This window comes from Salvelinus namaycush, chromosome 25 (assembly GCF_016432855.1).
Source record: "Salvelinus namaycush isolate Seneca chromosome 25, SaNama_1.0, whole genome shotgun sequence".
Lineage (NCBI taxonomy): Eukaryota > Metazoa > Chordata > Actinopteri > Salmoniformes > Salmonidae > Salvelinus > Salvelinus namaycush.
In genome coordinates, this window is record NC_052331.1 from 82,499 (window position 1) to 154,587 (window position 72,089).

The 72,089-nt window shown below is 42.8% G+C and overlaps 2 protein-coding genes and 1 pseudogene across 2 annotated transcripts; 2 read left to right on the plus strand and 1 right to left on the minus strand.

Moving 5' to 3' along the window:
• The first annotated feature begins 12,603 nt into the window (after positions 1-12,603).
• On the plus strand, positions 12,604-19,242 carry im:7138239 (uncharacterized protein LOC497366 homolog). The gene is made up of 7 exons (XM_038964200.1): positions 12,604-12,658; positions 13,297-13,389; positions 13,773-13,918; positions 14,228-14,504; positions 15,372-15,553; positions 18,638-18,696; positions 19,092-19,242. The coding sequence occupies exons 1-7, from the start codon at positions 12,604-12,606 to the stop codon at positions 19,240-19,242; spliced, it is 963 nt and encodes a 320-aa protein (XP_038820128.1).
• Positions 19,243-21,747: 2,505 nt separating this feature from the next.
• Positions 21,748-22,845, plus strand: LOC120020499 (annotated as a pseudogene).
• A 16,672-nt stretch (positions 22,846-39,517) lies between these two features.
• Positions 39,518-44,513, minus strand: LOC120020081 (ras-related protein Rab-8A-like). The gene is made up of 7 exons (XM_038963519.1): positions 44,387-44,513; positions 43,588-43,648; positions 43,092-43,152; positions 42,907-42,984; positions 42,667-42,756; positions 39,745-39,861; positions 39,518-39,607 (listed from the first exon to the last, which is right to left on the minus strand). The coding sequence occupies exons 1-7, from the start codon at positions 44,508-44,510 to the stop codon at positions 39,518-39,520; spliced, it is 621 nt and encodes a 206-aa protein (XP_038819447.1). The 5' UTR covers positions 44,511-44,513.
• Between the last annotated feature and the right edge of the window lie 27,576 nt (positions 44,514-72,089).

The following is a 72,089-nucleotide window of genomic DNA, read 5'->3' on the forward strand; positions in this document are numbered from 1 at the left end:
CTACCAAGAGAGTTTTCATCTATATTATTCATAGCCGTCAATTTACCACCACAGACCGATGCTGACACAAGGCTGCACTCAACCAACTCTATAAGGCCAAAAACAAACAAGAAAATGCTCAACCAGAAGCGGCGCTCCTAGTGGGAGCTTTAATGCAGGCGAACTTAAATACCAGCATGTCACATGTGCAACAAGAGGGGAAAAAATTCTAGACCACCTTTGCTCCACACACAGAGATGCATACACAGAGAGGCATATACATGTTCCGATTCATCCAATGGCATTGAGGAGTATGCCACCTCAGTCATCGGCTTCATCAATAAGTGCGTCGACGCCGTTGTCCCCACAGTGACCGTACATACATATCCCAACCAGAAGCCGTAGATTACAGGCAACATCCGCATCGAGCTAAAGGCTAGAGCTGCAGCTTTCACAGAGTAGTACACTAATCCGGACGTTTATCTGAAATCCCGTAATGCCCTCCAACGAACCATCAAACAAGCAAAGCGTCAATACAGGATTAAGATTGAATCCTACTACACAAGCACTGACGCAAGTCAATCAAACAAGCTAAGTCCCAGTATAGAGACAAAGTAGAGTCGCAATTCAACAGCTCAAACACAAGAGGTATGTGGCAGGGTCTACAGTCAATCACGGATTACAAAAAGAAAACATTACAAAAAGAAAACCAGCCCCGTCGCGGACCAGGATGTCTTGCTCCCAGACAGACTAAATCACTTTTTTGCTCGCTTTGAGGACAATACAGTGCCACTGACACGGCCCGCTACCAAAACCTGTGGGCTCTCCTTCACTGCAGCCGAGGTGAGTAAAACATTTAAACGTGTTAACCCTCGCAAGGCTGCAGGCCCAGACGGCATTCCCAGCCGCGTCCTCAGAGCATGCGCAGACCAGCTGGCTGGTGTGTTTAAGGACATATTCAATCAATCCTTATACCAGTCTGCTGTTCCCACATGCTTCAAGAGGGCCACCATTGTTCCTGTTCCCAAGAAAGCTAAGGTAACTGAGCTAAACGACTACCGCCCCGTAGCACTCACTTCCGTCATCATGAAGTGCTTTGAGAGACTAGTCAAGGACCATATTACCTCCACCCTACCTGACACCCTAGACCCACTCCAATTTGCTTACCGACCCAATAGGTCCACAGACGACGCAATCGCAACCACACTGCACACTGCCCTAACCCATCTGGACAAGAGGAAAACCTATGTGAGAATGCTGTTCATCGACTACAGCTCAGCATTTAACACCATAGTACCCTCCAAACTCGTCATCAAGCTCGAGATCCTGGGTCTCGACCCCGCCCTGTGCAACTGGGTCCTGGACTTCCTGACGGGCCGCCCCCAGGTGGTGAGGGTAGGTAACAACATCTCCACCCCGCTGATCCTCAACACTGGGGCCCCACAAGGGTGCGTTCTGAGCCCTCTCCTGTACTCCCTGTTCAACCACGACTGCGTGGCCATGCACGCCTCCAACTCAATCATCAAGTTTGCGAACGACACTACAGTGGTAGGCTTGATTACCAACAACGACGAGACGGCCTACAGGGAGGAGGTGAGGGCCCTCGGAGTGTGGTGTCAGGAAAATAACCTCACACTCAACGTCAACAAAACAAAGAAGATGATTGTGGACTTCAGGAAACAGCAGAGGGAGCACCCCCCTATCCACATCGACGGGACAGTAGTGGAGAAGGTGGAAAGTTTTAAGTTCCTCGGTGTACACATCACGGACAAACTGAATTGGTCCACCCACACAGACAGCGTTGTGAAGAAGGCGCACTCGCATTAACATCTGCTAACCATGTGTATGTGACAAATAACATTTGATTTGATTTGATTTGAAAACTACTACAGACTACAAAGGGAAACCCAGACGCGTGCTGCCCAGTGACGCAAGCTGCCCTGTGACGCGAGCCTACCAGACGAGCTAAATAGCTTTTATGCTCGCTTCGAGGCAAGCAACACTGAAGCATGCACCAGCTGTTCCGGATGACTGTGTGATAACACTCTCGGTAGCCGATGTGAGCAAGACCTTTAAACAGGTCAACATTCACAAAGCCGCGGGGCGAGATGGATTACCAGGATGTGTACTCAAAGCATGCGAGGACCAACTGGCAAGTTTCTTCACTGACATTTTCAACCTCTCCCTGACTGAGTCTGTAATACCTACATGTTTCAAGCAGACCACCATAGTCCCTGTGCCCAAGGAATTGAAAGTAACCTGCCTAAATGATTACCGCCCCGTAGCACTCACGTCGGTAGCCATGAAGTGCTTTGAAAGGCTGGTCATGGCTCACATCAACAGCATCCTCCCAGATACCCTAGACCCACTCCAATTTGCATACCGCCCCAACAGATCCACAGATGACGCAACCTCAATCGCGCTCCACAATGCACTATCCCACCTGGACAAAAGGAAAACCTATGTGAGAATGCTGTTCATTGACTACAGCTCAGCGTTCAACACCATAGTGCCCACAAAGCTCCTCAACACTGGGGCCCCTCAGGGGTGTGTACTTAGTCCCCTCCTGTACTCCCTGTTCACCCACGACTGCGTGGCCAAACACGACTCCAACACCATCATTAAGTTTGCTGACAACACAACAGTGGTAGGCCTGATCACCGACAACGATGAGACAGCCTATAGGGAGGAGAACAGAAAACTGCCAGTGTTGTGCCAGGACAACAACCTCTCCCTCAATGTGAGCAAGACAAATGAGCTGATCGTGGACTACTGAAAAGGTGGGCCGAACAGGCCCCCATTAACATCAACAAGGCTGAAGTGGAGCGGGTGGAGAGTTTCAAGTTCCTTGGTGTCCACATCACCATTGACCTATCATGGTCCAAACAGGGCAGTCGTGAAGATGGCAGGACAAAACCTTTACCCCTCAGGAGACTGAAAAGATTTGTCATGGGTCCCCAGATCCTCAAAAGTTCTACAGCTGCACCATTGATAGCATCAGCCAAGACCTCAGAAAGAAAATTGTAGACCTCCACAAGTCTGGTTCATCATTTCCAAACACCTGAAGGTACCACGTTCATCTGTACAAACAATAGTACGCAAGTATAAACACCATGGGACCACTCAGCCGTCATATCGCTCAGGAAGGAGATGCGTTCTGTCTCCTAGAGATGAACGTACTTTGGTGCGAAAAGTGCAAATCAATCACAGAACAACAGCAAAGGACCTTGTGAAGATGCTGGAGGAAACAGGTTCAAAAGTATCTATATCCACAATAAAACACATTTTGTTATATTACATTTTTTACTTTAGTTTATTTGGTAAATATTTTCTTAAGTCTTCTTGAACTGCACTGTTGGTTAAGGGCTTGCAAGTAAGGTAAGGTCTACACTTGTATTCGGTGCATGTGACAAATAAAGTTTGATTTGATGTCTAGTAGAGTTAGAAACCAAGTGTGTTCACGAGCGTTGTTGTCTTACTTAGAACGCCAGCGTTCAACAGCCTTTGCAGGAATGTGCTGACAGGGATTCCGCCCAGTGTGTGGATTTGGTCAATGCGCCCAGTTGCCTTGCAATCGGCTACCGCACAGTGAGGCAGCAGCTGGCCCAGTAGACCGGCCAATCACCGGTGGCGAGTCCACCCGGCAGGTGTATCCTGGGCTAGGAAGCCCAGCGCATGTAGACGTTATGTCACAATGCAGTTACTGAACTCCGGCTTCCACCACACAGCACAGCAAGGCAGGAAAGGAGTCAGAAGACTCTGGTAGATTGGCGGAAGACGGTAAATCTGACCGTCGAGGAGTATCCAAGGCTAGGTGGCCCAGCGTGTCTATACAGTCAGCCACAGCACAGATGTATCCTCTCCCGGCTTTCAGGAAGGGCACCACATCGTCACTACTTCCTTGTGTGGAAACCAGCAGAGGTTACTGCTTGGTTTACTAGCAATTTTAACGCTTTGATCGCATTGATCCAGTTGGATTTTAGATTTTTCCTGATGTTTAATTAGAACTCTCGCAGCCTATAATGGTTTTGCTAAATAATACAAACTTGTAAGACTTTAAACAAACAAACAGTTTGACACAACATGCTCAGTGAAACTGCTCTGCCACCATCTCACGCTTTACCATCTAGCAATCCGACGGACAAATCTGGGTTTGGGGCATGCCAGGAGAACGCTACCTGCCCCAATGCATAGTGCCACCTGTAATGTTTGGTGGAGGAGCAATAATGGTCTGGGGCTGTTTTTCATGGTTCAGGCTAGGCTACTTAGTTCCAGTGAAGGGAAGTCTTAACGCCACAGCGTACAATAACATTCTAGACGATTCTGTTCTTCCAACTTTGTGGCAACAGTTTGTTGAAGGCCCTTTCCTGTTTCAGCATGACAATTCCCCCGTGCACAAAGCAAGGTCCATACAGAAATGGTTTGTCGAGATCGGTGTAGAAGAACTTGACTGACGTGCACAGAGCTCTGACCTCAACTCCATTGAACAACTTTGAGATTAATTGGAATGTCAATTGCGAGCCAGGCCTAATCACCCAACATCAGTGCCCGAACTCACTAATGCTCGTGGCTGAATGGAAGCAAGTCCCAGCAACAATGTTCCAACATCTAGTGAAAAGCTTCCCAGAAGAGTGGATGCTGTTATACAGCAAAGGGGAACCAACTCCATATTAATACCCATGATTTTAGAAGGACACAAGCAGGTGTCCACATACTCCTGGTCATGTAGTGTATTTCCTGAGTTACATGTGCATATTCTACTGTAAAATACTGTAAAATCTGCTGCTTCACACAACTTGCCTAAAAGTGTTTAAGTAGCGAAGACCATGGCAAGTTTCAACTCAGGCTTTTGTGTGGGTTTTGTAGACCTGTCACAAAAATATCGAAGAAGCAGCCAAGATTTAGTCTTATTTTCCATCCTTTTTGTGGTTTGTCATATAAGACTTGGGTTTGGTGAATAGCGCTTTAACATTTGGACATGAACCAAGCTGGAAGCTGGAATTATGGGAGTGGGATCCGCGGACCTCTCTTCCGTGTCATACAACCCGGGACAGTGCGTCTGCCTTAACATTCTGGGAACCTGGTCTGTAGGATAGAGTGAAAACAAAGCGGGTGAAAAACATGGCCCACCTCGCCTGGCGAGGATTCAGTCTCCTAGCTGCCCGAATGTACGCCAGATTGCGGTGGTCAGTCCAAATGAGGAAAGGGTATCTAGCCCCCTCAAGCCAATGGCTCCATGCCTTCAGAGCCCCGACAACAGCCAACAGCTCCCGGTCCCCCACATCATAGTTTCGCTCCGCCGGGTTGAGCCTCTTCGAAAAGAAAGCGCAGGGGCGGAGCTTTAGTGGCGTACTCGAGCACTGAGACAGCACAGCCCCTATCCCAGCCTCGGACGCATCCACCTCAACTATGAACGCTAAGGAGGGATCAGGATGAGCCAGCACGGGAGCAGAGGTAAACAGAGCCTTCAGTTGACTAAATGCCCTGTCAGCCCCAGCTGACCACTGCAGCCGCACCGGTCCCCCCTTCAGCAAGGAGGTAATGGGAGCCGCTACCTGACTGAAACCCCGGATAAACCTCCGGTAGTAGTTAGCAAACCCTAAGAACCTCTGCACCTCCTTTACCGTGGTTGGAGTCGGCCAATTACGCACGGCTGAAATGCGGTCATTCACCATCTCTACCCCTGACGCAGAAAAGCGGTACCCTAGGAAAGAGATGGACTGTTGGAAGAACAGACATTTCTCAGCCTTGACGTACAGGTCATGCTCCAACAGTCAACAAAGCACCTTGCGCACCAGAGACACATGCTCGGCGCGTGTAGCGGAGTATATTAGAATGTCATCGATATACACCACTACACCCTGTCCGTGCAGGTCCCTGAAAATCTCATCTACGAAGGATTGGAAGACTGATGGAGCATTCATTAACCCGTACGGCATGACGAGATATTCATAGTGCCCAGATGTGGTGCTAAATGCCGTCTTCCACTCATCCCCCGCCTTGATACGTACCAGGTTGTACGCGCTCCTGAGGTCCAAATTTGAAGAAGCGCGCCCCGTGCAATGACTCTGTCATACTGGCTATGAGAGGTAGTGGGTAACTGTATTTTACTGTGATTTGATTCAAACCTCGATAGTCTATACCCGGGCGCAAACCTCCATCCTTCTTCTCCACAAAAAAGAAACTCGAGGAGACAGATGAAATGGAAGGCCGAATGTATCCCTGTCCCAGAGATTCGGTGACATATGTTTCCATCGCCGCCGTCTCCTCCTGTGACAGAGGATACACGTGACTCTTGGGAAGTGCAGCGTCAACCAGGAGATTTATCACACAATCCCCCTGTCGATGGGGTGGTAATTGAGTCACCTTCTTTTTACATAAGGCGAGTTCCAAATCGGCATATTCGGGAGGAATGTGCATGGTGGATACCTGGTTTGGACTCTCCACCATAGTGGCACCTAAGGAAACACCTAACACCTACATACCTCCCTGAGCACTGACGGCACCATCCCTTGAGAGCCCTCTGTTGCCACGAAATAGTGGGATCATGAGAGGCCAACCAGGGAAGGCCAAACACAACAGGATACGCAGGAGAGTCGATCAAAAAGAGACTAATTCTCTCCTCATGACTCACCTGCGTTATCAAACGGAGTGGAGCTGTGACCTCCCTGATTAGCCCTGACCCCAAAGGACGACTATCTAAGGCATGTACAGGGAAGGGAACATCAACAGGAACAATAGGGATCCCTAAACTAAGTGCAAAAGTATGGTCAATAAAGTTCCCAGCTGCGCCTGAATCTACTAGCGCCTTATGCTGGGACTGCTGGGAAAACTCAGGAAATGCTATATACAACCACATGTGTGCAACAGGGAGCTCTGGGTGAGGTGTGTGCCTACTCACCTGAGATGATCCACCAGTGCTCCGCCTGCCACCTCTACTCACTGGAGAACCTCCCCAGCACCGACCAGCAGTGTGTCCTCTGCGGCCACAGGTGGTGCAGGGAATGGTCCCCCCTCCGGTCCCCCTCATAGCAGCACCTCCCAGCTCCATCGGGGTAGGATCAGAGGTGCTGGGGGATGGAACTGACGTACCCCGATCCGGACGTCCGCGGGAGGCCAACAGGTTATCCAGCCGGATGGATAGGTCCACCAGCTGGTCCAGGTTAAGGGTGGTGTCCCTGCAGGCTAGCTCCCTACGAACGTCCTCGCGTAAACTACACCTGTAGTGGTCGATCAGGGCACGCTCATTCCATCCCGCGCCGGCGGCCAGAGTTCTAAAGTCCAGAGCGAACTCTTGAGCGCTCCTCATCCCCTGTCTTAAATGGAACAAGCATTCCCCCGCCGCTCTCCCATCAGGTGGATGATCGAAAACCGCCCGGAATAACATACGATAATGTCTCCATAATATTCAAATTAAGACATGTTTGTGACAGAAGTTAAATATTTCTCAGTCTCTTTTATGGTTCTGGCACAATACACAATACAATACAACGTAGTGCATTTGGAGAGTTTTCAGACCCCTTGACTTTTTCCACATGTTGTTATGTTACAGCCTTATTCTAAAATTGATTAAATAAACTTTTTCCCTCATCAATCTACATACAGTACCCCATAAGAACAAAGCGAAAACAGGTTTTTAGAACGTTTTGCAAATTTAGTAAACATAAGAAACAGAAATACCATATTTACGTAAGTATTCAGACCCTTTGCTATGAGACTCAAAATTGAACTGAGGTGCATCCTGGTTCCATTGATCATACTTGAGATATTTCTACAATTTGAATGGAGTCCACCTGTGGTAAATTCAATTGATTGGACATAATCTGGAAAGGTCTATATAAGGTCCCACAGAGCTAAAACCAAGCCTTGAGGCTGAACTAATTGTCTGTACAACTACGAGACAGGATTGTGTCGAGGCACAGATCTGGGGAAGGGTACCAAAACATTCCCACAGAATTGAAGGTCCCCAAGAACACAGTGGCCTCCATCATTCTTAAATGGAATAAGTTTGGAAACACCAAGACTCTTCCTAGAGCTAGCCGCCCAGCCAAACTGAGCAACAGAAGGGCCTTGGTCAGGGAGGTGACAAAGAACCTGATGGTAATTCTGACAGAGCTCCAGAGTTCCTCTGTGGAGATAGGAGAACCTTCCAGAAGTACAACCATCTCTGCAGCACTGCACCAATCAGGCCTTTATGGTAGAGTGGCCAGACGGAAGCCACTCCTCAGTAAAAGGCACATGATAGCCCGCTTGGAGTTTGCCAAAAGGCACCAAAAGGACTCTCAGACCATGAGAAACAAGATTCTCTGTGAAACCAAGATTGAACTCTGTCCTGAACGTCAAGCGTCACATCTGGAGGAAACCTGACACCATCCCAACAGTGAAGCTTGGTGGTGGCAGCATCATGCTGTGGGGATGTTTTCAGTGGCAGGGACTGGGAGACTAGTCAGGATAGAGGGAAAGATGAATGGAGCAAAGTACAGAGAGATCATTGATGAAAACCTGCTCCAGCGCGCTCAGGACCTCTGAAGGTTCACCTTCCAACAGGACAACGACCCTAAGAACACAGCCAAGACAATGCAGGAGTAGCTTTGGGACAAGTCTCTGAATGTCCTTGAGTGGCCCAGCCAGAGCCCGGACTTGAACCCGATCGAACATCTCCTCTGGAGAGACCTGAAAATACCTGTGTAGCGATGCTCCCCATTCAGCCTGACAGAGCGTGAGAGGATCTGCAGAGAAGAATGGGAGAAACTCCCCAAATACAGGTGTACCAAGCTTGTAGCGTCATACCCAACAAGACTCGAGGCTGTAATTGCAGCCAAAGGTCCTTCAACAAAGTACTGAGTAAAAGGTCAATTTTACATTTTTATAAATTTCTAAAAGCATATTTTTGCTTTGTCATTTAGGGGTATTGTGTGTAGATTGATGAGGGGGAAAAACAATTTAGATTTTAGATTAAGGCTGTAACGTAACAAAATGTGAAAAAAGTTAAGGGGTCTGAATATTTTCCGAATGGACTGTAGGTAGGGTTAATTTGACTAGACAACAGGATAGATAATAGACTGAACTGTAGCAGCAGCATATGTGGAGCAGTAGCAGCAGCGTATGTGGTAATGAGTGTGACATTTTCTCTGTGTGTGTGTGTGTGTGTGTGTGTGTGTGTGTGTGTGTGTGTGTGTGTGTGTGTGTGTGTGTGTGTGTGTGTGTGTGTGTGTGTGTGTGTGTGTGTGTGTGTGTGTGTGTGTGTGTTGGGGTGTAAGTATGTGTGAGTGTGTGGGTAGAGTCCAGTGTGTGTACATATATTCCATGTAAGAGACAGACGGCAAGAGAAAGACAAAGTAGGAATGCAAGGCTTTATCGTTGGGATTTATATATACATGTTTCACGATCAACTAGTTTGATAAGGTTATCCCCTACCTTTTTACTAGACCAGATTACCCCATCAACACACGGCATTCCAAACGTTACTACGAGCCCGACTAGATGTTAGTTTACTCACAACTGGTATGTGGAGAGGTACAATATATACTGTATGTGGGATGTCTGCTACATTAGTCAGAAAGTCTGTATGAATCACAGGCTGCATGAATACACGTGTGACCAGACAGGTGACATGGCCAGAGCTGTCCAGAGAAGTTACTCTCCAATGGGAAAAGTATAGTGCGACCTACGCTACTTTAGACACACAGGCTCTATGAATCATGGTGGTACAGGTGACAGGGCCAAACTGTCCAGAGCAGTTAGCCTACTCTCCATTCTACGACCTCTGCTGGTGAGATAGGCAGTATGAATCAAAGGCCGTACATAAGGGATGAATACAAGTGCAGCCAGACAGACAGTGACTCGATGATGGTTTGGGCCAAAGCTGTCCAGGGAGGTTACTCTCTTTTTATTTAAAAAATAATAATTCTCACCAATTTCATGGTACCCGCACCAATGTGTCAGAGGAAACACCGTACACTTGGAGACCGTGTCAGCGTGCATTGCGCCCGGCCCGCCACAGGAGTCGCTAGAGTGCGATGGGACAAGAACATCCCTGCCGGCCAAACCCTCCCCTAACCCGAACAACGCTGGGCCAATTGTGCGCTGCCCCATGGGTCTCCCGGTCGCGACAGAGCCTGGACTCTAACCAGAATTTCTAGTGGCACAAGTTAGCACTGCGATGCAGTGCCTTAGACCACTGCGCCACTCGGGAGGCCCCGGGAAGTTACTCTCTAACGGGATACATACATGTTGGAAAGATGGCCTGTATGAGTAGGCCTACACGTGAGGCTTGACGTTAGCCTACTATCCATCTGGCTGTGACTGAGCTCTCCTAGATAGCCATGGCTGTATGACTCATAGACTGTACATAAGGTTAGGTATGAATATATGTGCAGCCAGACAGGTGATGAGGTGACAGGGCCAGAGCTGTCCAGAGAAGTTAGCTACTCACTTTCAAGAAGATTGTTACTGAACTCTGCTAGCCAGATGGCTGAGACTGGGTCAGTAGTAGTAGTCAGTCAGTACATAGATGTGATGGAACCCATACTGAATGATGTGATGGAACCCATACTGCAGAAGAGGCTTAGTGATAATCCTGGATATCTCAACAGAGACATAATCTCAAAACCAGTCATACACCAAATCATCCAGTACGTGCAGTAGGTTTATACAGGAGCAGACACGCAGGTCAGGCAATAATCATCATCAGTAATCAAGGGTCAACACAGAAATAGAAACACAGACTTGATGAATGATTAAGAGAGTGGGATGAATCATGGAAGGAATGGAGTTAAATTGAATGAATTTAGGATATGGGGGATTTGAGGTAAGGATATCTAACTTAAATCTTCTACTATAACAAATATAATTTTTTATAAATACAACATTTTATATCATGGGAGTTTTATACCATGGAAGGAAAACCCCTCAAATGATTTATTGGGTTATTTGCAAATGCAGAATTCTTTATTTTCTCTAACACTGACATTACATTAACATGTACAGTAGAACTTCGATGTCTGAAACCCACTAAACATTCTGGTACAGCTCACATGACAGATTCCCCTTACAATTCAAACGCTGCATTGACAAAGGCCTTCCGGTTGAGGATTCAGGCCAATATAATGGGAAATGTGATTTGAGACGCACATCATGCAATGCCTTGCGTATCTTTCAATCTTAGTAAATTGTGTACAACTTGAGGACAATAGTAAAGCCACTGTTAATATTGTAAATCATTGCTCATGATCTTTTTTTGCTTTGAATTCTAGAGAAATAGCTTGTGTTCCACAGTACATGTAAGCTAATCTTCAATGTAAAATCCTAAATAAACAGTCCCAGGTCCAGTGGTACTGATGTTGCCATGTTCCATTTATGCAATTTTTCTCCTGTGATAATTTCATACAATTATTGGGATGAGGGTAAAAAATGTATCATATTTTTGATTAGACATTAAACTGCATTATTCACTCTAACCTGATGAAGGGAGATTCAATAAATACTCGAGCTGGGTGTTGTCCTAATCAGAGTGTCTGATCAGTGGTTAGGTGTGACCCCAGTCACCTGATGTTGATCCAATGATGTAGGTGAGACAGGAGAGGATCAAGACAACACATCCAGCACATCAAATACTAATTATTACCTTATTAATACAGGCTTACGGGATTAACATTGAGATAACAAATAAGAGCATTAACAATATACACAAATGTTGTTTGTGCTTATGTATTATCATAGATTAATTTGAAGCACACTTCTAAAATAAAGACAAATGGACCTAGGCAAACTCATGAGCATTACTATGGAGTTCTAGCATGTTTAAGTTGATTCCAAAATAGCCAAACTTGTCTTTCATATTTTGGAATGCCTGGGCTTGAATCAAATCATTTTCTGAAAATAGATAACGGTTCAACCTTGTTCTAACAATACATGTTTGGCGAAATCATATCAGTTTTTCTACATCTAAAACTTTCCCTCCCTCTTGCTCAGAGAAAACAAGAGTGAGAGCAGAGAGAGCAGCATGGGGACATGGAAGGCTGGCCTGAGAGTCAAACCCCCTGTGAGGACCCTGACCATTTGGCTTGATGTTGAATAAACACAAAGGTGTCTCCCCCCTCTAAAAACAGGCTCTGCTCTGCCCCATGCTGATCCTGTTTATGTGTTTTAGCCAGGTTTCTGTTTTAAGTCCAGGTGCTAAACACCTTCCCTCTGAGATAAGAGATGATTAATGCCTTTGAATGAGCAACGGTTTAATGGCTCAAAGCTTAATTAAGCTGTGGATGGACACACTCACCAATGGGATCCCACGGCATATATACAAGGGCCAGCCCAGCCAGCCAGCTGAGGTGAAAAGAAAACTCCATACTTTGGATATCATCCCTTTGATGTGAATGATGACCCCTGCCTTTTAGGCCCCATCCCTGTCCCCTACCACCATGGAAATTTGATTAGTTTTCCCTTTTTAGCTCCACACCACTTGCAGAGAGGGTCCTTGGGCTGGTGGTGACATTTGTGACCAAAGCCTGATCCCATATAAATATCAGAGGGTGTGGAGACCAACAGGTCACTTGGTCAGGAACTAGCTATCAGGGAAGCTGTGCTTTGAGGAGGAACCATAAGGGAGCATAAGGTGTATTTACCATGGATATACTGCAGCCCTACCTACTGCTCATTCTCTGGGCTCTCAACGTAGCCTGTAAGTACTGTTGTTTGTTTGTCTTTCTCTATTTGACCATACAGCTCAATGATGTACAGTGATGATACCTACTGATGGACTTCAATCAACATTAAGACTTTATAATCCATTTTGATACACAGTAGAACCCAGGCACTGGTACAGAGTGTGAACAGAACAGCCGTGTGACCTGCTGATGTGTATCTGAGTCTGATACTGGCTGTTTGATTTAAGCCGTTTGATTTTCAGAACCTTGTTGTGTGATGTGCTATATTATAGATGGTGCCAATGATGTGGTTCTTAGAAGAATACCAAAGGATTATACTTGTTTTAGAGCAGTTCAAATCAGCCAAATCACTTTGTGCATACAATATTCTCACATATAGCATGTATGTATGTCACTTTATTATTTGGTAGTGTCCTGGTACTGGCTATGACCACTAAGGTCTGGGCCTGCATGTAGGAGTGCTGATCTGGCATCAGTTTTGTCTTTCAAATTATAATTAATGGAAAGGGAGGATCTGATCATAGAGCAGCACTCCTACTCTGAGATATTATACTTGACCAAGGAATCAGAGCACTGACAGCTCAGGAATGCTGATGTCACCTTGGACTGCTATACAAGGTGTTGATGTGTCTCTGTTTATCTTATCCAGCAGCTTCCTTGTTGAACAAACATGTGGAGCACAGGAACCCGTTTGCACTGAGAGCCTGCTGCAAGAGACAGAGCCACTTTGTCTACATCGGCCAAGGTAAATCAATGGTAAAGCACCATAAAAGGGCAGCACTGTCTCATTCCCCATACATGACTTCTAAAGTGGTACTATCAAAGTCCCATACTGTAGCCAACTCTTCCCAAGGGACTAGGCTACTACAATGCAAAGTCTTCCAAAAACCCTTGACTATAAATTCCCTTGTTTTATCATAGACTTATCTCCTCCTATTCAACAATATTTGTCAGCAGAATTATTGGTTTGGTTTGATAAATGCAAACAAAACGATATCTTCATGTAAATTGGTGTAAGATACATGCTTCCATAGAGACGTTAAGGAGCTTACAGAATTTGGGGGGAGAGAAATTGGGGGGCGTAGCAATGATTGTTGTTATCATGGATTGTTTACCTTCTGTCCTCAGACATCTCTGGTAGTCCTGTGAGTGTGGATGTGGGGATGTGCAGGACGCATTGTGGGGGAGAACAAAGCAGGACATCACATGAGGCTGGACTACAGCAGGGCTATTCCAAACATTCCTCCATGTTGGAATACCTCAGGAGCAAAAAAGTAAGTGAGCAGTTCCTCAAATGACCAAAAGAGAGCGCACAACTTCAGGATTGTAAAGCGTTTAGGAATTTTAAGGAATTAAATCAGGACTCCTTATTTGAGAATTTGATCAATAAAATACAAACATATATTCAATGAAGACAAAACTAACTTTTTTTCTTAGTTAAATATGGTTACTATATTGTTGCATTATTATGGACATTATTATCTCAACATTAGGGTGCTGAGACCCAAGATAAGAACACCATTACAACTTAATAGGCATATAAGTCTTGACTAAAAACATGTCTATTTTTCCCTTTATAAAAGGTAAGGGTCCGCAAACCTACCACTCCAATCAGTGCCAAGGGATCTGGTCAGGTTACGTCCTGCGGGGTGAACCATAACTGTGAGCCGACCGGGATGAGGGTGGACCAGATGCTGCTGTTCAAGGGTCCCCGGGAGGTGGAAGTCATAGAGGAATGCCACTGTGAAAACAAACTGACCCAATGTGTCCGGGTTCCGGCGCTCAAAACCTACTTCTTTAAGACCCCATACGAGACTGTCATCGATGTGGGAAGCTGTTCGGGTTCGAAAGGTTCTCCAGGTGTGTAGGCTTATCTTTCTGAATGACTACAAAAACAGCCCACATTTTGAGAAGGGTCTGACCACGTCCAGGGAAGAAGTGCCTTCTCTTTCTGTTGTCTCTCGGCTACTTCCTCGATCTACGGGTCGACTGTAGCATTGTAGCTAAACCTAACCCTGATCCTAACCTTAACCTAATTCACCCAACCTGTTGTGTTAGTTCTCCTAACCTGCTCTGCTAATTATCCTAATCTTATACATTAATTATCCTAACCTACTACGTTAATTATTCTAACCTGACAAAGAGGGGGCTTGGTTTCCCTGGTCTGTTCTTCCCTGGGCGGTTCTTCCCTGGAGTTTCCCTGGATGCGGGCCGCAGTCAGCCCTTATTGAAAATGTATGGTCGCAAAAACGTAATGCGTAAAAAAAACTGGTATGGGAGATAATGTACAAATGTACAATGTGCATAAAAGTGTTGCTTGCATGGGGGTTAGGATTGAGCCCAGAGAGAGTAGATTATTTTTTTTTGTCTCCCACAACCACTGATACATACATGTCCTTGCGTTCTTAAAATTCAAACCTTATTTATTGTGTGTCATTGCTGTAATACATGGTATAACATTTTTCATAGCACTTATTGCTGTACCAACAATTTGCACACAAAAATAAGTTCCTAATGGTAAAGTTCTACTAATAATTCAGTGGTAGCATAATTACAAAGTCCATATCACAGGACGCATGGAAGACAGCCTTTGAATAAGAAATATCAGACTGAAACAGTTAATGGACACAGAGCTCATGAAACAGACAATCATCATGGTTCATGATCATGTTCAGAATCTAAGTAACTCTAATAATATTATAACTACTATAACTATTTCTTTCTCAGATGGGTTCTCCTGCGTGCCAACTAAATTTGACTCGGCCTTGGTGGAGACCCCTAACAAGGTAGACCTGGTCCAGACGGTGGAGGTCTGTGAGCTGAGTAAGAGCTGCTATAGAGTTCCCTACATGGAGTACTACTATGAAATAGTCTATGATGCTAACGGAGTCAAAGAGGAGAAACTCAAGGTGAGCTCACGTTCCAGTATCCCGTCTTTTTATTAGCAACGCCCTGTCCTGTCAATATGCCAACGTTACCTGTGCTACACTCAAGCAATGTATCATTTTCTTTTTCATAAAAAAAAAAATTGCAAAAAGAAAAGCTTGCAGTAACACCTATGCTTTTTTTCTTATCTTTTGGTCTCATTCTTTATAGAAACTTTTTTGCCGCTCTTCTTTTTTTAATAATGAACTTTAAAGCTATGCACAGACTACCTAAGATTAACCATTATCTGATCTTATTCATTTATCAGCTTGGCAGCTTCACACCAATCAGATGTTTGATCAGAGTGCAGAGGAAGTTAGTGTGTCTAACACTCAGATGGAATCACTAACAAGTCACCTCCATTTGTCAGATAGATCTGGAAGTAAAAGGTTATTGGCCCACTTTAATACATTTCCCCCGCACATCCAATCCACTCCCCACTGGTTGGCACCGCACAGACAGACACAGCAGTGATGTCTGTCTCTTTGGCTGGGAGATAAAGAGACAGCGTCTCTTCAATGGGTTCAGCTCCCCAAAAAATTTAAAGTTTAACTGGATGGATGCTATAGTATGCACAGTGGCGTTTTATGGGGCACAATGCGAACAAAACACTTACAGTGCCTTCAGAAAGTATTCACAGCCCTTGACTGACATTTTATTGGGTTACAGTCTGAATTTTAAATGGATTAAATGTAGATTTGTTTGTCACTACACACAATACCACATAATGTCAAAGTGGAATTATGTTTTTAAAAATGTTTACTAGTGAATTAATATTGAGATGCTGAAATGTCTTGAGTCAATAAGTATTTAACCCTTTTGTTATTGTAAGCCTAAATAAGTTCAGGAGTAAACATTTGCTTAACATGTCACATAATAAGTTGCATGGACTCAGTCTGTGTGTAATAACAGTGTTTAACATGATTTTTGAATGACTACCTCATCTCTGTACCCCACACATACAATTATCTATAAGGTCCCTCAGTCGAGCAGTGAATTTCAAACACAGATTCAACCACAAAGACCAGGGAGGTTTTCCAATGGCTCGCAAAGAAGCACCTATTGGTAGGTGGGTAAAAAAATGTAAAAAGCAGACAAGGAATATAAATTTGAGCATGGTGAAGTTATTAATTACACTTTGGATGGTGTATCAATACACCCAGTCACTACAAAGATACAGTCATCCTTCCTAACTCAGTTGCCGGAGAGGAAGGATAATGCTCAGGGATTTCACCATGAGGGCAATGGTGACTTTAAAAGTTAGTGTGATAGGAGAAAACTGAGAATGGATAAAAAAACATTGTAGTTACTCCACAATACTAACCTAATTGACAGAGTGAAAAGAAGGAAGCCTGTACAGAATAAAAAATATTTCAAAACATGCAATAAGTTTGCAATAAGGCACTAAAGTAAAACTGCAAAAAATGAGGCAAAGAAATGAACTTTATGTTCTGAATACAAAGCGTTATGTTTGGGGCAAATCCAATCCAATACAATACATCACTGGGTACCACTCTTCATATTTTCAATCATGGTGGTGGCTGCATCATGTTATGGGTATGCTTGTCATCTAGGCAAAATCCTATAGTTCAGTTAGCCTTGCAACATATATTGGGAGACAAATTCACCTTTCAGCAGGACCATAACCTAAAACACAAGGCCAAATATACACTGGAGTTGCTTACCAAGACAAAATTGAATGTTCCTGAAAGACGACATTAAATATTCCTTAGTGGCCTAGTTAGAGTTTTGACTTAAATTGGACTTTAATTCTATGGCAAGACTTGAAAATGGCTGTCTAGCAGTGATCAACAACCATCTTGACAGAGCTTGAAAAATTTTGAAAAGAATAATGTGCAAATATTCTACAATGCAGGTGTGCAAAGCTCTTAGAGACTTTCCCAGAAAGATTCACTGCTGTAATCGCTGGCGAAGGTGATTCTAACACGTATTGACTCAGGGGGTTGAATACTTATCTAATCGAGATATATTAGTGTTTATTTTTTTACAGATGTTCGATTTTTCCTACACTTTGACAATACAGAGCATTTTGTGTAGATCGTTGACAAAAAAATGACAATTAAATACATTTTAATCCCACTTTGTAACACAACAAAATGTGGAAAAGTCAAAGGGGTGTAACTACTTTCTGAAGGCACATGCATATATATATAAGAGCAAACAAAAAATACACAGGGTTCACGCGTGTACAAGGGGGTTCACCATTTTCAAGTCTTGCCATATATTTTAAAACCGATTTAAGTCAAAACTGTAACTAGGCCACGAAGGAACATTCCATTTTAGGCCTCCCGAGTGGCACAGCGGTCTAAGGCACTGCATTGCAGCGTCACTATAGACCCTGGTTCGTTCCCAGGCTGTGTCACAACTGGCCATGATCGGGAGTCCCATAGGGCGGCGCACAATTGGCCCAGCGTTGTCCGGGTTAGGGGAGGGTTTGTCCAGAGGGTAGGCCATCATTGTAAATAAGAATTTGATCTTAACTGACTTGCCTAGTTAAATAAAGGTTAAATATATATTTTTAAATAAATAAAAACCTCAACCTGCAGCACCTTCTTGTTTAAGTAAATTGTTTTACTATTATTGTTTAAGACTTTATTTTAAGTATAAAAAAAAAAATGCAATATTGTTTGTTGACAAAGATAGAGATGACAAAATATAGTTATATAACTAATCTAATTCCCAGGTCTGTTAAATTGAGCCTATAGGCTAGGAATATTCAAATCTTGCCCTACGAGGACTGGACTACTGCTGGTTTTCTGTTCTACCTGATAATGAATTGCACCCACCTGGGGGTCCCAGGTCTAAATAAGTCTCTGATTAGAGGGGAAAAGAGGGGAAAAATGAAAAAATGGACCGTCTGCTACCCCCTCTCACCAAAGGTGTGAGGAGAGCAAGCACAAATGGTCCTTGCAGGTGTTGAATCAAAGCATTTAACATAGATCCCCCCCCCCCCCCTCTCTGCTGGTGGGTTGGCCTGGCTGGTGTTTTCAGCCTGTGGTGATTTGATTGCTGATAGCATTGTCTCTGTATTGTTAATGTTCCAACAGGAAATAGATGTGGGCAGATGTTTAGGAGGCTGCACCACAGGAAACCGCTGTCTTCTCAGGTAAGCTGAACACATGCAGCTGCTCGCTCCCTCCCTGAAAGCACTCCAGCCCTCCTCTCTTCTCCTCCTCCATCATTCTACCACCCCTACCCTAACAACTGCCTGCTAGCGTATAGCTCTAACACTCTGTAATACCCATAAAGTGTAGCTGTTGTGGTTTAAATACAGCTAATTTGGTTTGGTTTCTGATTTACACTCCCTCCCAATTGTCCTCAAGCTATTTTCCATTTTCAAGTTTTGATTTGTGATTTCGTTGTATATTTTGGGGATAGGTCTATATTTTAACATTTGAAAGTGTGTCTGCCAGAGAAATAGATAGGACTTCAGTATTTGGAGTGCTTTTTTATGACAAATGTTCAGTCTTACAACTTCTGTTTTCTCTCTCTGTATTGCAGGAGCCACTCTGATTCCGAAGTGTGCTATCTGTGGGCAGAGAGACCCACCAACTCTTGTGTCCCTCGGGACTACGACAGCCACATGTCCCTCAACCAGCATGGCCAGATCCGTACAGTTCTTTCCATCTCCTCTTGTTTCTGTCAGTCCTGAACCAGTCCTCAGCATGATGCCCTCTAGTGGAGCAGAAACACACTGATATCCCCTGAGAACAAGAGGCTTCTGCCCTGTCAGGTCCAGAAACAACCCCTATAGTCTCTAACCCTTAGCAAGTAATGTAGATCTCAAATACTTTGATAGGTAAAAGCAATGAATGATTGTAATGTCACTTGCCAATCCACTTGTCTATCTAAATGCAGCATTGAAGTGCCACATAAAGTGCCGAAGGATTAGGGGCTAGGGATTATTTTTGTGTGGGGTCTTCAACTCTTCCTTGGTTTAGACTGCAGTCCTATACAATTAGTTTCTCCACAGTGTAGAGCTAATGATCTCATTGCAACAAATTGCTGAAGATATTCTTGTATTGTATGTAATATATGTATAAAATAATTTTCTAAATAAAATGTATTCCAAAACCATTCATCAACTGGCTATCAGCCATCAAATTATTGAGTGAACCCCAAACTGGCCCAAATTCTCCCATAACAGAACCAGTCACCATTGCCTTGCTGACAGCCTTCATACACTCTTGGCATTCTCTAAACCATCTTCATGAAGTAGTCACCTGGAATGCATTTCAATTAACAAGTGTGCCTTGTTAAAAGTTCATTTGTGTAATTTCTTTCTTTCTAAATGTGTTTGAGACAATCAGTTGTATTGTGACAAAGTAGGGGTGGTATACAGAAGATAACCCTATTTGGTAAAAGACCAAGTCCATATTATGGCAAGACCAGCTCAAATAAGCAAAGAGAAACGACAGTCCATCATTACTTTAGGACATGAATGTCAGTCAATGTGGAAAAATTTCAAGAACTTTGAACGTTTCTTCAAGTGCAGTCGCAAAAACAATCAAGCGCTATGATGAAACTGGCTCTCACAAGGCCCGCCACAGGAAAGGAATACCCAGTGTTACCTCTGCTGCAGAGGATAAGTTCATTAAAGTCACCAGCTTCAGAAATTGCAGTCCAAATAAATGCTTCACAGAGTTCAAGTAACAGACACATCTCAACATCAACTGTTCAGAAGAGACTGCGTGAATCAGGCCTTCATGGTCGAATTGCTGCAAAGAAACCACTACTAAAGGACACCAACAATAAGAAGAGACTTGCTTGGGCCAAGAAACACAGGCTGTCTAAGGGCTATTTGACCAAGAAGGAGACTGATGGAGTGTTGCATCAGATGAACTGGCCTCCACAATCACACGACCTCAACCCAATTGAGATGGTTTGGGATGAGTTGGACCGCAGGGCAAAGGAAAAGCAGCCAACAAAAAAAAAACTATTTGCTACCTACCACCCAAGTGGTGACTGCCATTTAAGAAATTCTTCATTTTACAGGAATTTTTCTCATTTTGCTAGAAACATGTGTGTAATGATGAAAGGAACCAAAAGGCATACCACCGGTAGTGCTTAATACTCACTATAAAACTTTTCTTAACCAATAATAATGATAATTACAACATATAATGTAAATAATAAATTGATAATAAAAACCAATCTAGTGCCTAGTTCTGTTGCTAAAAATAGCCCATGTGTAAGAAGATAGAGAGACTGCAAGAATAGTCGAAAACAGCTGAACGGGAAAGACTACATTTAGCAACACAATTCGATTGCCACACACAATTGGCAATCAAAAAAGTGGATTAAGATATTTTACAAGAGTGTTCTAGTCTGGATATAAATGCTTAATTGCTTACTGGAACTAAAAAAGCCAACTGTAATGCATCCTGTAAAATCCCTTAATTCCACAAGGGTGCACAAGCCTGAATTTATCCACACTAATAAATGTTGAATTTACACATTTAGAGATGGGTTAAATTATTGTAGCAGGATTTTAAAAATGAGTTTAGCAAGGTCAAAATAGTTGGTGTTGTGTTTGACCAGCTGCCAAGACATAATTAAAATGTAAATGAAGTGTACATCCCCAAATAGGTGGCCTCCTTATGTTTATACAAGTAGGCTAATTGTCATTCCCGTAAGATGTTATCCCCATTTGTCTAAATTAATGGATTCATTTTGTGGCGGGTTAACCTCTTCCTCAGCTATGCTGTCTACAGAAAGGTTGAATCATTTTCTGGAGCTTTTACATTTAATGTTTAAATTTGACCCAAATTACCATGAAAAGATGATTTTTTTTCTCATCAGACGTTGAGAGGAACGTTTGAATGAAATCTACAATCGGGTTCACACCTTGTCAAATTAGCCTTCCTTTACAATCGCTGATTGTTGATTTACATTTGCGACGAAAGAGCATTATTTTTTTATGGTTGGGGTTTAAGAACACTGTAGCCAATGCTGGAGCATTTGATAAAAACTTGGGGCGTCCAAAGCTCTCCAGTCACTTGGACTTCGACTGCTGGAGGACAAGACACTGATGCTTCAAGGACCCACAACAATAATAATGCACCACCACCAGATTTTACCTGTTGCCATGATCATCGCCAAGTTAGTGGGCTTGGCTATTGCAAAACCATCACTAAATTTGGAAAATCCCTTTTCCATGGAGAACAAATCTGAAGAAGTGCGTTCAGCTGCTATCAAGAGGCTGCTGGAGGTTTTTGGTATGGAGGACCCTCCTCTCCTCAAGGACGATAAGCAGCCGCCTCAATACATGCTCGACCTGTACAACACAGTCGGAGATGTGGACGACGTTACCAAGGACCCTACCTTCTGGGGGGAATACAGTTCGCAGTTTCTTCGACAAACGTACGATTTTAACCTCGTTAATACATTGGCGATAGATCGTCTCTGTTATACCTACCTGCCACTATGTATGATTCACTTCATACAATGGTTGAAATTATTTGTCTTTCACGCAGAAATTACACACAGAAATTATGCACGGGTAGTAGGTCCAAAATGTATCTATCATCAGGAAACTTTTGTTGCGTTCTCATCTTGACAATATGCATCCTTCTCCCATACTGTGCACAATGAACAAGTGGAACCTGTTCAATTTATCCACAGTGGCCAGGAGTGAGAAGGTTTTAACTGCTGAGTTACCTCTCTTCAAACTGCAGCCCCAGGCCTCCAACAGACATCACTTCTGTCAGGTAAGTTACTAAATTGTTTCTCTTAGGCAGACATGCACAGTCCTTCAACTCCTTAGACTGCACAGACTCAACTGTTCCTTATCTTCCCAAAAGTATTAGTTAAGTGAATCCATTCTTTCCCTTTACAGGTCAGTGTCTACCAGCTCATAGATTGCAGCAAAATGAACATAACGAAGGGTAAGAAGCTGTAGTCTTCTAGACTGATCCCTGTCCACTCCACTGGCTGGGAGGTGTTTACCATCACACAAGCTGTAATTCATTCAATAATTCACTCGCTCATCCGCCCGCCCACCCACCCACCCACCCAGCCGCCCACCCATTCCCGAACCACCACATCCCTCTCCCTATAAATGTTTGGTCCTGGATGGTTGAAAAGGGCAGTAACCTGGGTCTGCTGGTGACAGTGTAGACCCTAGGAGGAAGCCAGATGGATCAGAAGGTCGTTTGTTTCGTTACAGGCAGGAACCACCACCACGCTAGCGCTGTTCACTAATGATGGCCGCCGTGCTGCTGCTCTGGAGAACACACTCAAAGGTCGATTTTGACACCGCAACTGTGTTATTACTTTGGTATTACAACATGATTCTCACTGTGTAGTTTTACTTCATCTTTTATTTGCGCTAAAAATCATGATTTACTCTATTTAAGTATTCTATTTTGCTGTCTTTACAATAACATTTTATCACTTTAATCTTCTTTTAATGTACACTACTGTTGAAAAGTTTGGGGTCACTTAGAAATATCCATCATGTCCATCCCCTGTTCCTCTGTGGGGCTGTCTGGGGTGGAGGAGGTTATGTTCTTCTTGGAGATTCTCTTGGAGTAAAGGGTTTTATGCTAGATGGATATTGATAGAGATTTACGTTAATGTTACTCATTGATTTTCCCATGAAAAGAGATATGTAAATCATCAAATAATCCTAATCTTGGTGGGCCTTTTGAGATACAGGAAAAGAAAAGGCTTGACCTCACCTGTTTGAAACAGGCTTCCACCAGATTAGAAGGGAACATGTTTCTAGAAGAAAAACAACCATTTGGTGAGCAACACTGACAATAAGCGCTCAACAAAATACATACATACATGTGGAAAATAGATGCTTAACCCTCTACTTACTTTTAGATTTACTACAACATGATCAATTATTTTGTCAGGAGTTTTTCCCCTAACAACATGAGCTGACCAGGGAAACATTGATCGCCCTGTGAATGACGAATCACATTTAAAAATAGGAATATTAAAAGGTAGGCAGGCTCATGTCACTCACAAATCTGTGAAAACATGTTTAAAAAATCCAAACAGTTCTTTAACTGACCAGATCCATGAAGGAGTCTAGAGTCTGCACCGTCTTAATGATGCCACCAGAGGGTGGTGTTGCAGCCCTGGTGCCTTTCCCTGGCTGGTGTATTATCACCAGGATGATGCCAGTGAACACAGCGATGATTGTGTAGTAGATGATAGCCTGAACACCCCTCCATGATGCTGTATTGTCCAGAGAACTAATCCATTGAAGATAGAAACCAAGGAATGGCTGAAATAGTAGTCTAATAATAGGATGTGATTACGTGCATGGGTACGTGTGTAATTGCATGCGCGCATGAGTGGGCATGTGCACTTCCTTTACCTGTGACAAGACTGGAGACGATGAGAGGAAGCACCAGCATCTGCAGCATCCTGATCAGCAGCTCTCCAGGGAAAGATAAATATTTAATGTCTCTGGCCGTCATGTCCCGGGAGCGCAGAGCAAAACACAGACCAACTCCTAGAGAGAAATAAACTAACAATAAACAAATTGAAGTCACTCAATTCAGGAAGTGATTAGAATTTTTATTGAGAAATCATTGAAAATGTATGTCATTTTTTCAGTTATTGAATTGGAATTTCAGTTTAATTCTCTGAATACAATATACAGTACAATATAATATATAAACATTTATAATTTAATTGTATATATTATACAATAAAGAGAAATGTGAGCTCTGTGTTTTGAAGATTTAATTTCACTTCCCTATTATGGCTGCAGCCACAGTGAGGACCACAAAGACATTCTTCCTGAGGTGGCTGATAGCATGGTAAGAGCTCTGAGTTCCATGGCTCTGCCCCTGCCTGGGTCTCTATGCATCGTTCTGGGCATCCCTCTTTATGTCCTCAGCAGCCAGAGAAGAGCCATTACAGCTGGGAGGCATCAAGGTCAAGATACAGGATATGGTTTATTATTTCTACCTGACCATAAGGATCATTTTAATACCATAGAATTTTTATTTTTTATTTTACCTTTATTTAACTAGGCAAGTCAGTTAAGAACAAATTCTTATTTTCAATGACGGCCTACGAATAGTGGGTTAACTGCCTGTTCAGGGGCAGAACGACAGATTTGTACCTTGTCAGCTCGGGGATTTGAACTTGCAACCATTCGGAATAAGAATAAGAAGAAGCTATAGAATGTAAAAAAAACATAACCGACTTTCACAATTTCCCCAAAAATAAATTAACAACAATAATCATATTTTCAATTGTTAGAAACCTTTTGTCAAATTTTACCATAACTGTCACTCGTACTTATCCAAACATTAGTTAACATGGTAAGAAAATATTTGCTCACCTTTTTTAAATGTAAATATTCCAGATGTCCTTCCCTGTTCATTTGCCAGCGCTTTAGATTACCATGTGAATAATCTTTACTTGACGTGCGGTTCTGTCTGGGGCTCTGGGCGTAGGCCAACCATGTCTCCTTCAGATTAGGAAAAGGCAGTCAACACAAAACTACTGAATATCCACCTGTCATCAAATGATGACAAAATACCATCTAAATGTATAGGACATGTACTGTTTCCAAGGCATGCTCGCAGACTATACAATCTCATAGCTACAGTTGAAGTCAGAAGTTTACATACACCTTAGCCAAATATATTTAAACTCAGTTCAACAATTCCTGACATTTAATCAAAGTAAAAATTCCCTTTTAGGTCAGTTATGATCACCACTTTATTTTAAGAATGTGAAATAGCAGAATAATAGTAGAGAGAATGATTTATTTCAGCTTTTATTTCTTTCATCACATTCAGAAGATTACATACACTCAATTAGTATTTGGTAGCATTGCATTTAAATTGTTTAACTTGGGTCAAACGTTTCGGATAGCCTTCCACAAGCTTCCCACAATAAGTTCGTTGAATTTTGGCCCATTCCTCCTGACAGAGCTGGTGTAACTGAGTCTGGTTTGTAGGCCTCCTTGCTCGCACATGCTTTTCAGTTCTGCCCACAAATGTTCTATAGGATTGAGGTCAGGGCTTTTTTGATGGCCACTCCAATACCTTGACTTTGTTGTCCTTAAGCCATTTTGCCACAACTTTGGAAGTATGCTTGGGGTCATTGTCCATTTGGAAGACCCATTTGCGACCAAGGATTAACTTCCTGACTGACGTCTTGAGATGTTATATATCTAAATAATTTCCGTCCTCATGATGCCATCTATTTTGTGAAGTGCACCAGTCCCTCGTGCACCAAAGCACCCCCAAAACATGATGCTGCCACCCCCGTGCTTCACGGTTGGATGGTGTTCTTCGGCTTGCAAGCCTCCCCCTTTTCCCTCCAAACATAATGACGGTCATTATGGCCAAACAGTTCTATTTTTGTTTCATCACACCAGAGGACATTTCTTCAAAAAGTACGATCTTTGTCCCCATGTGCAGTTGCAAACCGTAGTCTGGCTTTTTTTATGGCGGTTTTGGAGCAGCGGCTTCTTCCTTGCCGAGCGGCCTTTCAGGTTATGTCGATATAGGACTCGTTTTACTGTCGATATAGATACTTTTGTACCCAGTTCCTCCAGCATCTTCACAAGGTCCTTTGTTGTTGTTCATGAACTGATTTGCACTTTTCACACCAATGAACGTTCATCTCTCGGAGACAGAACGCATCTCCTTCCTGAGCGGTATGACGGCTGCGTGGACCCATGGGGTTTATACTTGCTTACTATTGTTTGTACAGATGAATGTGGTACCTTCAGGCATTTGGAAATTGCTCCCAGGGATGAACCAGACTTGTGGAGGTCTACAATTTTCTTTCTGAGGTCTTGGCTAATTTCTTTTGATTTTCCCATGATGTCAAGCAAAGAGGCGCTGAGTTTTAAGGTAGGCCTTGAAATTCATCCACAGGTACTCCTCCAATTGAATCAGATGATGTCAATTAGCCTATCAGAGGCTTCTAAAGCCATGACATAATTTTCTAGAATTTTCCAAGCTGTTTAAAGGCACAGTCAACTTAGTGTGTGTAAACTTCTGACCCACTGGAACTGTGATACAGTGAATTATAAGTGAAATAATCTGTCTGTAAACAATTGTTGGAAAAATGAATTGTGTCATGCACAAGGTAGATGTCCTAACTGACTTGCCAAAACTATAGTTTGTTAACAAGAAAGTTGTGGAGTGGTTAAAAAACGAGTTTTAATGACTCCAACCTAAGTGTATGTAAACTTCTGACTTCAACTGTATATTGAATTTTTCGGGGGGGAGGGGGGTCTCGGATGGTTGAGGGGCAGCTCTTTGGCAACTGGGGGGGATCTTGGAGGGCTAGCGGTTGGGAGCTTGGGCCGGTGGATCGCTGGTTCGGGTCCCCGTTTTTGACCTTGTGGGATATCTGTCGACGTGCCCTTGAGCAGGGCTTTGACCCTGGTTGCTTCTGTTTTTCGCTCTGGACGGGAGTTTGTTTGATGACTAATGTGATGTAGTTGTTGAGTGGCTTCTCTGCAAATATATTGTATGTTTTAAACATAAAAAATACAATAAAAATGCCTACAACAGTTAATTTTTCTTTGCACCTGTTGTTTTAACACACAGACCATTTTCTGATATATTGATAACAAAGCCAGAGCAGATGTCATAATATACAAAATATATATTACACAGTCTGACTCTGATGTGATATCTGATATTGTATGTAGTCAACTTTCTTTCCCCTTCGTAGACAATTCTACCATTATTGTGACTTGGCACCACAGACCAGCCAGATGTGAGACTACCATACGAGCAGTATGCCAGAACTGAAAGTATACCCCCATCCCATACTTACATGCACACATTAGTGGATACGTCCCAAATGGCAACCTATTCCCTAGATAGTGCACTACTTTTGACCAGGGCCTTAGTGCTGTGGTCAAAAGTAGTGCACTATATAGGGAATAGAGTGCCATTTGGGATGCATCCAATGTGTAATCATTAATACACAACTAATTGACAACAGCCTCTGAGCATCTATGTGTTACCTGACTCTATTAAACTTGAAAGAGGCCAGTAGGACCTATAGGGCACACTTGGTACGATTGGGTCTATTATGCTCATCTTTACACACACACACACACACACGTCCTCCTCACAATGACAACAGCAGAAACAACTGATATCAGTGCCCTCAGGTCTGTTGTTGTGGCACCTGAGTGAAAGGGAGATGCCCCTCAAGCCCTGTACTCCTCTTTGCTATTTCCTGTTCCTCATAGAGGTTGTATAGTAGCCGGAGGTGGTTTAGTGATCCTTGCCTTAACACAAATCTTCAGGACTAACTCCCCGCAATATTACCAAGTCTTTAGCTCAGTGAGCTAACACAGCTGTGTTAAAGTTCAAATCTTGTGTTAGTCACAGGGTTTGCTCTCTCCAACTAAGGATCGTTGACTTGTGTTAGCTCCCCAAACTAATGAGGCTTTATCTCAGTGAGCTAACACAAACATGCAGGGGAATCCGGGTTAAAATCCTGTTTCAGTACCAGTGTTTGGTCTCTCCTCAGGACAACACATTTCAGAGGCTTGCTTACTTATGTTTGCTCCCCAAGCTAATGCCAAGGTTTTATCTCAGCAGGCTAACACAGCAGGCTAACGCAATGACCTAGGTTCAGTAACAATGTTGCATCTCTCAAACAGAAGCGTGCTGACTTGTGTTAGCTCCCTGAGCTAATGCCAAGGCTTTAGCACAGTGAACTAACACAGACGTGTCTCTCCTCGGGACAACCCATTCCGCCAGAGGATCGCTTAGGTTTTCTCAGAGGACGGAGAAGGAAACATGACTCTGGATGACTTCCTAGATAAGTTCTCATTGCTGAGTGAGATGTCTCCACGAGACCTGAATGCCTACTACACATTTAAAATAAATCGACAGTCAGTGGGCCAAAATTCATTTTGTCTAGTCAATCATAGAAAGGGAAGTTACTTAGCAAACAGACACACAAAGCAATGTCCAAGACAAAGTCCATAGAAGATGGGAACAGACCTGGGTTCAAATACTAATTAAAGTCTATGGACTATGGTCATGGATAACTATTAAGAAGCAACTTACAAAAAGGGCCTCATTCTTGTAGCCATGGAGGTGAGCAGCTGGAGCAGAGGCTATAGATGTAGAGGAAATAACCACGCTTGGAGGACCAAAAGGTTGTGAATGATTGATAAGGGCATTATAGAGGAGTCCAGGCAGCCTTCAGAAAGTATTCACACCCCTCAACTTTTTCCACATTTTGTTGTGTTACAGCCTGAAATTAAAATGGATTAAATTGAGATTGGGGCATTGTGACACATAATGTCAACGTTTTTAAAAAGTATGAAAAAATGAAAAGAAGTTATTGCGTCTATAAGTACTCAACCCCTTTGTTATGGCAAGCCTAAATAAAAAGTGTTTTACAAGTCACATAATAAGTTGCTTGGACTCAATAAGAGTGTTTAACATGATTTTTTAATTACCTAATCTCTGTACCTCACATATACTGGACAAATATCTCCAAGGTCCCACATTCAAGCAGTGAATTTCAACCACAAAGACCAGGGAGGTTTTTTAATTCCTCGCAAAGAAGGGAATTGGTAGGTGGGTAAAAAAAAAAATCTAAAGCATACATTGAATATCCCTTTAAACAGTGTGGTTATTAATTACACTTTGGATGGTGTATCAATACACCCAGTCACTACAAAGACACAGGCGTCCTTCCTAACTCAGTTGCCGGAGAGGAAGAAAAACGCTCAGGGATTTCATCATGAGGCCAATGGTGACTTTCAAAGCAAATCAAATCGAATTTGTCAAATACGCCGAATAGGACAGGTACTTACAAGACCTTAACCAACAAAGCAGTTAAGAAAATACCTATAAAAAAACAATTTTAATAATAAAAAAACATTACAAAAAAGTAAAACAGAATGAAAATGTAAAAAAATAATTAATAAATAAGTAAGAGACAAGAATAACAAATTATTAAACAGCAGCTGTAAATAACAATAGCGGGGCTATATACAGGGGGTACCGGTACAGAGTCAACGTGCAGGGGCACAGGTGTTGAGATAATTGAGGTAATATGTACATGTAGGTAGAGTTATTACATTTTAAAACAGTTACAGAGTTCAATGGCTGTGATAGGAGAAAACGGAGGATGGATCAGCAACATTGTAGTTACTCCACAATAATAACCTAATTGACAGAGGAAAAAGAGGAAAGCCTGTACAGAATAAAATATACCAAAACATGCATCCTGTTTCAACTAGGGACTAAAGCAATACTGCAAAAATGTGGCAAAGCATTTAGGTTTTTGTCCTGAATAAAAAAGTGTTATGTTTGGGGCAAATCCCAAAAAACACATTACTGAGTACCACTCTCCAGATTTTCAAGCAGAGTGATGGCTGCATCGTATTATTGGTATCCTTGCAATCGTTAAGGACCGGGGAGTTTTTCAGTATAAAAAGAAAACGGAATGGAGCTGAGCACAGGAAACCTGGTTCAGTCTGCTTTCCACCACACACTGGGAGATTAATTCACCTTTCAGCAAGTGTCACGCCCTGGCCTTAGTATTCTTTGTTTTCTGTAATATTTTGGTTAGGTCAGGGTGTGACAGGGGGAATGTTTGTATGTATTTGTCTCGTCTTGGGTGGTTGTATTGTATAGGGGGTTTTGTTGAGTGTATGGGGTTGTGTTCAGTATAGAGGTTTAGGAAAGTCTATGGTTGCCTGGTTTGGTTCTCAATCAGAGACAGCTGTTTATTGTTGTCTCTGATTGGGAGCCATATTTAAGGCAGCCATAGGCATTAGGTTATTGTCTATGTGTAGTGTTTAGTGTCAGCACTATTTGTTTGAATAGCTTCACGGTCGTCTGTTTGTTGTTTTTGTTCGTTTGTTCGTCTTCAAAATAAAAAGAAGATGTCGTTCTATCACGCTGCGCCTTGGTCCACTCTGCCTCATTACGACGATCGTGACAGCAAGACAATAACCTAAAACACAAGGCCAAATCTACACTGGAGTTGCTTACCAAGAAGACAGTGAATGTTCCTGAGTGGCCAAGTTACAATTTTGACTTAAATCTACATGAAAATCTATGGCAGGACCTGATAATGGTTGTCTAGCAATGATTTGACAGAGCTTGACTAGAGCTTTGAAAAGAATCAAATGGGCAAATGTTCCACAATCCAGGTGTGGAAAGTGCTTAGAGACTCACAGCTGTAATCACTGCCAAAGGTGCTTCTACAAAGTATTGACTCAGGGATGTGAATACTTATATAAATTAGATGTTTCTGTATTTCATTCTCAATAAATTTGCAAAAATGTCTTTCCCACTTTGTCATTATGGGGTATTGTGTGTAGATTGGTGAGAAAATATATTTAGTACGTTTTGAATTCGGGCTGTAACACAAAACATGTGGAAAAAGTCAAGGGGTATGAATACGAACACACTGTGTATATACACTGAGTGTACAAAGCATTAGGAACACCTTCCTAATATTGAGTGACAACCCTTTTGCCTTCAGACAAGCCTCAATTCGTCAGGGCATGGACTTTACAAGGTGTCGAAAGCGTTCTACAGGGATGCTGGCCCAAGTTGACGCCAATGCTTCCCACAGTTGTGTCAAGTTGGCTGTAGTGAATCTACTCCGAATAGCTCGTTCCATCTCATCCCACAGATGCTCAATTGGATTGAGATCTGGTGACTGGGCAGGCCACTGCAGGAAGCTGAATTCACTCATGTTCGTGGAACCATTCCTGGACAATCCTAGCCTTGTGGCATGGGGCATTATGGGACAATGATGTTCAGATATCCTGCGACATTCAAACGTTGCCCCACTTTTATCAGGGGCCCAATGTGTGCCATGAAAACACACCCACACCACCACTAGCAGCCTTTTCTCCATACCCTAGTCCTCCCATCAGCGTGAAACAGCAGGAACCGGGATTCATCATACCAGGCAATGTTTTTCCAAATCTCCAGTGTCCAGCGTTTTCGTTCCTTTCTTGTTTTTTGCTGAAAGAAGTAGAACTCAAGTCGTCAGCTGCCATACCCCATTCGTGTCAAGGTAAGACGAGTTGTGCCTTCTTTTATGGGTCTTTGGGCACCAATGTTGTACTGGACTGTCAGTTGACTAACTGTAGCCCGTCTGTTGCTCTACACAAAGTGTCAGCCTCATTTGGCCTCTTTTATCAATTACCCTATTTCAACCACTGGCCAGCTGTATGTCCTTTGGGTGGTGGACTATTCTTGATACACACGGGAAACAGTTGAGCGTGCAAAACCCAGCAGCAATGCAGTTCTTCACACAAACTGGTGTGCTTGGCACCTACTACCATACCCCGTTCATAGGCACTTCAATCTGTTGTCTTGCCCATTCACCCTCTGAATGGCACGCATACACAAGTCATGTCTCAATTGTCTCAAGGCTTAGAAATTCTTCTTTAATTAACCTGTCTCCTCCCTTTCATCTACACTGATTGACATGGATTTAACAGGTGACATCAATAAGGGATCATAGACTGACGAGGTGAAAGCTATGTTATGGAAAGAACATTCCTAATGTTTTGTACACTCAGTGTACATGTAGCCTGGCTGTACAAAAAAGGCCTTGTATGGTTTGTGGAACCATACCGGTTAATTAACCGGCGATGACAGATAAAGATGTTTCACCGCAGGCGGTGGAGCGGAGACACAACCACGGTCATGAGTCAATTAACATGTTCAGCCATTCATTCATAAAAGAAAATGCAGGAAAGCTCCATTCAGAAAGGCTTAGCTACTGGACGAAAAAAAAGTTAAAGCGTGTGAACTGGCCTTTTCTCTCAATAGATATGAGGTCTGTTGGTTATGTTAAGGAACATGGAAATATGATACAGTAAACAACCTAGTCATCATACATAGTCATCAGTCATACATCATATACAGTATTATAAAATGACAGCTTCTAGTCACAATTGTTGATTAGACCCTTTCACCACCTCTGTGGCATGACTGACAGGGTTAACAACCTCATTGAAGAGAAACAATCAACAAAGGCCACGACATCAAACCAGGACTTAGTGCATACATATTGGCTAAGTGAAAACAGACAAAGTCCTTGAGACTAGTAGACTACCTAGCTTACTCTGTTCTTCCTGCTTTCCTCTCAGACTTCAACAATAACAATAACAACAATAACTTATGTCTGACCTGGAGAAGACCCTAAACAAGCTGAAGCGGAACGAGCAGATGGAGGACAAGGTGCGGATGGTGTGTGAGAAGGTGATCGACAAGGCTGACCTGGACAACGATGGAAGGCTCTCGGGAGGACTTCCAGCACTATTTTCCGCACACCAGACTTCCTCAGGTCTGTCTGGTGTGCAGAGTGCCTTCATAGTTAGAGCCAGTGGCAACCCGTCATTCAAAAAGTTGCCTGTTTTGCATGTTATTTTGACATTAAAAGTGTCACATATCAGTTTGCAAACAATGAAACAAAAATCAATAAATCATTGAGATAATAAACATGGTCTCTTTTGTCGCTTTCTTGAGTAAGGGAACTCCAAAATGCAGCCTAGCTCAGTGATCTCTGTGGTGATGGTGCAGGCGGTGGAAAATACAGAGCGTAGGAGTTGTTAATGTCTTCTAGTAGCGCCGTGATTGGCTCAGTGTTCTGTCACTCATGGGGACATTACGTCACCGCAAAATCTACAGGGAGAGCTCGAAAATTCAAGCCCCTTGGGTGCTGCCATAGAGTTACATGAGAAGTGTCGATCCACGAAGGAACAAGGTTACTGGCCACAGGTAAAATTACATCAAACCTTTATTTATCTCACGGTTCTGACCTGGTGTACAGGGAGAATACCGTAAGAACTGCCCATGTTCTGAATTATGTCGCTGTACATTTCAAAAGTGCTGAACAAATAGCTATATTGACTACGTCTCTCCTAGCTCGCTCTTTAATGTCTTAATCAAAATAACGGATTGCCTCTTATCTGCTCTTCGTCCCCTTATGGCATAGTTTGTACATCTCAATTGTCAGTAGAAACCATATTTGTTTAAGCAAGTCAGCCATAGCTATGTTTTTTAAAAGGCAGCAAATGAGGCTGAATGAACTGTTTCACTGCCAGACAAGGTTCCACTGATAGCCAGGTGTAGCAGTGATAAGTTGTTGGGACTCTGCTGTTGGGACAGCTTTATGTAGGCCCTAACAGTTTATGGGCACTGTTTGTCACCATTATAGTGCACATTTTCTTTTTTTGGGGGGGGGGGGTTCCCCACCAAGATTTACATGCTAAAATCACCACTGGTTAGAGCCATGAGTTTTTCCTGATACATAATGGGGAAATAACGAGCCATAACTTCATACTTGTTATTTTGAGGGCTGGTTTTCATACACAGATTTAGCCCAGTCCTGGATAACAAATGATCCATTGAGCATGCTTTTTTAGTCCAGGTTTCCTGTACAGTTCTTATTTAGCCAGGTAAGTCAAAAAGCTGTTTTCTAACATGTATGTTGTCTTTATTCCCAAAGTACCTTCCATAGGATAGGATATGAAGACTAAAGAGTATGCCATAAACACTAGCAATGAAAAATACACTTTAGGAAGAATTACATTGGAGTCCACCTTGGATCTATCTAGAGTGCCTTCGGAAAGTATTCAGACCCTTTGACTTTTTCCACTTTGTTAGGTTAAAGCCTTATTCTAAAATTGATTAAATAGTTTTTTCCCCCTCATCAATCTACACAAAACACCTCATGATTACAACACAAAAAACATGTTTTAGATTTTTTTGCTAATTTATAAAAAATGAAATAACATTTACATAAGTATTCAGACCTTTACTCAGTACTTTGTTGAAACACCTTTGGCAGCGATTACAGCCTCAAGTCTTCTTGGGTATGACGCTACAAGCTTGGCACACCTGTATTTGGGAAGTTTCTCCCATTTGTCTCTGCAGATCCTCTCAAGCTCTGTTAGGTTGGATGGGGAGCGTCGCTGTACAGCAATTTTCAGGTCTCTCCAGAGAAGTCCGGGCTCTGGTTGGGTCACTCGAGGACATTCAGAGACTTGTCCAGAAGCCACTCCTGTGTTGTCTTGGCGATGTGCTTAGGGTTGTTATCCTGTTGGAAAGTGAACCTTCACCCCAAAGGTCCGGAGAGCTCTGGAGCAGGTTTTCGTCAATGATCTCTCTGTACTTTGCTCCGTTCATCTTCCCTCTATCCTGACTAGTCTCCCAGTCCATGCCACTGAAAACATCCCCACAGCATGATGCTGCCACCACCATGCTTCACTGTAGGGATGGTGTCAGGTTTCCTCCAGATGTGACGCTTGACATTCAGGCCAGAGTTGAATCTTGATTTTCATGGTCTGAGGCCTTTTAGCAAACTCCAAGCGGGCTGTCATGTGCCTTTTACTGACGAGTGTATTCCGTCTGGCCACTCTACCATAAAGGCCTGATTGGTGGAGTGCTGCAGAGACAGTTGTCCTTCTGGAAGGCTCTCCCCTCTCCAGAGTGACCATCAGGTTCTTGGTCACCTCCCTTACCAAGGCCCTTCTCCCCAGATTGCTCAGTTTGGCCGGGCGGCCAGCTCTAGGAAGAGTCTTGGTGGTTCCAAACTTATTCCATTTAAGAATGATGGAGGCCACTGTTTTCTTGGGGACCTTCAATGGTGCATTACTGTTTTGGTACCCTTCCCCAGATCTTTTCATCGACACAATTCTGTCCCGGAGCTCTACGGACAATTCTTTCGACCTCATGGCTTGGTTTTGGCTAGGGGACCTTAGCTACACAGGTGTGTGCTTTCCAAACAATTTCCAATTAATTGAATTGACCACAGGTGGACTCCAATGAAGTTGTAGAAACATCAAGGATGATCAATGGAAACAGGATGCACCTGAGCTCAATTTAGAGTCTCATAGCAAAGTGTCTGATTACTTATGTGAATAAGATGTTTTTTATTTTCAATACATTTGCAAACATTTTTAAAAACTTACTTTGTCATTATGGGGTATTGTGTATACATTAATGAAAACCTTTCTTATTTTAGAATAAGGCTGTAATGTAACAAAATGTGGAAAAAGTCAAGGGGTCTGAGTATTTTCTGAATGCACTGTAAACATTCTCTAAAATATGTTGTATGAACATTATACAGTAGTGTGTGGGCCTTCTTGTTTCTTCATGGCAATGTAGGCCAGCCCAGAGTCTGTGTTTTTATCCAAGTACATTGGCAGCTGACCTGCTATTGCAGCTAAATAGTATATTACAAAGATCTAACTCCTATAGCTATCAGGAATGGGCTCCTTAACTATGATGACCAACAGTAGATTTGTATTCTCGTCTACCGGGGCTCAGTTACAGCAGCCTATAGAAACATCTGCCGCGATATTTCACTGAACCATAAAGAAGTAATGGAGGGAGAGGCATCTGTGTCATGGACGCATAAACACTCCATTGTAAACTCATTTGTTCAACAGACACTCAATAGTCCCTATCCACAATGTATGTAGTCACTCATTAGTGCACACACACCATAGGCAAAGGTTTTGCAATGAAAATGAGAGAGAACAACCAAAAGTTCAGGTAGTCCCTCCCTGTTTTGGTCATCCCCTCCCCCGTTTAGTTTCCAGTAAATAAGGCCTGTAACAGTCATTTAAAAAAAAAAAAATTACAAATCACAATTTTTTTAAAGAATCTTATATTAAATCAAAAGCACAGATATCTCCAAAACTGCATATCAATTTCAGTATGATTTTAGAAAGTACAGTACAATTAAAGTAGACATATCTTTTTTTTTTTTACATGACGTACTTACAACAGTTTCTTTCAAAATGTAACTTATGTTATTTGATTCTCCCGGTGTATCTCGCAATCGACAATGGAATGAAAATGTGCTCTTGATATGCATTTAGGGGTGAATCCTAACTTTTCCTAATCCGGCATTTTCACTTAGTCATGCATTGATGTCAATGGAGAAAATCAGAATTCACACCTTTACTGACAAAGAACAAGGAGACATGGATAACACATTTTACTGTTAGATTAAAGCTATCAAAAGAAAGAAAACAGTAATCTCTCCTTTGTGCCAACCTCAGTCTACCCATCTTCAATATCACAAAAAATCTAGCATATCATCATTGCATTCAAAGTACCAAAAATAGAAGGGGAAAAACAAGTATAAGTTGGTCATATGCTTGGCTCAAGGCAAGACAAACAAGTCCATACTCTTTCAATAAGAGCGTCACCGAGTTTCACATCAAGAGACAGGTTTTTAAAGGAAGAATGTATGACATATGTGGGACAACCATTTCACAAATATAGAACTCTCAAAATAACAGAAATACACAAAAATGGAGAGGTCCAAATGTCATAATGCATAGCTTCAAACTAGGCTGGGTGAAAGCCTGTTTCTGCTCTCTTGCCAACTCCTTCTGGAATTCTCATGTCAAACACTTGCAATGGCTTGACAATGACAGTCATGGAATTGACAAGAGCACAGACAGATCTGGGATCAGGCTTGCTCCAAACTGGAAAAGACTGGAGTATTAGTGATTATTAAGTGGTTTAGAGGAGGGTGCAATATTAGGTCCCAGTACAGTTGTAGATAGAGAAAAGTGCAGGCTAGGATAAAGGAGTTGGCATGATTGCACAAACAGACTGGCACCCAGACATGTAAAATAACAGGAAGTGGAAAACTGGAAAGTCTCTGGTAAAGAGGACTCGATGGTATAGATCAACAAAGCAAAAATGTTTACATAACACATGCACATTTTTCCTTCCATTTCCAAAACATTACACAGCATTTTAATGGAATTGTCAGTGCATACTAAGGATATGTTCTTGCTGTTAGAACACACAATGTATTATTCCCATGTTATAACAGTGTCAGCTGGTGATATGGTGCCACCTAGCTGTCAGACAAGGTTCTGACCAAAAGGACAAACAAAACAGAGGACATACCACAACAAACCAAAAACTTGGTGAAGTTGACTGGTTTTAACTTGACTTGCCAAGAGATCATCACATAAGGAGTATACTCAAATCTGTCAGGGCAGAAGCATACAACTGAAACTGTAAACACCATACCATAACAAATTATTGTTGGAACAACCACCATGACACTGTAGGATTTCTTTACTGATACCAGGGCCCGTATGTATCAAGTGTATCAGAGCAGGAATGCTATTCTAGGATCAGTTTTGCCTTTTAAATCATAACAAATAAGAGGGAGTACCTGATTCTAGATCGGCATTCATATTCTGAGACATTTGTGAACACAGGCCCTAAACCGTAGAACACAAATTAAAAGTAGAAAAGGATAGAAAGCCAGTTATAAAAAGGTGCAATAATTGTCTAATATAATTCATATATTATCTAAGGTATGGACAAAGTATCTACCACTCATTACCATAATCCAATCAAATAGATCAGAAATGCCATAATCCAACCAAAATAAAATGCTCGTCTTGTATTGCGAAATAATCACTTGGCACAGACTACACACAGGTTACTGGTAAAGTGCAAGGATTGGAACCTATTTGTCTGTCCACACTGTAACATTGCGGTTTGTACTAGCAGACAGACAGACACACACCCCTGTTCAGAGATGTCATACAGCTGGGGATAAACCAGATCTCATGAATGGATGTTGTTGCCGTGCTGCCCTGACTGAAAACAAAACACACTATGAAAAGGCAACCTAATTTCTAAGTGTCAACTCTGTACAATTTTACATTTCAACAAATTTGACACAATAGTGTTCTAGAGAAGAAACACTGTAGAGCTGGAATGTAGTCCCGGGCCTTGTCTTAAGAGGTAAACCTTCAAGGACATTCGTGTGTGAACGTTCTCAAGCCGGAAGAAAAAAGACCAGGGACTGGCAGTAAACAAGTCAAACAACAGTGGAATAGCTACAGCACAAGAACATTCAGAGAAAGCGGCTTGTTGCAATTCAAGCATCTCATGTTTAGAGTACTGTAGCACTAAATGATCGTCTTAAACGGAAAACAGAATGGAATGCAAAATTGAACAAATTGTGTCTTTCTTTTAGTCTGAATAATCAAAGGATTTAGGCATCACTCTTTCCTGAAAGATTGTGCATCTTCAAGGCATATTTCATCATTCATTTAACAACTCTGTTCCATCAAACAAAAAAAAGCCTATCAGAATCTGGATCATGTTAACAATGTGGCTAGGGAGTAAAAATCATCTAAACATCCACATCATGTTCCCTAACCCAAACCTCTGAGGTTATTCAAGCTACTCTAACAGGGAAGTATGTGGGGCTCCAACTTTGGCAGTTGTGCATCCAGGTGAGTGAGTGTGAAAAATGTTATATACGTAGAGAGACCAATGTGAAACAGAAGGAAGGAAGAGTCCATCTTTTGTGTGAAATTATATTTGAACAAAGTTTTGAAAAACGAGTGGTTCACCGGTTGATCAGTCTGTCTGAATTCGCGGAGAGAGAAACTCGAGCTTGGTGAGCGAGCTGGAAGAACTGCAGCATCACCAGGTATCATGGGGACGTTGTGAATGGGAGACGTGGAGTAGTCAACCTGCCCTTGAGCATGATGTTTGGAGAGGAGGACAGGGAGGGAGGCAATTCCCAATTCTCTCCCTACCAATTCCCGTTGGTCCTAAGTCTTCAATGTTCAGATCTGTAAGGTGTAAACAATATGGTGGAAGCTCCAACACTAAACTGCTTATCCAAACACTTCAGATGCACAAACATCTAAAAGGTTAGGTCCAAGGGGAAGAGGTTGGGAGCGAATTGGGACAGGTTGAAGAAAATAGGTAGAAGGAGAGGGGGTGTTGGGAGCAAGCACAGTCCAGTTGTGTCCAGCTAGTCAGCGCCCCAGCCAGGGATGGGCAGGCAAGGCCCAAACAGCACCCTATTCTCAACATAGCGTACTACTTTTGACCAGAGCCCTATAGGCCATGGTCAAAAGTAGTGTACTAAATAGGGAATAGGGTTCCATTTAGGATGAAACCTTGGTCTGGTCCTCACAGTAGGGCACAGGGGAAGAAGCGGATCTTCTTCTGGGGCTCAGAGATCTTCACCCCGTGGCTTTTCCGCTGGGGACTATTGCCCTCCTGGAACAAAGACAGTTTATTTGAAACTTTTTTTTAAATGTTGACATTCTTAAAGTTCCTTCTTAAAACCTAAGTCATTGTTGAACTATAATCTATTGTTCATATGGAAAAGTGGAAGAAAGGGAGGTTGAACTCACCAATTTTGTGTCCATCTTCGATTTGATGTCTCGGGCAAGTGTCAAAAAGGCATTTTCCACATTGATATTGGCCTTTGCACTGGTCTCCATGAACTTGATACCATACTCCAACGCCAGCTGAGAAAAGAAGGGAGTAATGCTTTGACTCTACATCAGGGACATCAGGATTTATTTTGCCCGTGTCTTCAACGAAGTCTGGAGGTTCGCACTGCCTTGCCGCGGAAAGTTGTGGGGGATAATTCCTCTATCCATCAATTTTGCCATATCTGATGCTTTCTGAAACTGTAGCCTTTGTTTTCCATTGGTTTTGTAATGATTTCAGTGGTTATTACCAGGCTAATGTTACTATTAGGCTTGGGCCGTATGCCATATACTGGGGTATTTGGAAATAGCCACTGAATGTTTTTTTTTTACAGTCAAAACTATTTATCTCAAGTTTTTCAATACATTTTAAGATTTGTAGCTACTTAAGTAAATACCTGCAGTCAACTTGTGCATTACATTAGGAGATAGCATTCTTTATTTCACCGGTCACATTATTTTACATTATGAAGCTTATCGTAGTTCACCAGAACAGTTGAGCCAATGAAGTGTTTGTTTGTAAATAGCAAAACGGGAGAAAGTGGTAGCAGGTGAGTCCAGCTGTGTATTGACGGGACGCATTTTATATTGAAAGTCAGTGTTTTTCTTGCTTCAATAGAGTGATCAGGGGCGTGCAACGGTATTTCTTTCACAGAGAATACATTAGTGCAACACATTCGGCAGAAAATAGCTTCATTTTCATCAGATGACAACAGAATTGCAGCGCTATATGGCTGGCAGCCACACAAATAAATGAGCTTAGAATGAAAAAGCAAGCTCTTTTGGCAAATATGATGCATGGCCATCATATTTCTGTTTTCCATAGAAAGAATGCAGCCAGTTACATTTCCTAATGTATTTCTTAAAGTTAATCTTGCATTTTACAGGAGAAAAGTAGGATACACCTAGAAAAGAACCAGAAAAAAGCAGCTACACATCAGTCAGAGCGTGGTCTGCTGATAGAATGCCTGTTCGTGAATTCTCACCAGAGCGGAGAAGTGCAACTGAAGCAAAAATGTGTCGAGCAGGAATTACAATATGAAGCATTTTAGATCAGCTTTTACAAAACGCAGCCAGATATTCCTTATGCAGTCCTGTTTTTTTTTCCTGCGTGACAAACACAGAATTCTGTGTTAACTAGCAAGTTAAACTTAGACGCGTTGACTAATCCTGCCCGTTCTGGTCAGAGAAGAGGGGGAGGGGGGAGTAAAAGGAGACGAGGCATCATATAGTGTTATCTTTCTGCCGTGTTTGAGAAGTCAAAGCCCTTTGGATGAATTATATGTACAGCTGCCACTGCTATCTTGATTTTCTTGTGTTTTTTCTCCTCTCTGTTCTTGGCCCGTCTGCTCCTCCACCCTCTTCTCTAACCAGAACAGGCAGGCCTGTTGCCCTAGCCACTCCAGACAGACAGACACAGTGTGTGCACATGCTGCACCAGAGCCAGTACAGTTCTTCCTTCAGACAAGCAGACATTTGGTAGCTCCTACCTATTTATGTATAACTTTATGAGCTGATTGCCTGTCATTACAATTTGTTTATTTTCATTTGATAACATATTTAGCAAGCAGTCTCCATGGAAATTCGCTATTACTTGTGCTAATTATGTTAGCATTCTGGTATAGACGACCAATGGTCTTTTTTTGCATTTGTCGCCCCCTTGTGTACTAAGCCGGTAATACCGTAAATCCTGGGATGAGAGAAGGATGTATGATGACATGAAAATCTGGATACCGTCCAGTAATCCTAGTTACTATCGTCATGTGTGTGTTACTAGTTACTATCGTCATCCTAGTTACTATCGTCAGTTTCTATCATTTAAAAAAATAAATATGTTCCTACACAACATGGCAGGCCACAAGGCGGACCTTGTGTTATACAATGCTCTACGTCAGTGGTCGCCAACCGGTCGATCGCGATCGTATTGAGCTGTTGCCGGTAGGTGAACTTGATTCAAAAGTCCTGCCCAATCAGATAGCTCAAATCACCGTGGCTACAGAGCTTCCATGACCCTGGCCACAGCCAAGTTTAATAGGCTACTAACCTGCGTAAGATTGAACAACTTTTAAAACCATGACTACAGAGAGACTGTCAACGAATTCAGCAAAGAGCTGCTGTTTTTATGAGTGAGTTCATGTTTAAGTTCATATTCAGGACTGTCACAGTTTTTATTCAACACTATTACAAAACGCGCTTCTTCGTACTTCCGCTCGGGCTGCAGCTGCAATGAATGAGTAGCCAAGAATTGATAGCCTTGTGTTTAATTATTATTAGCAGCTCGTCATGTCGATTTTAATAATAAGGAATATTTCACTTTCTCTGGTCATAGGAACAACAGGAATTTGTGCATGAGGCAGATGCGGTGCGACTCGAGTTTCACCATCAGGTGGAAGACCGTGTCCCCTCTCTCTGGTCAGTCTCACCGGAGGAAAGGAAGGAGAGAGCAGGGACCGTGAGAAGCGGTTGGCAAAAATAATTTTGAACGGGCATCCAATTCGGAAACTCAGGCATCTTTCTAGAGCTCCGCATTTTTGACCTGAAGATCACTGACATCGTGATTTGACCATAACAATATTGGCAGGCCAATCATATAGCCAATATGCTGTGAATTAGGCCTACTGCCCAAACCTCATTACTAAAAAACTGTTTGTGTGAGGTTAATGTAAAAAAAAAGAAAAGAGATTAGCAGTAGATCTCAGCTTGCTTTTTGACTGCAAAAGTGATCTTGACTGAGAAAAGGTTGGTGACCACTGCTCTACATCATCCAAGCCATTTAGGCTGTACAGTAACAACCAGAAGAACTGAACTTGTGATTCATTACATGATTGCAGCAAAACTCACCTTCTCTCCTCTTTCTTTGGACACCTGCCGTTTGTCATTGATGTCACATTTGTTACCAAGGACCATCTTCTCAACATCAGCCGATGCATGCTATGGAGAAGACAAAAGTGGTTTAATACTAGGATACAAATACTACATACTGTTGACTTTGACAGATTAAACTAGAGAACTACTAGTCAGTCAGTATCTGGGTCGTATTTAGAATAGAATATCATACAATAGAAATGTAAGCAAACATACCTCCTCTATGTTACGTATCCAGTTCTTGATGTTTTCAAAGGACTTTTCATTGGTGATGTCGTAGACTAGCATGATACCCTGCAGAGAGATGCAAGACAATGAAACGTCAGAGGATGGAAAACCGGAAATAAAATCTTCAATGTTGAGTCAATGCCTCGAGGAAGAAGAAAGATGTGTTTACCCACCATTGCTCCTCTATAGTATGCTGTTGTGATTGTTCGAAAACGCTCCTGTCCTGCCGTGTCCCTGCAAAAGACACATCAGAGGACAACAATCAGCTGAATTACATGGACATTATTCATATCCTCCAGGATAGTTACCTAGCTATACAATGCTCATTCTCTCTGTATGGGCTCCAAGTGGCACAGTGATCTAAGACACTGCATCTCAGTGCTAGAGGCGTCACTACTGACAACCTGGTTCGAATCCAGACTGTATCACAACCGGCCGTGATTGGGAGTCCCATAGGGATTGGCCCAGCGTCGTCTGAATTTGGCCGGTGTAGGCCATCATTGTAAATAAGAATTTGTTCTTCACTGACTTGCCTTGTTAAATAAATAAATAAAAATAACTGCAAGGCAAAATCCTTCGTGGCGTAGCCTAAGCCTACCCCTTCTCATTCTCTCTGTATGAAAAGCAGTCGACGCTCAAGGAGAAGTGCATGAAAAGGACACAACTTACCATATCTGTAACTTTATCTTCTTGCCATCTAGTTCTATTGTTCTAATTTTAAAGTCAATTCCTACAGGAGAATAATAAGAGGGGCAGGGAATATGAAATTAGATACTATTGTGCTTAATGGCTAGGTATGACTCATCTCTAGTAGCATACAGTTACATCTACAACTTCCTATACAATAAAAAAGGTAAAAGGTTCATGTTTATGATATGTGGCATCAACAGCATCCAGGGTAAATTAGCCGAATTCTTAACTAGCTGGATAATACGCCATGAATTATGTTCTGCACACGCCCACTTCACAGAAGAAGCTCTCTAACGGAAATATGCAAATACATGTTACTGCCCACTATGTTTCATTTTCTCCCGCTATAAACGACACAGATGAACTATCTTGAGTTAGTTAGAAATATATTTGACCCGTAGCTACACTAACATTTGGATTTAGCTGGCGGATTTAAAGATAGCTGATGTTATCTACTGGCGCTAACAATTAGTAAACTATAGAAAGTTCATAAAGTTAAAAAAACAGGCTAACAATCTACAGTATCTACTTAAATTTAACTAGCTAGCTGTAAAGCTAATGATAGCTTAAATGTTTGGATAAGATATAGCTATGTACTACAGATAACGTCAATGGCATTGTAACTTTACACTTTAATAAATGTGATTATAGAACGTTAGCTAACTAACTTTATTTAGTCCGTTACTCAATAATCAAAGGCTAATAAGCTAGCTGCTTTATGTGGTGATGAGACGTTTTGTAAACATGAAATTGTGTGGCTAACCAAAGTCACACCTACCTATGGTGGAGATGAATGTGGAGTTAAATGCATCCTCTGAGAACCTGAACAACACGCATGTCTTCCCGACACCAGAATCTCCGATTAACAGTAATTTAAACAAATAATCGTATGTCTTCGCCATACTTGATATTGTGGAAATCCCACCCGCTGTGAAGCCGGCAAGGATAAATAAGTAGTTCCGGGTCACGGACGTTTCTTCTTCTTAAGGTTTTATTTATTTCTATTTAACTAGAAAAGTCGGTCAAGAACAAATTCTTATTTACAATGACATCCCCCAAAAAAGGGTATTGTCGCCACCTACTGTTTTGGGTGAAAGCAGATACTTTTATTTTTATATAAAGAAATATATACACTACCATTCAAACGTTTGGGGTCACTTATAAATGTCATTGTTTTTGAAAGAGGCATTTTTTTTGTCCATTAAAATAACTTCAAATTGATCAGAAATACAGTGTAGACATTGTTAATGTTGTAAATGACTATTGAAGCTGGAAACGGCTGATTTTTAATGGTGTATCTACATAGGCTTACAGAGGTCCATCATCAGCAAGCATCACTCCTGTGTTCCAATGGCACGTTGTGTTAGCTAATCCAAGTTTATCATTTTAAAAGGCTAATTGATCATTAGAAAACCTTTTTGAAATTATGTTAGCACAGCAGAAAACTGTTGTCCTGATTAAAAAAGCGATAAAACTGTCCTTCTTTAGACTAGTTGAGTGTCTGGAGCATCAGCATTTGTGGGTTCAATTACAGGCTCAAAATGGCCAGAAACAAAACCTTTCTTCTGAAACTCGCCACTCAATTCTTGCTCTGAGAAGTGAAGGCTATTCCATGCGAGAAATTGCCAAGAAACTGAAGATCTCGTACAACGCTGTGGATTACTCCCTTCACAGAACAGTGCAAACTGACTCTAACCAGAATAGAAAGTGGAGTGGGAGGCCCCGGTGCACAACTGAGCAAGAGGACAAGTACATTAGAGTGTCTAGTTTGAGAAACAGATGCCTCACAAGTCCTCAGCTGGCAGCTTCATTAAATAGTACCCACAAAACACCAGTCTCAACGTCAACAATGAAGAGGCAACTCCGGAATGCTGGCCCCAGTGATGGGTAGGGCAGACCGCACTACCCTCTGGAAAGCCCTGTGATTGCGGTCGGTGCAGTTGCCGTACCAGGTGGTGATACAGCCCGACAGGATGCTCTCAATTGTGCATCTGTAAAAGTTTGTGAGGGTCTCAGGGGTCAAGTCAAATTTCTTCAGCTTCTTAAGGTTGAAGAGGCGCTGTTGCGCCTTATTCACCACACTGTCTGTGTGGGTGGACCATTTCAGATTGTCAGTGATGTGTACGCAGAGGAACTTGAAGCTTTTCACCTTCAACACTACAGTCCCGTTCGATGTGGATAGGGGCATGCTCCCTCTGCTGTTTCCTGAAGTCCACTATCAGCTCCTTAGTTTTGTTGACGTTGAGGGAGAGGTTATTTTCCTGGCACCACTCAGCCAGGGCCCTCACCTCCTCCCTGTAGGCTGTCTTGTCATTGTTGGTAATCAACACCTACTACTGTTGTGTCATCTGTAAACTTGATGATTGAGTGTGAGGCGTGCGTGGCCACGCAGTCATGGGTGAACAGGGAGTACAGGAGGGGGCTGAGCACACATCCTTGTGGGGCTCCTGTGTTGAGGATCAGTGAAGTGGAGGTGTTGTTTCCTGCCTTTACCACTTGGAGGTGTCTCATCAGGAAGTCCAGGACCCAGTTGCACAGGGCGGGGTTCAGACCCAGAGCTCCGAGCTTAATGATGAGCTTGGAGGGTACTATGGTGTTGAAGGCTGAGCTATAGTCAATAAACAGCATTCTTACATAGGTATTCTTCTTATCCAGATGTGATAGGGCAGTGAGCTGTGCGATGGTAATTGCATTGTCTGTGGATCTATTGGGGCGGTATGCAAATTGCAGTGGGTCTAGAGCAGGCCTGGACAATTCACATCTTTGGGGGCCTGATTGGTGTCACACTTTTCCCCCATCCACAGGAAACACAGCAGATTTAAATGAATTGCATTATAAACTGAAGATCATGATTAGTTGATTATTGGAGTCAGGTGTGTTAGCTGGGACTGGGGCAAAAGTGTGACACCAATCAGGCCCCCGAGGACTGGAGTTGCCCAGGTCTGGTCTATAGTGTCAGGTAATGTAGAGGTGATATTATATCTGTTTGGGCTTCTTCCAGTCAATTTGCAGTCTACAAATTATTTGTCACTATGTTCCTGCCCCCTGACCATCCGCACAATAAAAAATCAGCCCGGCTTAATCTAGTTGATGATCCCTGCCTTAAATGGTTGAGCATTTTGAAATGTCCTATTAGTCTGTTTCGCCCTGTAGTCACTGCCAGTTGGGAAGCCTTTGTTAATGCCTCTAGAAATGCAAGTGATATGAAACACAAAATATGAATTGATGTGTTGTAATGTGTAAACACTATACCAAGCACCAACCTGCTTGCACCAATCCCATGTAATTACGGTAAGTACCGTGAAATACACACATTTCATTCATCCATTCATTCATTCCGATTACAATAGCATTTACTTTTTACAATATGATAAATTCCATTTTATGGTATTGTACTGTGTGTCATTACACAGTAGTAGCTTTGATACTGTATTTATATTACAGTAGGTGTACTGTAATATGAAATACAGAATGTTGGTTATGTCACGTCTTTCTGGGGAGGCAGCTGAGTTCAGCCTTGTGAGGGTTAGGTGTCAGTGGATACTTTTATGGCCGAGGCTGTGGATCCGTAGTTAACCTCCCTGTCCTGCCCCTGTCCCCCCAAACAGCAAGCAAATGCAGGTGTAGAAGAACGGTGGCTAGGAAAAACTCCCTAGAAAGGCCAAAACCTAGGAAGAAACCTAGAGAGGAACCAGGCTATGAGGGGTGGCCAGTCCTCTTCTGGCTGTGCCAAGACGTTCAAATGTTCATAAATGACCAGCATGGTCAAATAATAATAATCACAGTAGTTGTCGAGGGTGCAACAGGTCAGCACCTCAGGAGTAAATGTCAGTTGGCTTTTCATAGCCTATCATTGAGAGTATCTCTACCTCTCCTGCTGTCTCTAGAGAGTTGAAAACAGCAGGTCTGCTCCAGTCCCCCCCTTCTTGGATCCCGTTTCTTCAGCGCTGAAAATCCAAATCGTGTTCTGCACATGTGTTTCTTAAACTTTACTTTACACACACATTTTTGTGTTCACCCTCCCTTCACATTTCTCACTGTCTATCCTGAAGGATAATTCTTCAAGTTTTACCGGTGAAATGTCCATGCAGCATCAGCATACCAACCATTTCATCTCAATCATTTTCATAGGGATATGCATTTACATCTTCTTGAGTTATAGTGTTGTTTCGAAATAGCCTACAGTGTTTTGAATTATGTGCAGTGATTGAATTTTAGAACAGATGGTGTTAACAAAATGTAGCATAGCCTACCTGTGTTTAATTGAAATCAAAGCACATATTTAGCCTAGTGGCGTGAGCTTTTGAGTTTAGGCCACGAGAGAAAAATGTCACCATTTGCTCAATCATCCTAAAAAATTAGGTGGTGTTTTTTTGTCTCACAGTAATGTTATACCATCTTTTACTTTTGATACTTAGAGTTGAAGTCGGAAGTTTACATACACTTAGGTTAGAGTCATTAGAACTAGTTTTTCAACCACTCCACAAATTTCTTGTTAACAAGCTATAGTTTTGGCAAGTCAGTTAGGACATCTACTTTATGCATGACACAAGTACTTTTTCCAAAAATTGTTTACAGACAGATTATTTCACTGTATCACAATTCCAGTGGGTCATACGTTTACATACACTAAGTTGACTGTGCCTTTAAACAGCTTGGAAAATTCCAGAAAATTATGTCATGGCTTTAGATAGGCTAATTGACATAATTTGATTCAATTGGAGTAGTACCTGTGGATGTATTTCAAGGCCTACCTTCAAACTCAGCGCCTCTTTGCTTGACATCATGGGAAAATCAAAAGAAATCAGCCAAGACCTCAGAAAAGAAATTGTAGACCTCCACAAGTCTGGTTCATCCTTGGGAGCAATTTCCAAACACCTGAAGGTACCACGTTCATCTGTACAAACAATAGTACCCAAGTATAAACCCCATGGGACCACGTAGCCGTCATACCGCTCAGGAAGGAGACGTCTTCTGTCTCCTAGAGATGAATGTACTTTGGTGCGAAAAGTGCAAATCAATCCCAGAACAATCGCAAAGGACATGAAGATGCTGGAGGAAACAGGTACAAAAGTATCTATATCCACAGTAAAATGAGTCCTATATCGACATAACCTGAAAGGCCGCTCAGCAAGGAAGAAGCCACTGCTCCAAAACCGCCATAAAAAAGCCAGACTACAGTTTGCAACTGCACATGGGTACAAAGATCGTACTTATTGGAGAAATGTCCTCTGGTCTTATGCCTTTACACCTTACGGTCAGATGCCGAGTAGTTGCCATACCAGGTGGTGATGAAACGGGTCAGGATGCTCTCGATGGTGCAGCTGTAAAACTTTTTGAGAATCTGGGGACCCATGCCAAATCTTTTCAGTCCCCTGAGAGGGAATATGTGATGTCATGACCTCTTCACAACTGTCTTGGTGTGTTTGGACCATGATAGTTTGTTGGTGATGTGGACACCAAGGAACTTAAAACTCTCGACCCGATGTTAAACCTGTTTGGGATAGGGGGCAGCATTTTCACGTTTGGATGAAAAGCGTGCCCAGAGTAAACTGCCTGCTACTCAGGCCCAGTTGCTAATATATGCATAGTATTAGTAGATTTGGATAGAAAACACTCTGAAGTTTCTAAAACTGTTTGAATGATGTCTGTGAGTATAACAGAACTCATATGGCAAGCGAAAACCTGACAAAATCCAACCAGGAAGTGGGAAATCTGAGGTTTGTAGTTTTTCAACTCTTGGCCTTTCGAATACACAGTGTCTATGCACTTCCTAAGGCTTCCACTAGATGTCAACAGTCTTTAGAACCTTGTTTGATGCTTCTAATGTGAAGTGGGGGCGAATGAAAAGGGATTGAGTAAGGTCTCTCCCAGAGTGCCATGAGCTGACCATGCGCGTTCACGTGAGAGTTAGCTTGAGTTCCATTGCATTTCTGAAAACAAAGGAATTCTCCGGTTGGAACATTATTGAAGGTTTATGTTAAAAACATCCTAAAGATTGATTCTATACTTTGTTTGACATGTTTCTACGGACTGTAACGGAACTTTTTGACTTTTCGTCTGCACCTAGTGCTCGCACCTCATGAATTTTGATTACTGTGCTATAATCGCGAACGAAAAGGAGGCATTTGGACATAAAGATGAACTTTATCGAACAAATCAAACATTTATTGTGGAACTGGGATTTCTGGGAGTGCATTCTGATGAAGATCATCAAAGGTAAGTGAATATTTATAATGCTATTTCTGACTTCTGTTGACTCCAACATGGCGGATATCTGTTTGGCTTGATTTGTTTTCTGAGCGCCGTACTCAGATTATTGCATGGTTTGCTTTTCCATAAAGTTTTTTTTTTTTAAATCTGACACAGCGGTTGCATTAAGGAGAAGTATATATTCTGTGAATAACACTTGTATCTTTTATCAATGTTTATTATGAGTATTTCTGTAAATTGATGTGGCTCTGTGCAAATTCACGGCATGTTTTGGAGGCAAAGCCAAATGTAAACTGAGGTTTTTGGATATAAATATGAACTTGGTCGAACAAAACATACATGTATTGTGTAACATGTTGTCCCGGGAGTGTCATCTGAGGAGGAATACCAAAGGTTAGTGATGCATTTTCTCTATTTCTGCTTTTGTGACTCCTCTCTTTGGTTGGAAAATCGCTGTATTCTTTCTGTGACTATAATGATATGTTCTGCTTTCGCCGAAAAGCCTTTTTGAAATCGCACACTGTGGTTGGATTAACGAGAATTTTATCTTTAAAATGGTGTTTAATACTTGTATGTTTGAGAAATTTGAATTATGAGATTTCTGTTGATTGAATTTGGCGCCCTGCAATTTCATTGGCTGTTGGCGACAGGTTAATCTGGGCCTGTTCGGCCCTCCTTGTCCTATAGTCCTCGATCAACTCCTTTGTCTTGCTCACATTGAGTTAGAGGTTGTTGTCTCTGACCTCCCTAGTGGCTGTCTCATAGTTGTCGGTGATCAGGCCTACCACTGTTGTGTCGCCAGCAAACTTAATGATGGTGTTGGAGTCGTGCTTGACCATGCAGTCGTGGGTGAACAGGGAGTACAGGAGGAGAGGGCCCCCGTGTTGAGGATCAGCGTGGCAGAAGTGTTGTTGCCTACCCTTAGCACCTGGGGCGGCCCGTCAGGAAGGCCAGGATCCACTTAGAGGGAGGTGTTTAGTCCCAGGGTCCTTAGCTTAGTGATGAGTTTTGTGAGCACTATGGTGTTGAATGCTGAGCTGTAGTCAATGAACAGTATTCTCACATAGGTATTCCTTTTGTTCAGGTGGGAAAGGGCAGTGTAGAGTGCAATTGAGATTGCGTCATCTGTGGATCTGTTGCGGCGGTATGCGAATTGGAGTGGGTCTAGTGTTTTCAGCATGATGGTGTTGATGTGAGCCATGACCAGTCTTTCAAAGCACTTCATGGCTACCGACGTGAGTGCTACGGGGCGGTAATCATTTAGGCAGGTTACCTTCACTTTCTTGGGCACAGGGACTATCGTGGTCTGTTGAAACATGCCTAGTTAAATAAAGGTTAAATATATATATATTTTTTTATAAACATTTAGGTATTACAGACTTGGTCAGGGAGAGGCTGAAAATGTCAGTGAAGACACCAACTGAAGGCCAGTTGGTCCGCGCATGCTTTGAGTACACGTCCTGGTAATCCGTCTAGCCCTGCAGCTTGGTGAATGTTGACCTGTTTAAAGGTCTTGCTCACAAGGCTATGGAGAGCGTGATCACATCCGGAACAGCTGGTGCTCTCATGCATGCTTCAGTGATTCAATCTTATTCCTGTATTGACGCTTTGCCTGTTTAATGGTTTGTCAGAGGGCACAGTGGGATTTCTTATGTGTCTGGATTAGTGTCCTGCTCCTTGAAAGCGACAGCGCTGGCCTTTAGCTCCTTGCGGACGCTGCCTGTAATCCATGGCTTCTGGTTGCGAAATGTATGTACAGTCATTGTGGGGACGATGTTGTCAATGCACTTGTTAATGAAGTCGGTGACTGAGGTGTTATACTCCTCAGTGCCATTGGATAAATCCCGGAACATATTCCAGTCTCTGCTAGCAAAACGGTCCTGTAGCGTAGCATCTGCTTCATCTGACCGCTTCCATATCAACTGAGTCACTGGTACTTCCTGCTTTAGTTGTTGCTTGTAAGTAGGACTCAGGAGGATAGAATTCTGGTCAGATTTGCCAAATGGAGGGCGAGGGAGAGCTTTGTATGTGTGTATGTTTGTGGTGGTCTAGTGTTTTTTTTCTCTGGTTGCCCATGTGACATGCTGGTAGAAATGAGGTGAAACAGATTTAAATTTGCCTGAATTAAAGTCCCCGGCCACTAGGAGCGGCACTTCTGGATGAGCATTTTCTTGTTCGCTTATGACCTTACACAGCTTGTTGAGTGCGGTCTTGGTGCCAGCATCAGTTTGTGGTGGTAAATAGATGGCTACAAATAATATAGATGAGAACTCTCTTGGTAGATAGTGTGGTCTACAGCTTATCATGAGGTTTTCTACCTCAGGCGAGCAATACCTTGAGACTTCTTCAATATTAGACATCGCGCACCTGCAGTTGTTGACAAATAGACACACACCCCTGCCCCTCGTCTTACCAGATGTAGCTGCTCTGTCCTGCCGATGCACCGACAAACCAGCCAGCTCTATATTATCCGTGTCGTCGTTCAGCCACGTCTCGGTGAAGCATAAGATAGTACCGTTTTTAATGTCCCGTTGGTAGGATAGTCTTAATCGTAGATCGTCCAGTTTGTTTTCTAATGATTGCATGTTGGACAATAAAACAAAGGGAAGTGGTGGTTTACCTACTCATCTGTACATTTTTACAAGTCACCCTACCCTCCTACCTCTTTTTCTATGTCTTTTCTTTATGCTGATGATGGGGATTTGGGCCTTCTCTTGACAAAGTGGTATATCCTTCGCGTCAGACTCATTAAAGAAAAAATATTTGTCCAGTTCGAGGTGATCCGGTGTCATCTCATCTCGGGTATCGGAGGGTATTCAGGGGATCAGGTTCTCCTCTGATACACAACGTGGCACCTCCTGGTACTGATACTGTCACCCACGCACTCACATACACACAATGCACACACACGCACACACACACACACGAGAGGCCTAACTAGCTGACCTCAAAAACATGTCTTGTTGTACTAGCCTCACACTAGACTAGTAAACACTTTGGGCACTAAGAAGGATGAATGGGTCACATTCTTTCACTTGTTTCTTTGTTACTTCGCCAATGTTTGGCATGACAATGGCCATAGGAGTTCCCAATAGAGTACAAACATAATAACAATATCTAGGTGTAAAGGACATCTTGCTTGCTTAGCGAGTACCACTGTGTAAAGCTGCTTGCATAGCAAGTACCACTTCCTCCCGAGTCAACCCATACCTGGCGCGAACTCAGGAACTCTGCCCCAAACACACGTGAAGCGTCTTAGCCGATCGTACCACCCAAAAAGTTAGCTAGTGACGTGACGCAAACGGGACACTTAAGGCTGAGGAGTAAGTTTCACACATCCCCATGTTCTACATTCACCCCTCAAGTTTACTCAACAGCAACCCCAGCGCAACTGTAGATCTAAGTAACTAGGCACCACTGTAAAAGACGTCATGCTGCTTGCTTGGCAAGTACCACTTCCTCCCGATTCGGCCCATACCTGGCACGGACTAGGGTTCTCTGTCTAACAAACACACGTGACCCCACTTCTCCAGCGTCTTAGCCAAAGATTCTTGAGGACAGTCATGTGTGCTAGCAAGGCAGGAGGAGGAATTGGTACTTGGTAAGCAAGCAGTAATATTGTTATGGGTGTAAGATGGCACAGTGATGCCATCTGTTGGTAAATGTTCATTACTGCAACTCATGTGTTTATACCGGGGTGCTTGAGATACCCGGATGTGTTGTGATGTACAGAACAAGGCTGGTTACTCGCATGAATGTCTCTGTCTCGTCATTTAACATTCAAACATGGTGTCAGAAGATGGATAACTAGCCATGCTTTCCGCAAATTAGAGTCACCTGTTCTGGTTTACCAAACAAATGCTTATTTGAGTAAAATTTTGCCGGAATTGGCCTTAGCTAGAGTGAGTTTGCTAGTTAGCTTCAGTGTTGTTAGCACCGGTTAGACATGGCAGCGAACATTCCCCTTCCCGCTGTTATGAAGCTCAGCGGGGATTGGAGCACAAACTGGGATACGTTTAGAGGTGAATGGGAGGACTATGCGCTAGCAACGGGACTTCTGGAAAAGGACGATGAGGTAGTGGCTGCCACTTTGAGGCAGCCACTATAATGGGAACTGAATGCCGACACGTATACAAACACAACCTGAACCTAATAGCAACTCAGCAAGGTAACGCTATAGCTATTCTTGATGCTCTTGAACATTACTTTAAGCCAGCAAAGAACGTCATTTACGAGCGTTATGTGTTCGGTTGTTGCAAACAGGAGGATGGGGAGTCCATTGACAGCTTTGTCACTAGGTTAAGGGAAAAGACAGCTACATGTGACTATGGTGCTTTAAGAGATGAACTGATCAGAGATAAGATTGTGCTTGGCATAACTGATGAGGGCACCCGCAGACGTTTGCTGAGAGAACGTGACCTGACGCTGGTCTTGGCAGTGGAGACATGCCGTGCAGCAGAGCTTACTGATATATGGATAAGGTCCATGGAGCTAGAAAGGCAACATATGGACAATGTCAATGCCACATTCAGGCAGCCAGTAAAGAAATTCCCCTTTGCCACAGCTAATGCTAATACTACAGCCAACTCTGCAGTAGACAACCCCAATACATGCCGATATTTTGGCATTTCTCATGGACGAGGAAAAGAACACTGCCCAGCCTATGAAAAAATACACAAATCCTGTGGTACAGCTAATCACTTTGCAAGGGTCTGCATGAAAAGCAAGAGAAAGGAGGGTAAGGTGCACTCCATTGAAACAAACACAGATGAAGGGAACAACAGCACAGAGGATGTATATGCTAGCGAGTGCATAGGGGCAGTGAAGGCAAAAGGAAAAAAGTGGTTTGTCACTCTGCTACTTAATAATAAACCACAGCAATGCCAGATAGATTCAGGGGCCACATGCAACGTTATGAGCCTTAAAGATAAAAGGAGGCTCGCGCCCAGAGACAATCTCACACAGAGTAGCACCAAGCTGAAACTGTATTCAGGCCAGTTCATGACCTCTTTAGGCCTGTTTGTGACAGTGTGTTTTACGTGGCCAGAAAGACACCCTTGAGTTTGAAATAGTTGAGGCTAGTCAACAGCCATTACTGTCAGGTTCTACATGCGAGCGCCTTGGGCTTATTAACTTTACCATCCCAGCTGATCTTAACATTATAGACAAAGAAACAGCACGAGCTGTTGATGGGACTCAGTGGTGTGGAACCCATAGCAGATGACATCCTCGTAGTGGGCTGTGGGGACAGTGATGAGGAGGCAGAATGTGACCATGACGCCAAGCTGCTGGCCCTGATGGTCAGATGCAGACAGGTCAAGCTAAGGCTAAGCATAAAAAAGCTTCAGTTTAAAGTGCCAGAGCTCCGCTTTCATGGGCACATCTTGTCCTCTACCGGATTGAAGGCGGATCCTGAAAAAGTGAAGGCTGTCTTGGAAATGCCCCACCCATCTGACGTGAAGGGAGTGCAGCGCTTCGTCTGATTCGTCACTTACCTGGCCAAAGTCCTACAGCGGCTCTCTGAAGTGTGTGAGCCACTAAGGAGGCTCATGGACAAGGACGCCATCTGGCATTGGCTCCCAAAACATGACGCAGCGGTGAGGGAAATAAAAAAACTGGTCACCCAGACACCTGTACTGCGATACTACAATGTGTCAAAACCTGTCACGATTCAGAGTGACTCAAGCCAGTATGGACTTGGCTGTTGCCTCATGCAGGAGGGCCAGCCTGTGGCATTCGCCTCTAGGGCACTCACCCTAACAGAGCATAACTATTCCCAGATAGAGAAGGAGTGCCTTAGCATTGTGTTTGCATGCCAACGCTTCCACAATTACCTGTACGGGCGCGACAATATTACCGCAGAGACAGATCACAAGCCCCTTATTGCTATATTCAGCAAGCCTCTTCTGAATGCCCCAAAACGACTGCATAGCATGCTACTGGCCCTACAAAACTACAACCTCAAGGTGGTGTATAAGCCAGGGCCAGAGATGTATGTGAGTGACACGCTCAGCAGGGCTACTGCATCAGGCATTTACACACGCTCCATGCATGAACAACACGCAGTGTGCAGTTTACAAACAGAGCAAGTGGATGTTGAACACATCAACCAGGCTGACTACCTCAATGTTACGGACCAGCGCCTTATACAAATCAGACAGCACACAGACAGGGACGGACATTTCCAGGCATTGAGGTCTGTGATTATGATGGGCTGGCCCGACTCCAAGGAAGAAACTGCTTTAGCCGTTAGAGAATATTGGCCAGTCAAAGAGGAGCTCAGTGTTCAAAACGGAGTAATATTCAAGTGTCAGAGAGTCTTTATTCCCCGGTCTCTGCGCCATGAGATGTTGGCGCGCGTGCACTCAAGTCACATAGGAGGTGAAGCCTGTTACAGACAAGCACGTGACACACTGTATTGGCCAGGAATGCAGAGTGAAATCTTAAGACTATGTCAATAAATGCACAATCTGCAATGAATATGCCATTGAGCAACAGAGAGAGACGATGATGTCCCACAAGCTACCGATGCGCCCCTGGCAGATAGTAAGTCTAGATCTCTTCCAGCACAGTGGCAAAGACTTTCTGCTGGTAGTCGATCATTACTCAGACTTTTGGGAGATTGACCTCCTCCCCGACCTCTCAGCAGAGACAACGATCAAACGCTGCAAGGCTCAGTTTGCCCGCTATGGCCAGCCAGATAGGGTAATTTCAGACAATGGACCCCAATTCTCCGGAGTTGAGTTCCGAAAATTTGCTGCAGGATGGGAATTCGAGCACGTCACTTCATCACCACGACACCCAAAAGCTAATGGGAAGGCGGAGTCCGCAGTAAAAATCACAAAGAACCTCTGCAAAAAGGCTCTGCGAGGGGGCAAAGACCTGGAAAGCAATCCTGCAGTGGCGCAATACCCCGACAGAAGGCATGGATAGCAGTCCGGCCCAGCGCCTCATGGCACAGCGCTTAAAAGCAGCTCTGCCAGTAGCCAGCACTCTCCTGGAGCCATGTGTGGTGACAGGCGTGCTGGTGAAGCTACGTCACAGAAGACAGGTCTCCAAGTTCATCTACGACAAATCAGCAAAAGACTTACCTGAGCTCAGGGTGGGTGAAACGGTGCGGATGAAGCCACTACCAGGGGACCGGACGGGCCTCTGGAGACTCGGATGCTGTGTACAGAAAGTGGCACCACGCACTACTTGGTCGAAGTAAATGGATCACTGTACCGTCGCAACAGGGTTGACCTTCGGATTGCTGAGCCAGCACCTACTCGTTCTGAGTAGGGCAAAGGGGTCGCATGACAAAAGACGGAACCCCAGCAAGTCAAATGGGGCCTGAGGCACTGGGCGAAGAGCCAGGTGATCACAGGTCGAGGCACTGGGCGAAGAGCCAGGTGATCACAGGTCGGCTGCTCCCTCGCCCATCAATACTCCCCTTAGACAGTCAGGTGACACGCCTGTGCGGGAACCCGCAGTCCTCGCAGACAAGCCCCCTGTCTTTTCACGCTACGGGCATCTGTCCCAGCCACCAAAAAATACTTAATCTGTAGGTTTCCCATCAGGGATTGTTGACAGACAGAGATAAAAAAGTAAAGAGACTATCAAAATGTGTTAAGTTACCTGAGGGAAAAAAATAAATACTAAACTGTTCATGTTGGAAATTATTACTAGGTTTGTTTTGTTAGTGAATTGATACCTCCTGTCCTATTTTATTAAAGGGAAGATGTTATGGGTGTAAGATGGCACAATGATGCCATCTGTTGGTAAATGTTCATTACTGCAACTCGTGTTTATACCGGGGTGCTTGAGATACCCGTATGTATTGTGATGTACAGAACAAGGCTGGTTACTCGCATGAATGTCTCTGTCTCGTCATTTAACATTCAAAGTCTTTTACATAGCCTATCATTTAGCAGACACTTTATCCAAAGCTACTCATAACAGCGAGTGCATACATTTTCATATGTGCTGGCCCTAGCAGGAATCAAACCCACATCCCTGGCATGGCTAGTGGCACAATGCTCTACCAACTGAGCCACATAGGACAAGGCTAAAGGTTGAGTAGCAGTAGTCAATACAGCTAAAGTTAAATAACAATTGTGTGTGTGTGATTAGGTCTGGTAATGTAAACAGACAGGCTAGGGGTACATCCTAAATGGCACCCTATTCCCTATATTGTAAACTACTTTTGACCAGAGCCTTATTGTGCACTATGAAGAGAACAGGGTGCCATTTGGGATTCAGCTTATAATTACCCTCCATGAATAAGGAGGAGCTGGTTTGGAAAGAGATCCGTTTTTATACAGAGGTATGATGTTGGCTACAACCGTTGCAGGAGACTTTGTTTTCTTTATGTGTGTTATGTGTTATGACACAAGTTTACACAGGATGCATCCCTTTGGTCCCTGGTCAAAAAGTGCACTATATACCATACTGAAAAAACAGTATAAACCAGCATAAGCTGGGGACCAGCCTTCTTTGTGTTTTGGACACAGGTGACCAGTGTACCAGCATCAAGTCACATTATGCTGGCTTGCAAAGTGATGGTCAAGCAGACAGCTCGATCAGCTAGACAAATGCTGTACCGCTAGATGGCAGCAAATGTAAAAAAAAAAAAAAAACTGGTACATTGTGTTATTGCATTACCTGGAAACCTAATGAGAACACTTGGGGAACGTTCTGTGGTGGTTGTTACAGATGTTGTGCACAACCTTTTTGTGAATGTTAAGAGAACATTCCAAGGCTATTTCATTTAAAACATTTAAAAACATTTAAATATTTCCGGATGTTATTGTCCTAATGTTTGATAAAACCCTAACTAGAACTTAAAGACACCATTGGCTTCTGAACAGTTTCCTGCCTCTGGAAAACTATTAATAGGTGCCCTTCTTTGAGGCATTGGACAATCTCCCTGGTCTTTGTGGTTGAATCTGTGTTTGAAATTCACTGCTCGACTGAGAGACCTTACAGATAATTGTATATGTGGGGTACATAGATGAGGTAGTCATTCAAAAATCAATGTTAAACACTTGTGTATTGTGTGTAGGCCAGTTGTTACGAATCCCTTTGGCTCTACAGTCTAGGGGGGGGGGGCTGGCAACGAGACCCGTAACATAACACTCCTAAGTTAGACTAGCCTACTTCAATACAGCTAACTAACTAACCAAAAATACAGTGGGCAGTCCGCCCAGTTCTAACTAGTGTTCTTAGACATAGTATTCCTACGGGTAGTGTATGCCCATGGGCGACTTGTCTTGGTTCCCCCTTTTCCCACCATCAAACAAACAGTCAAACACCATAACAAAAACAATACTCACAGGGTAACAGACAAAGTGACATATAGTTGCAAAAACAAGCGCTCTACAGAGAGATTGCATGACAGAGATATCAAGCTGCAGAGAGAACAACCGAATGGGTTTTTAAACCAAGGGAAAGGAGATGTGATTGGGTAATGGAAACAGGAGGAGGTGTGTCTTCTGATTGATTACTGATTGGTGACTGATTGGGGAATGATGATTGCCACCTGTGAGGGGAGAAGGAGAGAAAATAAATTACACACACAGGATACACACTCAGGATACCTGTATCCTTAACATCACTGACCAAAAACATCTCAATTTAATCCATTTTAAATTCAGGCTGTAACAACAAAATGTGGAAAAAGTCAAGGGGTGTGAATACTTTCTGAAGGCACTGTATCTACCTCAATTCTCTCTTACCCCTACACATCGACTCGGTACTGGTAAATCCGTGTATAAGGCAATTTATCGTTGTTCATTGTGTATTTTTTCCTTGTGTTATTATTTTTCTATTATTTCTTTTTTTTCTTTCTGCATATTTGGCAAGGGCCCATAAGCATGTGACAAATAAAATGTGATTTGAAAAAATTAATTTGATTCATGGGTCAAAATGTGTGCACTACAGTATGTAGGGAATATGGTGCCATCCGGGACGCATTATTTGAGACCCATTGTTTGTCCATACTTCTCCTGCCCTTCTCAGTGAGATAGGCTATTAATTCAAGTTTCAATAGGACTACAGATGTTTCAGTTTGATGTGATTGCTAAGGAGGTCAGATTTGGGAGCAAGTCTGAATTTCTTACTATTTCCATGCTGCAACTTTATTAAGTTGTATGAACATTAGTCAGCCCACCCATTGTCACGCTCGCTATCCTCAAACTCCCCGTCATAAATCAACCAAGGCGCAGCGTGCATGTGGTTCCACATCTTTTAATAGGAGTGAAACCTTAACAAAAACAGGTAAACAGCAATGAAAGTACCGCAACCGAGGTACACACGGAAAATAATCATTAACCACACATTAGGTGGGAAAAAAGGCTACCTAAGCATGATTCTCAATCAGAGACAACGATAGACAGCTGTCCCTGATTGAGAACCATACCTGGCCAAAACATAGAAATACAGAAACCTAAAAAACAAAACATAGAATGCCCACCCCACATCACACCCTGACCTAACCAAATAGAGAAATAAAACGTCTCTCTAAGGTCAGGGTGTCACACCCATGGCCTAATTCAATCTCTGACGTTGTAAATGCGAAAGTTTAGTCAATATGATGAAAAATTCAGTCATTGTCCTCAGTAATTGAGTGGCAGCAGACAGTCCTTTTTCTTCTCCTTCCCCTCTTTTTACTAGGCTCCTTCCCAAATGGCATCCTGTTCCCTATATAGTGCACTACATTTGACTAGAGCCATTTGGGCCCTGGTCATAGGTAGTGCACTATAAAGAGAATAGGGCGCCATTTGGGAAGCATCCTAGTGCTCCTCTTTAGTATCCATACAGTAGAGTCAGAGGAGCAGATGTATAGGGATACATGCTCAAGGACCATATCAAAAACAAAATAGGTATGAGAACATATCACATACAGTCATGGCCAAAAGCTTTGAGAATGACACAAATATTAATTTTCACAAAGTTTGCAGCTTCAGTGTCTTTAGATATTTTTGTCAGATTTTACTATGGAATACTGAAGTATAATTACAAGCATTTCATTGACATGTACATGAAGTTGATGCAAAGAGTCAATATTTGCATTGTTGACCCTTCTTTTTCAAGACCTCTGCAATCCGCCCTGGCATGCTGTCAATTAACTTCTGGGCCACATCCTGAGTGATGGCAGCCCATTCTTGCATAATCAATACTTGGAGTTTGTCAGAATTTGTGGGTTTTTGTTTGTCCACCCACATCTTGAGGATTGACCACAAGTTCTCAATGGGATTAAGGTCTGGGGAGTTTCCTGGCCATAGACCCAACATATTGTTTGTTCCCCGAGCCACTTAGTTATCACTTTTGCTTTATGGCAAGGTGCTCCATCATGCTGGAAAAGGCATTGTTCGTCACCAATCTGTTCCTGGATGGTTGGGAGAAGTTGCTCTCAGAGGATGTGTTGGTACCATTCTTTATTCATGGCTGTGTTCTTAGGCAAAATTGTGAGTGAGCCCACTCCCTTGGCTGAGAAGCAACCCCACACATGAATGGTCTCAGAATGCTTTACTGTTGGCATGACACAGGACTGATGGTAGCGCTCACCTTGTCTTCTCCGGACAAGCTTTTTTCCAGATGCCCCAAACAATCGGAAAGGGGATTCATCAGAGAAAATGACTTTACCCCAGTCCTCAGCAGTCCAATCCCTGTACCTTTTGCAGGATATCAGTCTGTCCCTGATGTTTTTCTTGGAGAGAAGTGGCTTCTTTGCTGCCCTTCTTGACACCAGGCCATCCTCCAAAGTATTCGCCTCACTGTGCATGCAGATGCACTCACACCAGCCTGCTGCCATTCCTGAGCAAGCTCTGTACTGGTGGTGCCCCGATCCCGCAGCTGAATCAACTTTAGGAGATGGTCCTGGCGCTTGCTGGACATTCTTGGGCACCCTGAAGCCTTCTTCATAACAATTGAATCGCTCTCCTTGAAGTTCTTGATGATCCGATAAATGGTTGATTTAGGTGCAATCTTACTGCCAGCAATATCCTTGCCTGTGAAGCCCTTTTTGTGCAAAGCAATGATGACGGCACGTGTTTCCGTGCAGGTAATCATGGTTGACAGAGGAAGAACAATGATTCCAAGCACCAGTCTGTTATTCGAACTCAATCAGCATGACAGAGTGATCTCCAGCCTTGTCCTCGTCAACACTCACACCTGTGTTAACGAGAGAATCACTGACATGATGTCAGCTGGTCCTTTTGTGGAAGGGCTGAAATGCGGTGGAAATGTTTTTGGGGGATTCAGTTCATTTGCATGGCAAAGAGGGACTTTGCAATTAATTGCAATGCATCTGATCACTCTTCATAACATTCTGGAGTATTTGCAAATTGCCATCATACAAACTGAGGCAGCAGACATTTGTGAAAATTTATATTTGTGTCATTCTCAAAACTTTTGGCCACGACTGTACACTATATATAAAAGTATGTGGACATCCCTTCAAATGAATGAATTTGGCTATTTCAGCCACACCTGTTGCTGACAGGTGTATACAATTGAGCACACAGCCATGCAATCTTCATAGACAAACATTGGCAGTAGAATGGCCTTACAGAAGAGCTCAGTGACTCTCAATGTGGCACCGTCATAGGATGCCACCTTTCCAACAAGTTTGTCAAATTTATGCCCTGCTAGAGCTGCCCCTGTCAACTGTAAGTGATGTTAATGTGAAGTGGAAACATCTAAGAGCAACAATGGCTCAGCCACGAAGTGCTAGGCCAAACAAACAGAACGAAACCGGCGAGTGCTGAAGCGCGTAGTGCATAAAAATTGTCTGTACTCAGTTGCAACACTCACTATCGAGTTCCAAATTGCCCCTGGAAGCAACTTCAGCACAAAAACTGTTCGTCAGGTTTCCATGGCCGAGCAGCCACACATAAGCCTAAGATCACCATGTACAATGCCAAGCGTCAGCTGGAGTGGTGTAAAGCTCACTGCCATTGGACTCTGGAGCAGTGGAAATGCGTTCTGTGGAGTGATGACTCAAGCTTCACCATCTGCCAGTACGACGGATGAATCTGGGTTTGGCGGATGCCAGGAGAACATTATAGAAGCAAAGGGAGGACCAACTTCATATTAATGCCCATGATTTTAGAATGAGATTTTTGATGAGCAGGTGTCCACATACTTTAGGTCATGTAGTGTATGTGATTCCCACCAGACAGGGGTTTTCTTGCCTAACATCATTATTTGGAAACGGTATATTGATGATATTTTTGTTCTATGGAGGGGTGATGCAAAACAGCTTCAGGCGTTCCATGCTTTTCTTAACTCCTGTTCTGAACATTTACTATGCAATCTGATACACGTCAAATCAGTTTTCTTGATTTTCTGATCTTGTGTGAAAATAATGTTCTATACACTGATCTTTACAGGAAACCTACTGATCGTAACAGTTTGTTGAGGGCTGACAGTTGTCACCCACTTCCCTTGAAAAACAGTTTGCCCTACAGCCAATTCAGTCGAATCAAAAGAATTTGCAAAAAACATTCAGATTTCGACAGAATTATGGCTGAGACGCAAAGAAAATTCAAGGAGAGGGGGTACAAAAATGATCAGATTAATATTGCCATTGAGAAAATTCAAAACAAAATAGTTTGCCCTATAGCCAATTCAGTCGAATCAAAAGAATTTGCAAAAAACATTCAGATTTCGACAGAAATATGGCTGAGACGCAAAGAAAATTCAAGGAGAGGGGGTACAAAAATGATCAGATTAATTTTGCCATTGAGAAAATTCAAAACAAAATGAGACATGACCTTTTCTAAGTCAGTCTCACAAAAAGACGCATTCTTGCGATGATAGTCTCGGTAATGTGTTTTCGGACCTTCCCTTGGTCGTATTCTGAGCAGAAATCTCAGAGACCAATTGGTACACTCTGATTTACCACCCCAAGATATTCCTGAACAACCTCTATTTGCACCCCTACTGGATGGAAATTACAAGTGTAATGGCTGTGCTCAATGCAATGGCACTTATAAATGTAGATCCTTCAAACACCCACAAACAGGGAAACAGATCCCAATCAAAGGTGTTATTACGTGCTCCACTAAGGCAGTTATTTATCTTATAACTTGTCCTTGTGGTAAAAATGATGTGGGCAAAACAAAGCGCAAATTAAAAGTACGTATCTCAGAGCATCGTAGCATCATTTGGTGCAAAAACTCGACTTACCCAGTTGCGGCCCACTATTTGGAAGCAAACCACTCGATTTCGTCTCTGTTATATTGGCATCAAACATGTCACCCTCCCTAGGAGAGGGGGTGACCTTGATAATTTATTGTTAAAACGAGAGGCTGCCTGGATCTTTAATTTAAAGACCCTTGCTCCCTTCGGTCTCAAAGTAGACTTTGATCTGAAGCCATTCTTGTGATTATTGTAATTGTTTGTGTAGTCTAAAATGAATCTATGATCGTATGCTATCCATTTGTTTTTTTGTTTTTTTATATGCGGTTCTTTGTATGCCATTTTAATATTTGATAATTAACCAATGATATTAGGCCACACTTGGCCATGATTACAGACACCTGTGTCTTTTGACACTATATAAACGAGTCATCCCACAGTGTTTGTGATTATACCCTGATGAAGACAACTTGGCTGTCGAAACGTTGGACATCAAATTTTTGCATCTGAGCTCCTAGAGTGTGCGACTCTCCTTTACTTTCAAGTGTATGTGATTCCCACCAGACTGGTGTTGTAGGCTAGCTTGCTATTGCCAGAGAGGCAGATACCTGTACTTTTACAAATGAGACAGACAGACGGACAGACGGACGGACGGACGGGGTCCCAGCCTCAGACCCAGCCATCACAGCTACCATCTCTCTCTAGGCCTAAAAATGAAAGGGCTGGGTCTGGCTGTAGTGGCTTACTTATTGCTTAGTTTCACAAGTTATGTTCTGTAGTCAGTTGAGCTCTTCTATCATTGTCATGTATGGCTACTACAGCACATACAGTGTGAGACCAGGCTGGTTTAATGAGACGTGCAGAAATCAAGACATGGGAAATTGTCTGTTTACACCACCAAGAAGTACAGGGATACAGACATATTAACCATGCAAATAACACTCTCTCAGGCCTGTTAGTGGGAATACAGTACATGGGACCCAGGAATCCTGGAGTCTGTGTGGTCATTTGTAGTCAAATAGTTTGATATTTTTTTATTACGATGACGCACAGAGAAAACCTGCAGTTTGTTTGTTGAATGTCAGACCCTTACCTAAGCTTGTGTACTGTGAGTAAGCAGCACAAAAACAGCAAAACTCACTTTGTGGTTATTTTGGCGTTGACAAACCTTACTAACCTTAGCTTCACTTTCAGTCTATGCGCTACAAGAGAGACATGGACTGTGACTGTTAGGATCTTAGACCAATACCAGTGCCCTGCCTGGCGACTGTGTGACCCTGTTTGTCTCGATGTCTGTCTGCCCACCTACCTGTCTGTCCGCCTGCCTTCCTGCCCATTAGTTGGTTGGTCTGTTGGTTATGTCTCTGTTGTCTGCCGTTCGGTCTCTATGACCTCACTGTGTAGTGGTCAGTGGTGTAAAAAGTACTAAATTGACATGCTAGAGTAAAAGTTATGTTACGTTAATAGAAAATGAATAAAGTGAAAGTCACCCAGTAAAATATCAAAAGTAAATGGAATTGCTAAAATGTACTTAAGTAGATGCCGAGCAACTGAGACGCTACAGAGGGAAGTGTGAAAGGCCCAGTACATCACAGGGGCCAAGCTTCCTGCCATCCAGGACCTACAGCTGAAGTTGGAAGTTTAGATACAATTAGGTTGGAGTCGTTAGAACTCGTTTTTCAACGACTACGCAAATTTCTTGTTAACAAACTATAGTTTTGGCAAGTCGGTTAGGACATCTACTTTGTGCATGACACCAGTAATTTTTCCAACAACTGTTTACAGACAGATTATTTCACTTATAATTCACTGTATCACAATTCCAGTGGGTCAGAAGTTTGCATACTCTAAGTTGACTGTGCCTCTAAACAGCTTGGAAAATTCCAGAAAATTATGTCTTGGCTTTAGAAGCTTCTGATAGGCTAATTGACATCATTTGAGTCAATTGGAGGTGTACCTGGGGATGTATTTCAAGGCATACTTTTAAACTTAGTGCCTATGTGCTTGACATCATGGGAAAATCAAAAGAAATCAGCCAAGACCTCAGAAAAAAATTGTAGACCTCCACGAGTCTGCTCCAGTTTCAACTGTTGTGCCTGCGGCTATGGAATTCTGACCTGTTCACCAGACGTGCTTCCTGTCCCAGACCTGCTGTTTTCAACTCTCTAAAGACAGCAGGAGCGGTAGAGATACTCTCAATGATCGGCTATGAAAAGCCAACTGACATTTACTCCTGAGGTGCTGACCTGTTGCACCCTCGACATCCACTGTGAGTACTATTATTTGACCCTGGTGGTCACCTATGAACATCTTGCCCATGTTCTGTTATAATCTCCACCCGGCACAGCCAGAAGAGAACTGGCCACCCCTCATAGCCTGGTTCCTCTCTAGGTTTCTTCCTAGGTTCTGGCCTTTCTAGGGAGTTTTTCCTAGCAACCGTGCTTCTACACCTGCATTGCTTGCTGTTTGGGGTTTTAGGCTGGGTTTCTGTACAGCACTTTGAGATGTCAGCTGATGTAAGAAGGGCTTTATAAATACATTTGATTTGATTTGAAGAAAACATTTATCAGAAAAAAAATTGTAGACCTTCACAAATCTGGTTCATCCTTGGGAGCAATTTCTAAAACCCTGAAGGTACCACGTTCATCTGTACAAACAATAGTACGCACGTATAAACACCATGAGACCCCGCTGCAGTCATACCGCTCAGGAAGGAGACGCGTTCTGTCTCCTAGAAATGAAGGTACTTTGGTGCGAAAAGTGCAAATCAATCCCAGAACAACAGCAAAGGACCTTGTGAAGATGCTGGAGGAAACAGGTACAAAGGTATCTATCTATCTACAGTAAAACAAGTCCTATATTGACATAACCTGAAAGGCCGTTCAGCAAGGAAGAAGCCACTGCTCCAAAACCGCCATAAAAAAGCCATACTAAGGTTTGCAACTGCACATGGTGACAAAGATCGTACTTTTGGAGAAATGTCCTCTGGTCTGATGAAACAAAAATAGAATGTTTGGCCATAATGACCATCGTTATATTTGGAGGAAAAAGGGGGAGGCTTGCAAGCCGAAGAACACAATCCCAACCGTGAAGCACGGGGGTGGCAGCATCATGTTGTGGGGATGCTTTGCTGCAGGAGGGACTGATGCACTTCACAAAATAGATGGCATCATGAGGACGGAAAAATTATATAGATATATTGAAGCAACATCTCAAGACATCAGTCAGGAAGTTAATGCTTGGTCGCAAATGGGTCTTCCAAATGGACAATGACCCCAAGCATACTACCAACGTTGTGGCAAAATGGCTTAAGGACAGCAAAGTCAAGGTATTGGAGTGGCCATCACAAAACCCTGACCTCAATCCCATAGAACATTTGTGGGCAGAACTGAACAGCATGTGCAAGCAAGGAGACCTTACAATCCTGACTCAGTTACACCAGCTCTGTCAGGAGGAATGGGCCAAAATTTACCCAATTTATTGTGGGAAGCTTGTGAAAGGCTATCCGAAACATTTGACCCAAGTTAAACAATTTAAAGGCAATGCTACCAAATACTAATTGAGTGTATGTAAACTTCTGACCCACTGGGAATGTGATGAAAGAAATAAAAGCTGAAATAAATTATTCTCTCTACTATTATTCTGACATTTCACATTCTTAAAATAAAGTGGTGATCCTAACTGACCTAAGACAGAGAATTTTTACTTGGATTGAATGTCAGGAATTGTGAGAAACTGAGTATTTGGCTAAGGTATATGTAAACTTCCGACTTCAACTGTATATAATAGGCGGTGTCAGTGGAAAGCCCATAAAATTGTCAGAGACTCCAGTCACCCAAGTAGACTTTTCTCTGCTACCGCAGAGCTACCGGAGCGCCAAGTCTAGGACCATGAGGCTCCTCAACAGCTTCTACCCCCAAGCCATAAGACTGCTGAACAATTAATTAAATCGCCACCGGATAATTTACATTGACCCCCCTATTGTACACTGCTGCTACTCGCTATTTATTATCTATGCAGAGTCACTTCACTCCCATCTACACGTACAAATTACCTCAACTAACCTGTACCTCCGCACACTGACTCGGTACCGATTCCCCCTGTATGTAACCTCATTATTGTTATTCTTATTTTGCTACTTTTTAATTGTTACTTTTTATTTTAGTCTACTTGGTAAATATTTTCTTAACGCTTCTTGAACTGCACTGTTGGCTAAGGGATTGAAAGTAAGCATTTCACAATAAAGTCTACACTTGTTGTAATTGGGGCATGTGACAAATACAATTTGATTTGAATATAATCCCATCCTGATGCATTTTTAATCAGTGTGATTCAAGAGAGCGGTAGAGAGAGGGTGAGGTAACTATCATTTCAGTGTCAGTCAGTCTCCAAGTAAAGTCTTAATTTACACTCCTATTGTCTTTGAATGTGGGCCCATCCCGATGCATTCATAATCTGTGTGATCTAAATGTGTTTCAAACCTCTTGTCCTTATTTTGGGCCTATATTTCAAGCAATGTGCCTCTGTTATTGAAAGATGCTGGCATGCAGTGCACCATAACAGTAGACTGCTAATTGTGACTGTAAATTGGGAGTCAAAGACTTGGCAACTCCCCAGTCGATCAAGGCGTTCCCATGGCTTAAAACTATATGTTTGTCTCAAGTTCTGTAAGTTATTGATGGTCTTTGCGTTGTCATCCAATTCGGCTGGAGGCACGGAATATTCTGGTCCGTCCATTGAGGATTAATACTACAGTTTATTAAATAGCATAGGCTCAGTAGCGTGGGTAAAATCACTGGGGAATCCAAGAAAAGAAAAAAAAGCCATATTACAGCCTTCAGTATCTGTTGGGATAACATCGTTAAATCACCTATGCTTAGTCTAATCCAGTGACAGCTAAAAGATATCAAAAACAATTTAAACTAAATATGATATGACTATCCATGGTTCTGATTTAACTGTGTGTGTGTGTCTGTGTGTGTCTGTGCGCAAGTATAAAAAACATATTGAATCACCATACGTGTAGAGAAATGCCAATGCCATCCACCTCTCTTTCATGTTGATGAAACGCTCTTTGACTGTCATACAGTACACACATTTAGTTTTAATTGTCCTAGGCTACCTGGCTAAAATTCTTGCTCGCTAGCCTAACTTCCTTTCATGGGCAACAATGAGCCAGCTAGTTAACATTAGCCTACTACATCTAGCTAAATATTGAGCTTCCGCCCTCTTAGTTCAGGGGCACAATGTATGAATTTATGGTTGGATCAGAATCGCCGTTATAATCATTGACCTGAACAAAGAATTAAGTAAAACTATAAGTCCAAATCCCTACCTCCATTCATGGCTAATTTAGGAAAAGGACAATTTTGGTTAGTTAGCTAGCCACTGGAGGACAACAACACAGCGAGATGCAACAATTCATGACATCTCCATGGAAAGATGACTCTCACAAACACAAAGGGTTCTCCGTTTTGCTCTACAAACCCCACAAGCGTCATGGGACTCGTCTGAAGTTGATACTGCAGATCTGCCAACATTTGTCTGTAGTGTCAAAGCAGTTTAGGCTACACACTAATATAACCCCTTTGTGGAAAAGTGAGTCTCTTACAAATATGTGCATGTTGGTTGTCTTGCTCTACGAAGAACACAAGCCTCACAAGACTCGTCTGAAGGTACCCCGGTACACGTTTATAAAATGTATGGAAGTATACAGAAAATGGAAGTAGTTTAGTGCCTAAAATAAGGGGTTACATACACTACCGGTCAAAAGTTTTAGAACACCTACTCATTCAAGGGTTTATCTTTATTTTTACTATTTTCTATATTGTAGAATAATAGTGAAGGCATCAAAACTATGAAGTAACACATATGGAATCATGTAGTAACCAAAAAAAGTGTAAAACAAATCAAAATATATTTTATATTTGAGATTCTTCAAATAGCCACCCTTTGCCTTGATGACAACTCTTCGCTCAGAATTGTCCTCAATTAAAGAAGAACTGAAATCATCTGTAGCTGCACTACAGGCAACAGTGACTACACAGGGCACTACCATACTTGAACTAGAGCGCTCTGGTGTGTCTTACAGTGATGACCTAACCACCCTTCAGGCCACAGGGAATTCACTCCCACCTGATATTAAAGTGCTTAAAGAAAAATGCGAAGACCTAGAAGGATGTCAACACCGCCACAACATACGCCTGGTGGGCATTGCTGAAAGTCTGGAGGGGCCCCTCCCAATAGACTTTGTTTCCCAAATATTGTAGGACATGCTTATCCTTGAAGAAAAACCCCTCTTAGACTCTGGCCATAGGTCACTGCGAGCTAGGTCACTCCGCCCTTTGTCATTAGAGTGCATTACTACTACATCCGGGACCAGATCATGCGCCGAGCTGGAGAAGTATCACCCTTACTATACCGAGGCAAGAGACTGTCTATTTTCCCAGACTTCACTGCCTCTGTGGCCAAGAAACAAGTGGCGTTTGGTAATGCAAAGCGGCTTCTGCACACCTGTCCGGGAGTCAAGTTTGGCCTCTTCTTCCCAGCCGAGCTCAGGATCACACTACCAAGCGGAGCTCTTCACAAGTTCAACGACCCGACCGCTGCAATTGACTATATCAACCAGAACTTGACGTGAACTGCTCCCCAGACGGACCGGAGCAACAAGATGGATATTTAGCCTATCTGCAGTGCAGTGTTCGATAGGTAAGGCCCGACACATGTAGCCTCCTACAGTGGTTCCTGTTTTTTAAATCGATAACATGTACATTTTCCTCATTGTTGGCTGAAATAGGCCATATGCTGTCATGCTGCCTACAGTATGTTATTTTAACACCCTGTTGTCACTTTACTTGGCACTATTGATAAACTGTGCTTTCAAAAAAATAATCTTATATCTTATATACAGGTAAAGTCGGAAGTTTACATACACTTAGGTTGGAGTCATTAAAACTCGTTTTTCAACCACTCCACACATTTCTCGTTAACAAACTATAGCTTTGGCAAGTCGGTTAGGACATCTACTTTGTGCATGACAAGTCATTTTTCCAATAATTGTTTACAGACAGATTATTTCACTTATAATTCACTGTATCACAATTCCAGTGGGTCAGAAGTAAGTTGACTGTACCTTTAAACAGCATGGAAAATTCCAGAAAATTATGTCATGGCTTTAGAAGCTTCTGATAAGCTAATTGACATAATTTGAGTCAACTGGAGGTGTACCTGTGGATATATTTCAAGGCCTACCTTCAAACTCAGTGCTTCTTTGCTTGACATCATGGGAAAATCAAAAGAAATCACCTCAGAAAAACAAGTCTGGTTCATCTTTGGGAGCAATTTCCAAATGCCTGAAGGTACCACGTTCATCTGTACAAACAATAGTACGCAAGTATAAACCCCATGGGACCATGCAGCCGTCATACCGCTCTGGAAGGAGACGCCTTCTGTCTCCTAGAGATGAAGGTACTTTGTTGCGAAAAGTGCAAATCAATGTGAAGATGCTGGAGGAAAGGAAGAAGCCACTGCTCCAAAACTGCCATGAAAAAGACAGACTACGGTTTGTAACTGCACATTGGGACAAAGTTCATACTTTTGAAGAAATGTCCTCTGGTCTGATGAAACAAAAATAGAACTGTTTGGCCATAATGACCATCGTTATGTTTGGAGGAAAATGGGGGAGGCTTGCAAGCCGAAGAACACAATCCCAACCGTGAAGCACGGGGTGGCAGCATCATGTTGTGGGGGTGCTTTGCTGATGGAGGGATTGGTGCACTTCACAAAATAGATGCCATCATGAGGACGGAAAATTATGTGGACATATTGGAGCAACGTCTCAAGACATCAGTCAGGAAGTTCAAGCTTGGTCGCAAATGGGTCTTCCAAATGGACAATGACCCCAAGCATACTTCCTAAGTTGTGGCAAAATGGCTTAAGGACAACAAAGTCAAGGTATTGGAGTGGCCATCACAAAGCCCTGACCTCAATCCCATAGAAAATGTGTGGGTAGAACTGCAAAAGCATGTGCAAGGAGGCCTACAAACCTGACTCAGTTACACCAGCTCTGACAGGAGGAATGGGACAAAATTCCCCCAACTTATTGTGGGAAGCTTGTGGAAGGCTATCCGAAACGTTTGTCCCAA

Bases quoted from the DNA above. Each gene is read 5' to 3' on its own strand.
- LOC120020081 (XM_038963519.1), bottom strand. From the start codon at position 44,510: ATGGCGAAGACATACGATTATTTGTTTAAATTACTGTTAATCGGAGAT. The intron at 43,649-44,386 runs GTAGGTGTGACT...ATTCTCCTGTAG, and splicing joins CACATTCATCTCCACCATAG to GAATTGACTTTAAAATTAGA. The intron at 42,757-42,906 runs GTATGTTTGCTT...TCTTCTCCATAG, and splicing joins GGATACGTAACATAGAGGAG to CATGCATCGGCTGATGTTGA.
- im:7138239 (XM_038964200.1), top strand. From the start codon at position 12,604: ATGGATATACTGCAGCCCTACCTACTGCTCATTCTCTGGGCTCTCAAC. The intron at 13,390-13,772 runs GTAAATCAATGG...TTCTGTCCTCAG, and splicing joins CTTTGTCTACATCGGCCAAG to ACATCTCTGGTAGTCCTGTG. The intron at 14,505-15,371 runs GTGTGTAGGCTT...TTTCTTTCTCAG, and splicing joins GGGTTCGAAAGGTTCTCCAG to ATGGGTTCTCCTGCGTGCCA.